The 70503-nt window shown below is 35.8% G+C and overlaps 8 protein-coding genes and 1 pseudogene across 10 annotated transcripts; 1 reads left to right on the forward strand and 8 right to left on the reverse strand.

Moving 5' to 3' along the window:
• Nucleotides 1-10339: 10339 nt before the first annotated feature.
• Nucleotides 10340-11620, reverse strand: LOC116119478 (WD repeat-containing protein RUP2-like). Its single transcript, XM_031405423.1, has one exon. The coding sequence runs from the start codon at nucleotides 11549-11551 to the stop codon at nucleotides 10340-10342; it is 1212 nt and encodes a 403-aa protein (XP_031261283.1). The 5' UTR covers nucleotides 11552-11620.
• A 1592-nt stretch (nucleotides 11621-13212) lies between these two features.
• Nucleotides 13213-21817, forward strand: LOC116119498 (DNA mismatch repair protein MSH3). The gene is made up of 13 exons (XM_031405445.1): nucleotides 13213-14187; nucleotides 14564-14755; nucleotides 14842-15006; nucleotides 15420-15518; nucleotides 15598-15846; nucleotides 16675-16926; nucleotides 17045-17176; nucleotides 17693-17953; nucleotides 18039-18110; nucleotides 19394-19543; nucleotides 20069-20539; nucleotides 20887-21206; nucleotides 21476-21817. The coding sequence occupies exons 1-13, from the start codon at nucleotides 13285-13287 to the stop codon at nucleotides 21477-21479; spliced, it is 3270 nt and encodes a 1089-aa protein (XP_031261305.1). The 5' UTR covers nucleotides 13213-13284; the 3' UTR covers nucleotides 21480-21817.
• A 415-nt stretch (nucleotides 21818-22232) lies between these two features.
• LOC116119502 (flap endonuclease GEN-like 2) lies at nucleotides 22233-29180 on the reverse strand. 3 transcript variants are annotated; one of them, XM_031405449.1, is made up of 14 exons: nucleotides 29005-29180; nucleotides 28758-28915; nucleotides 28111-28172; nucleotides 27860-27987; nucleotides 27282-27333; nucleotides 27084-27156; nucleotides 26911-26984; nucleotides 26617-26676; nucleotides 26393-26504; nucleotides 25597-25675; nucleotides 24863-24945; nucleotides 24183-24277; nucleotides 23280-23410; nucleotides 22233-22950 (listed from the first exon to the last, which is right to left on the reverse strand). In XM_031405449.1, the coding sequence occupies exons 1-14, from the start codon at nucleotides 29070-29072 to the stop codon at nucleotides 22386-22388; spliced, it is 1740 nt and encodes a 579-aa protein (XP_031261309.1). In that variant the 5' UTR covers nucleotides 29073-29180; the 3' UTR covers nucleotides 22233-22385. The 3 variants fall into 3 exon arrangements, with proteins under 3 accessions (XP_031261309.1, XP_031261308.1, XP_031261310.1); XM_031405448.1 differs by having other exon boundaries at nucleotides 25597-25696; XM_031405450.1 differs by lacking the exons at nucleotides 28758-28915; nucleotides 29005-29180 and having other exon boundaries at nucleotides 25597-25696; nucleotides 27860-27991.
• Nucleotides 29181-33341: 4161 nt separating this feature from the next.
• Nucleotides 33342-34058, reverse strand: LOC116119494 (membrane steroid-binding protein 1-like). Its single transcript, XM_031405440.1, has one exon. The coding sequence runs from the start codon at nucleotides 34028-34030 to the stop codon at nucleotides 33659-33661; it is 372 nt and encodes a 123-aa protein (XP_031261300.1). The 5' UTR covers nucleotides 34031-34058; the 3' UTR covers nucleotides 33342-33658.
• An 11794-nt stretch (nucleotides 34059-45852) lies between these two features.
• Nucleotides 45853-49302, reverse strand: LOC116119490 (probable adenylate kinase 6, chloroplastic). The gene is made up of 4 exons (XM_031405436.1): nucleotides 48856-49302; nucleotides 47740-47880; nucleotides 46885-47157; nucleotides 45853-46246 (listed from the first exon to the last, which is right to left on the reverse strand). The coding sequence occupies exons 1-4, from the start codon at nucleotides 49177-49179 to the stop codon at nucleotides 46103-46105; spliced, it is 882 nt and encodes a 293-aa protein (XP_031261296.1). The 5' UTR covers nucleotides 49180-49302; the 3' UTR covers nucleotides 45853-46102.
• Nucleotides 49303-49764: 462 nt separating this feature from the next.
• On the reverse strand, nucleotides 49765-54035 carry LOC116119491 (protein TONNEAU 1a-like). Its single transcript, XM_031405437.1, has 8 exons — nucleotides 53863-54035; nucleotides 52758-52890; nucleotides 51915-52003; nucleotides 51687-51809; nucleotides 51255-51382; nucleotides 51113-51138; nucleotides 50877-51033; nucleotides 49765-49967 (listed from the first exon to the last, which is right to left on the reverse strand). Exons 1-8 carry the CDS (start codon nucleotides 53947-53949, stop codon nucleotides 49916-49918), a joined length of 795 nt encoding a protein of 264 aa, XP_031261297.1. The 5' UTR covers nucleotides 53950-54035; the 3' UTR covers nucleotides 49765-49915.
• Nucleotides 54036-56801: 2766 nt separating this feature from the next.
• On the reverse strand, nucleotides 56802-59718 carry LOC116119479 (annotated as a pseudogene).
• On the reverse strand, nucleotides 59652-63098 carry LOC116119488 (probable adenylate kinase 6, chloroplastic). Its single transcript, XM_031405434.1, has 4 exons — nucleotides 62655-63098; nucleotides 61539-61679; nucleotides 60684-60956; nucleotides 59652-60045 (listed from the first exon to the last, which is right to left on the reverse strand). The coding sequence occupies exons 1-4, from the start codon at nucleotides 62976-62978 to the stop codon at nucleotides 59902-59904; spliced, it is 882 nt and encodes a 293-aa protein (XP_031261294.1). The 5' UTR covers nucleotides 62979-63098; the 3' UTR covers nucleotides 59652-59901.
• A 465-nt stretch (nucleotides 63099-63563) lies between these two features.
• LOC116119489 (protein TONNEAU 1a-like) lies at nucleotides 63564-67834 on the reverse strand. The gene is made up of 8 exons (XM_031405435.1): nucleotides 67662-67834; nucleotides 66557-66689; nucleotides 65714-65802; nucleotides 65486-65608; nucleotides 65054-65181; nucleotides 64912-64937; nucleotides 64676-64832; nucleotides 63564-63766 (listed from the first exon to the last, which is right to left on the reverse strand). Exons 1-8 carry the CDS (start codon nucleotides 67746-67748, stop codon nucleotides 63715-63717), a joined length of 795 nt encoding a protein of 264 aa, XP_031261295.1. The 5' UTR covers nucleotides 67749-67834; the 3' UTR covers nucleotides 63564-63714.
• Between the last annotated feature and the right edge of the window lie 2669 nt (nucleotides 67835-70503).

Consider the following 70503-nt stretch of genomic DNA (forward strand, 5'->3'; position numbering starts at 1 on the left):
CCCCTTCCTGCGAGGGAGCATTGCAACAGCTGAAGAGATACTTAACCTCCTTTCCACTCCTTTCCAAGCGCAAGGATAGGGAAAAGCTTTAGACCTATCTAGCAGTTTCAAAGACAACAATCTCAGTGGTGTTAGTTCGGGAGGATAATACGAAGCAACTACCGGTTTACTATGTAAGTAAATCACTCATTGAAGCAGAGACACGATATAGTTAGCTGGAGAAACTAGCACTCGTCTTTGTCCATGCATCCAGGAAGCTCAGGCCATACTTTCAATGTCATTCCATAGTTGTACTCACTTCCTTCCCATTCAAGAAGATACTACATAAGCTAGAGTTATCAGGCCGAGTTACACAATGTATAGTACAGCTTAGTGAGTTCGACATATCTTTCTAACCACGCACCGCCATTAAATCCCAGGCACTGATAGACTTTATTGCTGATTTCACCCCGAACACCACCGTCCAAGCAGAAAGAGAACTACTGTGCATGAATAGCAGATCACCTTCAATGTGGACTCTCTTAGTGGATGGCTCAAGCAATGTAAATGGAAGTGGGCTCAGTGTCGTACTTACTACTCTGGAAGGATACGTCATCCAGTGGGCCATACGATTAGATTCAAGTACACCAACAACAAAGTTGAATACGAGGCACTCATCGCTGGACTCTTCCTAGCCAAAGAAATCAGAGTAAGGAAGCTGGAGGTAAAGTCTGACTCCCAACTCGTGGTCAACCAGCTATAAGGCATTTATCAAGCCTGTGACTCAAAGATGACAGCCTACCTGAACCTGGTCAAAGAATTGTATGCCGCTTTCGAAGAATTCTCCATCGCCCAAGTCCCAAGAACGGAGAACACCCACGCTGACGCCCTTGCTAACCTTGGCTCAACCCTTCAATGTTCTTCCCAGTCATTCATCCCTCTACTATTTCTCTGATGGCTGGCCGACTGGAAGGAAAACCAGCGAACAAGTCGCCCGAAGAAGTAATGGACATTAAACTGGCCGACTCCTAGATGACCCCAATAATAAAATACTTGAAACACAATGAGCTCCCAACCGACAAGAATGAGGCACGTCGCCTCAAGGCGAAAGCAGTCAGGTTCACCATATATGAGGGCTAGCTCCTTAAGAAGTCATACTTTGGTCCCTACCTTAAGGGCATAAGCAAAGAAGAGGCCAAACAGGTTCTCGTTGAACTCCATGAAGGCGAATGTGGAAACCATGCAGGAGGACGTAACCTCGCACACCGGGTGATCACCGCTAGCTATTATTGGCCAACCATCTGTACTAACTCAGTAGCTTACATGAAAAAATGTGACAGTTGTCAGAGGTTTGCCCATGTCTCACACCTCCCACCCGAGTGACTCCACTCCACTCTTACACTTTGGCCGTTCATTAAGTGGGGAATAGATATAGTCAGAAAGCTCCCGACCGCGCCTAGGCAGTGAGTTTTCATGTTGGTAGTCACCAACTACTTTACTAAGTGGATTGAAGCCGAAGTACTCGCACAAGTTAGAGACTGAGAGGTAAAAGCTTTCATTTGGAAACACATCATATGCAGGTTTGGGATACCAAAGGAAATCGTCACTGACAATAGATCCCAATTTATCAGTTTAAGCTTTAGATATTTCTGCGACATGTAGGGGATCAAACTTAGCTTCTCTACCCCCCGCAACCTCCAATCCAACGGCCATGCCAAATTGTCAAATAAAACTATCATACAGACCTTAAAGAAGCACCTATAGAAAGCCAAGGGCGCATGGGCAGATGAACCACCTGAAGTCCTTTGGTCCTATTGGACTACAACCCGCTCATCCACGGGCGAAACCCCTTTCTCTCTCACATATGGATCTGAATCAGTCATTCCAGCTGAAGTATCAATCCTTTCCACCAGACTCCAATGGGTGAACGAAGAAACCAACAGCCATTACCTAGACACCGTTGATGAACTATGTGTACAGGCGAATATTCGCAATGTAGTCTATTAGCAGCAAGCCGCCCGACACTACGACCGCAACGTCCGAATCAGATCTTTCAAAATAGGCGATTGGGTCTTCCGTAAGATTTTCAAAACACTAGGGAGATCAACTTTGGCAAGCTCGGCACTACCTGGGAGTGTCCTTACAAGATTGCCAAGGAAGTAGGGAAGGGCGCCTACTGACTCCAAACTCCTAAAGGTAAAGACATCAACAATAGTTGGAATGCAGTCCACCTTAAACGTTAGTACTGTGAGTTTAACTCCTCCATCAACACTTCTGTTTTTTAAAGGATGAGTGAGCCTATCCACCTCCTTCACCGTCAGTGGGCCTCATGGCCCAAGTACAATAAAGTATTATTCAACAATAAAACTGTTTACACATTCGATCGGCTCAGACCGATTCATAAGTTTACACCTTCGATTGGCCCAAACCGATTCATAAGTTTATGCCTTCAATCGGCTTAGACCGATTCATAAGTTTATACCTTCGATCGGCTTAGACCGATTCATAAGTTTACACCTTTGATCGGCCCAGACCGATTCATAAGTTTACGCCTTCGATTGACTCAGACCGATTCATAAAATCACACCTTCGATCGGCCCAGACCAATTCATAAGTTTATGCCTTCGATTGGCCAAGACCGATTCATAAATTTACGCCTTCGATTAGCCCAAACTGATTCATAAGTTTACACCTTCCATCGGCCCAGACCGATTCATAAGTTTACGTCTTTGATCGGCCCAGACCAATTCATAAGATTACACCTTTGATCGGTCCATACCGATTCATAAGTTTACACATTCGATCGACGTAGACTGATTCATAAATTTATGCCTTTGATCGACTCAGACCGATTTGTCAATTCACATCTTCGATCGGCCTAAACCGATTTATAGATTTACATCTTCGATCAGCCCTGACCGAATAGAAGACTTGTACTTCCAACCGACGAGTCATCGACCTAACCCACTAGACAGTCCATACAACTCAGCCACTTTGCCTCGTCAAAATCCGATGGGGAGCATAAGTAGTCGATTCAACCCCTAGTGCATCTACAAACAAACAAGCAACCAACTTATTCATCCACAAGGAAAGCAGCAAAACAGAATCACAAGTACAATATAAAAAAACAGTCGGTTCAACCCCTAGTACATTTACAAACAAACAAGCAATCAACCCATTCATCCATAAGGAAAGCAGCAAAACAAAATCACAAGTACAATATAAAAGAAGCCTCAAGCAACCACCAACTACAAAAGTAAAGCACACATGCCAGGGAAGAGCAACACAGGCCCTAAAAATACATGAGTAACAATAAATCTAAGAGGCATCATGGCTCACATCATCAGTGCAAGTCGTCTCACCCATTTCTGACTCGGTCACCTATTCATCAACCTTAGCGCTCGTCCCCACAGTATGGCCGCCTACCTCCTATGTGATTGGTTGTCCCGGCTGGCTAGCTAGGTCGAAAAGCTGGTCATTAACCCGCTCCTCCAAGCGAGCAGTAGCCTCTTCCTCCTCCATCTCCCGCATAAGCTGGATGTCTTCATCTGGGTTCCAATAGGAGGTGTTCCCGGCCTTGTACTCGAGCATGAGCTCTCCCCTAGCCCAAATGATGGCGTCATCAGCAATGTTTAGGCATTGCTCCCTCAGGGACTCGACCTCTGCATTCTTCTCGGCCAGCTCTCTCCTTAAGTGCTCCAACTCGTTCTTGGCCTCCCTCAGACGCTGCTGGCTCTCCCACAGCTTTCTGAACCGTCGCTTCTCTTTGTTGTAGATTGGCATTGGATTTTGATACATCCTGTATCCTCTTCTCTTGCGACACGATGGATTTTCTCATGTGCAGGCTGCTGGTGAATACCTGTTTAACAAAACAACTTGATCAGTAAATGACCACAATAAACACAATAAAGTAAAACTCCGGCTCATACCTGGAAAGCACGGGAAACCCCCCAGTCAGCAACCACGATCGCACCCATTTGGTTCAAACAAGTCTCATTCGCTGGGAACATAAATGAGTCAGCCAACTGGCTCATGGAAGCCGCATTCGAGTAGGTCGACACAGAAGCCGAGATGCTAAAGATGATCATTTCAGTCTCCTCATCCAAGACTATGATCTTGGATGACCCAGCTCCGGCCGCAAGCTGACGACTTGGTGGAGTCGCCACCACATCCTCCGCTCTCCTATCCTCTCTGGCCGATGACTCCTTCTTCCATTTCTCGCGACGCCTTGTAATAGACTCGCTCGCACTTGGGATGATCAGTTTCTTCATTAGCTTTTCTGCAATTGCAAACTCTCCAACAGTTAGTGGGTTCAGCCTTGACTTACCATACAAGGCATGATTGCAATAGCGAGTTAGCAACACACTCCAAGTTTGCTTCAATGAAGGGAAGGGGATACTCGCTGGATCGCTCCTACTCCGGCCCAAAGATGACTTGTCCTGAGGTTGGCTTCCTCCAACACCACCTGCCAATCCCTCTATGCTTTTGGAATGGCTAGAACCTTCTGGGTCTGCATGTCCAGACCTCCCCACTTTGCCCGGCTCGATTGAATTCAAGCTCTGCAAAGAAGAAACACAATAAGATTTTAGTAATCAAAATCTAAGGTAAAGACAAAGTTTCTCACCAATAACTCGCCAAGTGCAAGGAATCTCGCCCTTGCCTTTCTCCCTGAAGACCGCATCACCCCTCATAAAAAAGTACCGATCCTTCTAATTCTTGTCACTCGACCGGAGGTCAGTCACGAGGTAAGCCCGGTCATGCCTAAGGTTCATCAGATATCAACCTTTGTCCTTGTCATTCTCCTTTAGAAAATACGAATACAGTAACTCGTGCAACCCAAACATCACCTGAAGCTGCACACAAAGGTCCTCTAGAGCTATCAGTAACCTCCATCCATTTGACATAAGTTAGGATAGAGCAATCATAAAATGATTTAGGACCTCTCATATGAGGCAGGGGATGGGAAGCCTCAACCCATCATGGAACCATTTCTCGTAGGCGCTCACCCAACCCTTCGCTTCCTAGTTAGTACGACCACGACACTCTGATCTTGACTGAATCCAGAATGTGATACATCGTCTGGATCTGCCACACATCATTATCCTTCCATAAGGGCGGGTAATCCTGGCTCAAGATCCCACCGTCGGGCTGACTCAGTTCGTCCTTGGGGCTACTATTGGTGGAGGGTGAACTCCCAGAATCACCAACTCTATCGGAGTCTTCCCCACTCCCCTCTGCCTATTCGACTCATCATCACTCACGGTAACGCCACTTGGTCCAAGGGCAGCCACATTCACCCCAATCAGTATACCAACCGAAACACCCACACCTTCAGGCATCATCACCATGGTTAGGGCATTCTCATACCCATCCCCGACTTCTACCTCGGTCCCACTCGAACCACTGGATCCTGACCCAGACATTGAGTAGTCTACTCACTCGCCATAGGTGACCGATCTCCCCTGAATTCAGAACCTACTATCTCCAAAACTTTAACCCTGCTCCAATGCCCCACTCGCCCCGCACCACTGATCAACGCACCCCCACTCGCCCCGCACCACTGATCGATGCACTCTTCAAAACTCTAACCCTGCTCCAATGCCTCACTCGCCCCACACCACCGATCGACTCACTCCTAAAAAATCTACCTGTTCCAGTGCCCTACTCGCCCTAAGCTACCGACCGACTAATCAAACACCAAACTCTCCCAACTCCTATTCGACCTTTGACTCGACCCAGACGATAACCACCAACCACTCAATCTGAAAGACTGGTCGACCTAAAAAGACTGTCAAACTTCAAAATCCTAGCTAAACGCCACACTCAACTCGATTAAGTAGACCGAGATGAGCCAAACAAAAAACAATATAAATTGACTCCGTCTTCTAAAAACCTAGAAAAAAAACTCAGAAAAGCCACTGTAAATCTAGAATCCTTGATCACCGACAAAAATCCTTTACCTTCTCCGTTCAACCCAAAATTCGAACCTTCTCCCAAAAACTTTTTCAAATCCTTATAATAGCTTACCCAAATGCAAACACAAAACTAGTTTCTTCGCAAACGAGAAAAACCCAAAAACCTTCTCTTTAGATTCCCTCCTCTACATACCCGAAATCACCTTAAAAACAACACAAGACTACCCTAGAAACAAAACAAAGGCAATAAATCAGAAAGAGAGAACCCAGAAGAAGCGATTACCGTGAAAAGATGCCAGAAAAATCCCAAATTCGTGAAAATATTCCCTTGCGAAAATACTCCCCTGTGAAAGAAGAAGAATGCTCCAGTTTTCTACTTTGGAAAAACGAATCGCACCCAAAAACGTTCAGACACTGCATTTAATAACGATCACATCGACGGTCCACATGGCAAAACATGCTTTGCCCTAGGCGAATCGCCTTTTCAAATTCCCGCCCAAACAAAGGAAGAATATCCACCACACACGTGGAATGAATCCTCGCATGCTAGGAAATCGCGATCCCGCGCAAGTACCACACTGAATCACATGACCTACTTGACCGAGTTGGCATGTTCAAGCATACCAATTATTCACAGCAAAGCCAATGCATTTTGATACTTCACCCATTTAGGAAGTCCCCCCCAACCGAGCGACCAAATTGGAACTGTTAATCCTTCTTTTAGCCCCGAGACTAACACCGGCAGAGATGAAGAGTACCAAGCTACTCGGTCATCACAGACAGACGAGCTGGTTGCGATTGGAACATAAGCACCCATACATCCTTTCGCTCAAATTTGACCAATCCACCTGAGGCGCCACAACCAAGTTGGGCCTAATGCAATCCACTCGGCTGGAAGCACTAAGTGAAGACACCTTCATGAGTTAGCTCGCTCATCTACCACTCGGTCCGACACACCGAGCGAATATAACTTTAGGAGATAACTTGCTCACCCACCACTCGGTTTGACACGTCGAGCGAGGCACCTTCATAAAATAGCTCGCTCACCCACCACTCGGTCTGACATGTCGAGCGAGTCACCTTCATAAGATAGCTCGCTTACCCACCACTCGGTCCCACACGCCGATCGAAGATGCCTTCACGAGATAGCTCGCTCATACACCCACTCACTCAGCTACATGCACCGACTGATGACACCCCCGTGGGTCAGCTTCACATTCCCACTCGGTCAAGGGCATCGAGTCCGCTCATGACCACGTTTCACCTCCATCTGCCCGGTCTGGTGCACTGAAGGTCTCATTGACAATAGAGACACATTTATATGTTCAATCGGTCGACCACGAAGGCCGACCAAATACATCTCCAAGCAATATCTACTCTCTAAGCTAAGCATTCATTAACTCATAGGGTAGGGGGCAAACTGTTAGGGCAAAAAATTATCCTCGGTCCAAATAGGCCCAAAGACGGAGATATCTCCAGCAAAGATGAAAGCTCAGGCTCAATTCCGATAGGGCCCAAATTAGAGTTCTGTAGATGAGGCTCATTCGGTATGCCTTCCTTGTTCCTCACCATCTGGACCCAGGTCTCCTGATCCTGGAATGCTCTCTGGGCTTACGATCAACTCGGAGCCCACGGTCGCCTACGAACTACAGTACTACTTGAACTCTACTAAGGAAGTCAATTACTATCCCAATTCCTCCAAGGTTCGTATCCTAGGCACGCTTGAACTCCCTTTCCTGTTGAGATCAGGGAGCCAAAGGCTCCACCCTTTAGGAGGACCACCGCTACAAGGACTCCCAGTCCCACTAGGATTCGAAGACCATACAGTCACTATTTAAACATAGGGCAGCCCTCTCACAAAGAACAAAGACATTACACCTTCAGACCCTAAAGTTCCCTCTTGAGAACTTCGCATTACAACCGTAGTCACAGTCCCCGACTAGACTTCTGGTAACATTTCCTCTCCCTAACCCTCACTAAACTAGCCTCACTCGGCCTTGCTGACTTGAGAGTCGGAGTGCCTATGGCAAACACCACCCCAGTGTTTTCCGTCTGCTTCACACTTGTTTTCTTACGTGTGTAGGTATATCAGATCGCTAGTGGTCTCAACCTCACAGGATCAGTCCCTCTTTCCGTAACGGTAGATTTTTGCATCTACAGGCTTTATATTGTTATTAGAAACCGAATTTATTATTCGGTGAAATTTAATAATACAAAACATATAAATGTTTTTTATCATAAGAACAATATTTCCCATGAAATAATATGTACATGATGAGAGAAATGAATAATCATAGTTAAACCCTTATCCTTAATGTTGACATACCTTCATTAATTTCTAATTATTAAACCTTTTTTATTGCAGATTTATCAAAATTAAGTTATCCATTTTATTAGAATGATTATTATTATTATTTTTTTTTATAATAACAAGGGTGTTTGGGCCAATTTACGCATACATCAACTAATCCCTCATCCGTCGGGACCCTGGAACCACTGGTCGGGTAAGAGCTCTAGTGATTACTTTATTAGCAATTGAAGAGAGACTCAAACTCAATAACTCTTAAGTAATATATTTAAGAGTCTCTATCGAACCGCTTGGCCACCTAGAGATAATTAATGATTAATTATTTTAGTGTCACTATAATGTAATTTTTAATTATTGGTCCTTAGGTAATTTTCTAAGAGCATGTACGAAAAATATAATTAATTAGAATAATATAAGTTGATTAATGGCTAAGTAAAGATATGTAATTGCTTAAGAGAGATACTACATAGTTGGTCCACTACTGGCGGTTAGGGGTGTTCAAAAAAATGCAAAAACCGAACCAAACCAAAAAATCGGTTAACCGAAAAAAGGGTTCGGTTACAGTTCAAAAAATTTAAAAAAACCAGATTCTTGGTTCCGTTACTTATTCAGGAAAAAATCAAAACCGGTTAATCGAAACCCTTTTTTTGAACCGGTTTACACACACACACACACACACACACACACACACATATATATATATATAAACATAAAAATATATTTTTTTAATTTTTAATATGTATGAATGTTTAATTTTTATTTGGATATGTATTGTTTATGTTTACAATTTAATTTAGAAATTTAAAAAAAATAAAAATTTATCCAATAAAAAATGGGAAAACCGGTTCAAAACCGGTTAACCGCTTTTTTTAAACAGTTAACTGAAAACCAGTTTTCCCCCAAACCGGTTCAGTTTCGATTTAAGAATTTTCCTAAACCGGTTCGGTTCAGAAAAGTAATTAACCGCTTTTGAACACCCCTAGTGGCAGTGGGTAAAGGACCAATAGCTACTCTTAGTCTCTTGTCTCTCAAGGTTTTATAACGTCTCAACTCATTCATTCTTAAATTGCAGATCACATTATGGCTTGCGTGCAGCATGAGCTTTCAATACTTTTTCAGAATGCTCTAGTTGCTATAACAAAGAATCTTCCACTACTTTCGCATGTATATATACAAGAAGATACCTGAATTTGTTAACAAATTCATATCATCTTTATTAATGAACATGTATCTACTTTAGCTTAAAACTTTTAATTATAATTACTTGATCAAAAAAGTGATGTGCGCTGGAAGTAGTTTCAAGTATATAAAAATACCTTAATAATGGCAAAATATATATATATATATAAACCACTCTTGGGTGGCCTGAATAGGGACTCTTAGAGTGTTACCAAAAAGGCTCAGAGTTCGATTCACCTTGGTTGTTAATATGGGTGATCACTAGAGGTTTATCCAACCGTTAACTTTAAGACTCTGAGGAATAGTTAAAGTGTATGTAAACTGGCTTGGATACACCGGTCACAAGAATATATATATATATATATATATATATAGAGAGAGAGAGAGAGAGAGAGAGAGAGAGAGAGAGAGAGAGAGCTGTTGTTGAGTAATTATAAACAAACAAGGTAGTAAATGAGGTTTCGAGAAATAAATTCTTGCAGTACACCCAGATTCAGATTCAATATTTCATCTGTGATTCTTAATTTCATAAAAATTACATGACATAATTAATTTGGGAAACAGTTCATGGGGAAGTTAGTACAGTCAAAATTACTAACACCAACAAAATTAGCTAACACAGTACTATAGATAGAGCTAGCAGGGGGGAAAAAAAAGAGAGAGAGAAAGAGAAAGAAAGACCTAAAATTCTCTGTAAAGCAAGAAGGTGACAACAGAAAGCTGTGATCAGATCTAAAGTTGATTCCATAGAACGATAAAACAACAGTTGGTGCATTGAAAAATCCCATAAATGCTGTATATATAAATAACCTTATCGTTTGCTCTTATCATCATCTCTATTTTTAGCAAACCATCCTCCTCTTATCTCTCTATGTATATTAATCAAGGTTTGATAAATAATCATATTGTATGTAAATAAATAAATGGAAGATCGAGTACCCTTTTTTTTTTTTTTTTTCTAATAAGCCGATGATGACGATGAGGATGCCTTCCTTTCGCCCATAAAAACTTGCAGAACCCCATCTGATCCTCCTGCCACAAGTGTGCACTGCTCTTTCCCCACTTGTCTCCAACACACACTACTCACGAACCCACGCTCACTCCCACTCTCGGCTCCATCCGCACCCACTGGCTTGAACCCATGCACCCAAATGGGCTCGCCCCACCTCTTGTCGTACACAAACACTTGATTCGTTTCTGAGCCACAACACAGTAATCCTCCATTTTTCCACACTGATAAACCAACGAAACTTCTGCTGTTCACATGTCCTTTATAATTTCTAATTATTCGCGAATCATTTATGTTCCAGAGCTTTAAACATCCATCCGTTCCTGCTGATACCAGAGTACTTTCATCCATGAACCGAATGTATGTTACTGTTTTTCTGTGCCCGTCAAATACAAGTACAGGGTCAACCATGTTCCGGACGTCGTACGCATAAGCCTTCTTGTCAGCGCATCCAACGGCTACCAATGCTCCACCAAACGGATGAAACTCAACGCAACAAACCGAACTACGTGACACGCTGGGCTGCACCTTGGCCATACACTTCCCACCATCGCAACGTGGATCCCACATTTGCATGGTGCCATCGTCGGATCCGGATGCTCCCACAACCGGATCCCATTGCGAATAGTCCACGCTCCAAACCCGTCTCCCACCATGCTCGTCACGTTCAAATATTGGCACTCTTCTCTCCAGATCATACTCCATCACTACTCCATCATAGTCTCCGGATCCCAAGACCCGCCCGCTGGTTCCGGGTTTCCACCGCAGGCTACTCAGCTTAGCCGGGGTACAAATACAATAATCAAATGCGCTCGAGTGTTCTAACAAATTAACATCTTGGAAATTATTATCTTCCGGCAACAAAGACTTTATATTATAAACTCTAATCTTTCTTGCAATTCCTCCGGTCGCCATGATGGAATCAGAGGGGTCGAATTCGATGACACCGAGGGTATCTGATGCGGCTCCAGTGGCGTCTGAAGAAACAATGGTACAAAGATTGAAATCCCATTCGCTTTTCGCTCTTTCTTCTTCTTGTTCTTTTGTTTCAGCTGCAGGTTTATCTTCTTCTGTGTTTCTTTTTTCTGTGTCTTTCCTTTCTTGGTTTTGGGCCTCTTGTTGTTCGAGTGGAAGGTGGAATCTTGTGGAAAAGTTTTTCATTTCCCATTCATATGAAGTGGAGAAGTAACCAGGGAGGTTTTTGGTATTGGGTTTCGCATCAAGCGAAAGGCTTCCCGTAAACCTAACCTCGGCTAAGCTATGAAGTTGATATATATGGATAAATATATAAAATCTTATTCTGAAAATTCTTTATATTATTTTTCATGCTTAATGTTGAATTTATTTACAGTAATGCCAGCCTTGAGTTGTCTATTTCAAGATACATTTGGACAATAAATTTTCCTCCATCCATACTAAATATGTTTTTTGTTTTTCTTAAAAGTGTCTGGACAAGTTTTTCCGAGTCAATTAAACACCTTATAAACCTAAAAGACAAGATAAACTATAATATTATTATTATAGATAGTCTCAATGTTTGAACTAAAAACTCAAGAAAATGAATAAACTTTTTTAACCATGAGACTAACCCCTTAAGGTTATACAGGTTATACTAAATACGTTAATCTATCATCAAAAACACCATTTCTTATATTTTTAAAACTATGTTTTACAGCTAATATTACTGGAATTTGTGTGTATATAAATACATGTATTTATTTTTTTTGGAAATGGGTGGTTAGGGTATTTTAATAACAATAAAAATAAAATAAAAAATACTTTTGGAATTTGAAAAAAAAAAAAAAAAATAGGTTTAGGAGGAGAGCATTGAATGCAAAATTATTATTGAATTGGATGGGAACAAAAGCGAAGTGGTGGTCGCTTTTGTACCTCAATTTTATGTATAGGATGTTGTGGATACAGCGTGTTGTCTACTTTTGGTATTACGTGGTTTAAGTTTAGCCTTTTGTCTCCTCAACTTTTTCTGCCTTACCATCAACTCCCTTAAGTACCTCTCAATGATCACATGACTTGACTATTTTATTATCCTATTCCCTTCTTTTTAGATACTTTAATTTTCTTTCCACCTTAAAAACCAAAAAAAAAATAAAAATAAAAATTAAATCATAGAATATTAAGTAAATTCTAAAGTATATAATTTTTTTATTTAATTTATATTAGTAGAAAGTAACGAATGATTAATTACGCATATATACAGAGTCTAATAGAATAGAAGGTGGTTATCTTTCTCTGTCTCCTCTTAATTAATCAAGGCAACAAGATTTTATAGTTTGAAGAGAGGTGACAATTGACCAATTGATTTTTTTTAGTTTTCTTTGGTTTGGTTAGGCTACATTGAATTGTCCATCGGCTTCAGGTCATTAATAGGGAACCCAGAATCACAAACAATATCCATGGACGACACATTCTTTTAATTTTCTTTGACAGCTTTGGGTATTATATTTGCAATTAATGGATGAAAAGACAGAAATGCCAATAATGATAATTCATTATAAAAAAAAAAAAAAAATCAGTTGCTTCCTCTCTCCCTAAGTACCAACCCCAGTTAAAAAAAATAAAAAATGGTCTCGTTTATCTTTCTATAATTGTATAAAGATTGACTATGGTTAAACAAAAAATGGAAAAACTTTCTGGTCAAATAGTAAATGGTGGTGTAAGTTTACCGGCCCGTCTATTATGATTCTGGTGGACGGGCCAAATCATGGTCTAGGCGAGGCCCGTCCGGCCTATTCGGTCCAATGGGCCCGATACTTATATTCGCGCACGCGAGTAGACTCACCCTACTGCATGCAGATAAAAGAAAGCGCGCGAAACCGAGGAACCCGCAGCTCTCCGAAACAGAGCTTCGAAGTCTCATTCACTATCAGAAATCCATGGGCAAACAAAAGCAACAAGTACTTTCCCGCTTCTTTGCTCCCAAACCTAAAACTCCACCTTCATCGTCTTCTTCTTCACCAACTCCAACACCACCACCACCACCACCACCACAACCAACGCCGTGTCCTAAAATATGCGCAACCGTTTCATTTTCTCCTTCAAAACGCAAAGTCGTTTCTACTCAATTCCCTTCTACTACTCCCAAGAAACCGAAGCTCTCCCCCCACACTCACAATCCCATTCCTCTGCCGAAACTTCCAGAACCTTCCAACATTACTCAAACTTCCAGCAAAAAGTACACTCCTTTAGAGCAACAAGTGGTTGACCTCAAAAACAAATACCCCGACGTGCTTCTCATGATCGAAGTCGGTTACAAGTACCGGTTCTTCGGGGAAGACGCGGAAATTGCGGCGAAGGTGTTGGGGATTTACGCTCACGAGGATCACAATTTTATGACGGCGAGCATACCAACTTTTCGATTAAATGTCCACGTGAGGAGATTGGTCAGCGCGGGTTATAAAGTTGGAGTTGTTAAACAGACTGAAACTGCAGCCATTAAGGCCCATGGGCCTTCGCGGTTGGGTCCTTTTGGGAGGGGGTTGTCAGCTTTGTACACTAAGGCTACGTTGGAGGCGGCGGAGGATGTTGGGGGAGGTGAAGAAGGGTGTGGTGGAGAGAGCAATTATTTGTTTTGTGTTGTGGATAATGATATTATAAGCAAAAATGATGATGATTTTGATGTAAGAATTGGTGTTGTTGCGGTGGAGATTTCCACTGGTGATGTAATTTATGGGGAGTTTAATGATGGTTTTTTGAGGAGTGGGCTTGAGGCTGTTGTGCTCAGCTTGTCTCCTGCTGAGCTGCTTCTTGGACAACCGCTTTCGAAACAGACTGAGAAGGTAGTTTTCATATGCTTTTGATGATTGTGGTAGTCTCAAACTAGTGACTTATATATATGTGAGACTGGTGTATAATGTTGCATTATTATTATTTTACCTTTTTAAGCAAGTTGTGGAAGATATCATATGTATGTGGGACTTGTTCTCGAGGAATTATGTGAAGGTTTATTGGATCTTTTATGAAGAGTAAGAAGAGGTTTTCTTGATGTTTGTATGCTTATGGACTGTGGACAGCGTTACTGTAAGAAATATAATTTCATGTTCACTCTGAATTCATTGAGCCACAAACTGATACTTCAGTAGTTGATTTTTTTCAGCCCCAAAATTACCTGAAATCATCGCACTTTTTTTTTTTTTTTTTTTTTTTATATATTAGTTGCTATTGACATATGCTGGACCGGCGTCAAACGTTCGTGTGGAGCGTGCCGCACGTGATTGCTTTAGTGGTGGTGGTGCACTTGCTGAAGTGATGTCATTATATGAGAACATGGGTGAAGAAAATTTAGCAAATAATGACAAGGAAAGTATCGATGTGGGAGAGAAGGGAAATCATAGCTCCACAATTGAGGTGCGATGTTAGCTTTTTTTTTTTCCTTTCATTGTGTGTATTCATTTATCCTCTTGGTTTCTCTAATGTAATTGTGCTGTTAAAAGGGCATTATGAACATGCCAGATTTGGCTGTCCAAGCATTAGCATTGACAATTCATCACCTCAAACAATTTGGATTTGAGAGAATTTTGTGCCTTGGAGCTTCATTTCGGTCTTTATCAAGCAACACAGAAATGACTCTCTCGGCGAATGCACTCCAACAACTGGAGGTAATTTACTTTTTTCACATGTTTAGCTAAATAATTTCAATTGAAGTTTCTTGGTCACTTCCTGCTAAAACCAACTGAATTTGTTTGGTGGTGTGATTAATTTAGTTTCTGGTAGTGGGCGTTTAAAGCATGCTGGGAGTGACTTGAAAATGATTCAATAGTAAGTTTGGGCTACTGAAGTTAAAATTTCTAAAAATGAAGTTAACAGAGATATGCTAATATCACCAGCTTCCCACACCTTTGATTTTGTGCTAGTGCCTGGCGTTGACATTGCTTGAAGTCATTTCTAGGAATTTACTATATTTCTATAAAATCGATTAACTTATTTTTGGCGTTCATTTAGTTAAGCTTTTGACTTCTTTCTAAAAAATTATATATTTATTTACTTTAATAGACATATTTATTGCTTTCAGGTGTTAAGGAATAACTCAAATGGGTCCGAGTCTGGCTCCTTGCTGCATATTATGAATCATACTCTTACTATATATGGTTCAAGGCTTCTTAGACGTTGGGTATGAGATAAACCTAGTTTGATGTTTTTTGTATTCATATTTCCCATATATGATTCATTAGTTTCATTGCATGATACAGGTAACTCACCCTTTATGTGATAGAAATTTGATATCTGCTCGTCTTGACGTTGTCTCTGAGATTGCAGAATCCATGGGATCTTATAAAACTTCAGAAATTGTTGGTGGGCTTGATGAAAATTCTGATGTAACAATTGTAGAACCTGAATTCTATTATATTCTTTCTTCAGTTTTGACATATTTAGGAAAATCACCTGATATCCAACGTGGAATAACCAGAATCTTCCATCGCACTGCTACTCCATCCGAGGTATGTACAGTTATTTCCTTGGATGGCTGATAGTTGGAGTCTGTATTGAAGCATTGCATTACTTTTCTGGTGTTTGTTCTTAATGCTTGTTCATTTTGTGATCTTAACCCTCTGCTCCACTCTCATCCATCCTTTGAGTTTGTCTGAAATTTAGGAGCACTGTATGTTCTATCTCACATAGTGTGTTCGATCTTTTGATTAAGGAAAATAATACAGTTACCGAAGAATGCGCACCAAATGCATGCACCGAACGACATGTCACCATCCTGACTGTCGATTAATTATGAATTTCTTTTTTTAAGAAAACAGGATGACGTCACGTCATTCGGTGTATGAATTCGATGCGTATTCTTTGGTAACTGTAGCATTGCTCTTTGATTAATTTGGAGTGTTTGCTTTATGATTTTTCTGATTGGTCAATGCCAAACCTATCATGTGTTTTTGTTTGCGTATGTGTTTTGGTTATTCGGTGGTGGGTTCTAGCTCAAACATATGTTAAACTTTTGTGCTGAAATAAATTCTGTGTTGGTGATTGTATTCGTTCCCCCTGCCCCTGCCCCCATCCCCATCCCCCTTTTTTGTGATATTATTTGATAAAGCCTTCATTCACTAATTTAAAAAATAGGAATAATGACGAATTTTTGGATTTTTTGCCACTTTGATGAATTACATGGTCAAATCAGTGGATGTCATATTATTTCAATTTGCTAACTTGAATGTGGTAACTGAAACATGTTTAATCAGAAACCAGTTTTTGTTAGTCAGAGCCATTTGCGCCCTCTCCTCTGCAACTTTTGCTGACAGATTTTAAATGATTGGTCCTTGTAGTTCATTGCAGTTATCCAAGCCATTTTATATGCTGGAAAACAACTTCAGCGACTTCACATTGGTGAAGAATATAATGAGAAAGCTCTATCAAAGACTGTGCACTCTGTTCTGTTGAAAAAAATGATTTTAATTGCTTCTTCGGCCACTGTGGTTGGCAAAGCTGCAAAGCTGTTGTCTAGTTTAAATAAAGAAGCGGCTGATCAAGGGGATCTACCAAACTTACTTATCATCTCTAATGGCCAGTTTGCAGAGGTTTGTACTTTGTGGGATATATATCTTCTGCATTTCACCTTTTTGGTTGTTTGTGTTGCCTGCATCTTATAGTCCCCACCCCCCTCCTAAAATCAGTTGATAAATTTCTGGTGCACAGGTTGCTAGAGCCCGGAAAGCTGTTCAATTGGCAAAGGAGGAATTAGATTCTTTAATTAGCTTGTATCGCAAGCAGCTTGGTATGCGCAATTTGGAATTCATGAGTGTGTCTGGAACAACACATTTGATAGAGGTAGGTAAGTTGATTACCTTACATTTAATAAATCTAAGTTTTCCAGATGTTAGTGGTTAGAGCTTTCATACTATTGTCAGACCTTTATCAATAAACTTAAGATTTTAGGCCAATTATAATCTAGCACTGGCTATAAAAGAATGGGACTTTGGTTTAATGGTTGCTACAGATGTTACTCTCTTCTTAGTATCGAGAGTTCAGATTTTGTCTTGGGTCTTCTGGGTTTGTTTGGTTAACCAAAACAAATATTTGTCTTCCACTTTTTGCCTCTACTTATAATTATTGTTTCTGGTGGTGATATTATTGTTTTCTTTTCTCATCTTTCTCTTTTTTTTTTTTAAACTTTATTTTATTTTATTTTTTAAAAATTGTTTGTCTTTTATCCCCTTCTCTACCTCTGCTTGTGTGCTGGTTGTCTATGACAGAATTTGCCTCAATAACATGTTGCAAGTTTTTAATATTTCTTGAGCTTTGATAACTTGATCATCACAGCTGAACCATGTTGCTTGACTGCAGTTACCTATTGATCTCAAGGTACCTTTGAATTGGGTTAAGATAAATAGTACAAATAAAAAAATCCGCTATCACCCGCCTGAAGTATTGACTGCTTTAGACAAATTAGCATTGGCCAATGAGGAACTTGCTGTTGTCTGCCGAGCTGCTTGGGATAGCTTTCTTAGAGGATTTGCTGAATACTATTCAGATTTCCAAGCTGCTGTGCAAGCTCTAGCCACTTTGGACTGTTTGCATTCACTTGCCATTCTTTCGAGAAATAAGGTATATTTTTTTAGGACATTAAGCTTTATGATTCATTTTGCTACTGCTTTGAGTTCATGTAATCCTCTCTAAAAATCTGTTGCAGAATTATGTTCGTCCAGTGTTTGTGGATGACAATGAACCTGTTCAAATACATGTCTGCTCTGGTCGTCACCCAGTATGTATCTCAAGCTTATCAAATCTAATTACACTTGTTGCTTACAAAATTTTCATGGAATGAGCCAAAAAAAAAAAAAAATAATAAGAATAATAATAATAATAATAAATCTGTATGTCAATAAATTTATATAAGGTATTTGAACTGATCAAGTTTCTATATCAATCCTCAAAAATTGACCCAACTTGCCTGAAGGAAGTTCCCTATCCATATTCCACTCTTATGAGTGAGGTCCACTGAGGGTCTCACCTGTGGGCCCCAGATTTTGTATAAGAATCAATTGAGCATAGAAATGTGATTTTTGTTATGCTATTATTTGATGCACAAAAGGGAATGAGATTGTGAAGATTTTGATCATAATTGAAGGTATGAAAGATCTTGGATTATTAAGGTTGTATAAGTTTTGTGCAGTTTTGTTACTTGAATAGTTGGATAGTTTTGTAATTTGTAAAAGCAAGTTGTTAGTTTAGTTAGATGTAGTTAATAGAACTATGGTTAAGTAAACCATGGTTAACAGAGTCAATATAAAAAGTGTAAGATTTTTGTGCTTACAGAGCTGAATACGAAATAAAAGAAAACTTTACTTAAATTCTTTGCTCTGATACAATTGAAAGAATTCACATCTAGTGAATGAGACATTATAGATAATGTTAATGATGAATTTAGAAGTGAATAAGATTCGGTTTTGCAAGAAATATATGATAGACTCACATCAAATATAGTTTTCTCCTGTACTTAGTTTTTGGTTGTCTCAGTAGGACAAGTTCCATTTTTGGTACTTAATGGTTTGCTTGGTTGGTTGATAATTATTAAAGAATCTTACATAATCTTTTGGAGGGTTGCTCATTGCATAAAAATTTTGGTCTTAAGAAAATTACAACTTCATGATCATTTGGACAAATATATAATGAGATGACTCAGGTCATAGCAATGGGTTTCATCTCAATTCTTGGATAATAGTAGATGTGGGTCCGCTTGATTACATATAAGGCTAGATATAGCTAATTCACTCTTGCTCTCTCTCCCTCCTTGTGTCTGAGCTGGTGCCAACAAATTGAATTCTGCTCTCCATACGCATAAGTTTATTTTAGTCCCTTTTTGGGAGGGAAAAGAGGCTAGGTGTGATGACGGGGAGAGGGTTGGTAGTTAATTGTTCACTTTTATGGGTGCGTACACTTTTGTTGTGGAGGTAAGCTGAAGGAAGTTGGTTGGCAGGGCTTTTAGATAGTTGTTTATATATCTTATAATTATGTGTTTTTTCATTGGTTATCCAATTTGACCAGGTTTTGGATACTATTCTTCAAGACAATTTTGTCCCGAATGACACAAACTTGCATGCTGACAGAGAGCATTGCCAGATAGTTACTGGACCCAACATGGGCGGAAAGAGTTGCTATATTCGTCAAGTTGCTCTCATTGCTATTATGGCTCAGGTAGAGCAAGAGCCAAGAGCTGATATTTTTGTTATATTTGATATATTCGGCCCCTTTCCCTGTTATGCAACATACCAAAAAATGTATAGTTTCTTTTCAAAAATCGTGTAAGGTTGTCTTTATCATAGCTGGTTCTCGGGTTGTCTTTATCATCATGTTGTACCACAAGAATGCATCTTTTAGGAAATAATTTATGGCAAAGATGTGATCTTACTGGTTTTGCCGATATAATCAGGTTATCCATATGCTAGTTCTTCGTTGGTACATCATTCTTTGCAGAATAAATGCACGAGTTTGCATTGTGGTGTAAATGGATGAACGTGTTTCATTTGTCTTCTCCTACTGGTGTTGATTGCATGACTATGCATTGAGCTCTAAAATGGATGAATTTGTTCCAACTTTCTTCTTCTGTGAGAAGATTGTCATATAGGGCTCATAGATTTCAAAATTGTTCTGTTATTCCTTCTGTTTGATAAAGTCAATACCTTATAGCCATTGCTTTATTGATGCTTCTGATCCCTCTAGGTTGGTTCCTTTGTACCAGCATCATCAGCAGAATTGCATGTGCTTAATGGCATCCACACTCGGATGGGTGCTTCTGACAGTATCCAACAAGGGAGAAGCACCTTTCTAGAAGAACTGAGTGAGGCTTCTCATATACTCCACAATTGCACGTCACAGTCTCTGGTTATTATTGATGAACTTGGGAGAGGCACAAGTACACATGATGGTGTAGCTATTGCTTATGCTACGTTGCATCATCTACTAGAGCAAAAGTGCATAGTTCTCTTTGTTACCCACTACCCAAAAATTGCTGATATCAAAAATGAGTTTCCTGGCTCTGTGGGGGCATACCATGTTTCATATTTGACCTCACATAATGTTATGGAGACAACGAACGGTAAATCTAATCAAGAAGATGTCACCTACCTATACAAGCTTGTGCCAGGTGTCTCTGAGAGGAGTTTCGGATTTAAGGTTGCTCAGCTTGCACAGGTAATTCAAAGACTCTTCTTGCCCCTTTGTTCAGTTAAGTGATTATATTATGTACTCCTGAAATAACAATCTTGCTGTAAACTGGATTCCTACCTAAAATTCCATGATGCAAAATCCATAAGGAAAGCTGAAGGTTTGGTCTAGAAGTAACACGAGGCTCTGCAATTGAGCTCTGCAATTCATGGCATCTGGTGTCTATAGTTAACACGAGGCTTGGCCAATTTTGAAGCTACTTGAACGTCTGAGATTGTTCACTGTAGAGTTTCTAGATTAAGAAGTTAAATTGCTCGCTTTTTATTGAGTTGACTCATCTTTAAGTCAGTTGTGCGCTCATTATCTTGTTGCAGCTACCTTCATCCTGTATTACTCGAGCCAATGTCATGGCTGCAAAACTGGAAGCAGAAGTAAGCAGTAGAGTGGGAAACATAAAAGGAAAAAGGCAGTTACTAGAAATTCCAAGTGGTCAAGAACAAGGAGCACAAGAAAACATGTTGGTATTACCTGATAATTGCTGCGCAAAAAGGTTAGAGGGTCCAGAAGAAGAATTAAGTAGTGCTTTCCAGGAGTTCTTTCTAAACTTGAAGTTTGCAACACTTGATGACAACCCTACAAGAAGCTTCCAGCTTTTGAAGCATGCTAGAAGTATTGCCAAGGAACTACTAATCAGGTAGAAATAAATGTTGTTTTTACTAAGTTTTTCTCTCATCTTTATTATATCTTACTTGAGATTCTTGAAGGTTCGAAAAGGTAAATGTTTCTTCTGTCATCTTCATCTGCTACATTTGCTTTGATCAGCTACTGGAAATTAGTTGACAAAATTATGGGAGGATACCTAGTCTAATCATTTTTATATTTTTGCTGTCATTTGAAAGATTGTGACTTAGCATTTGGTGATATTAGTTTATAGCTTTGACACTTTGATTTTTTGCATCACAGATAAAATAGGCTGTTCTAAATACTGAGGGTTGCACACATAACATGGTGAGACAGCAAAATCATTGTTACCAAGACTCACTCAAATGATGTTATGCATTCAGTTTTGTAAATAGCATTGTGTGAAGAATTTTGAATATAAATTGTTCTCTCTTTCATCCATTATATATGTGGGTATGTATCTGGAGCTTCCTGAATAATGTCTGTAAATTATAATTGATACACCTGGAAATGGCAGTGTATTTGTTCCATTTGGCTTATGTTGTAGAGTTTGTAATTAGCCACTTTGATAACGTGGCAAAAGATCAATTATTGTGACTCACCTATAATTCACAGGAGGGGAAGCAGGTGCGTGGCTAATTGAAAGGTTTTATGCATTGTTTTATTTTAGACATATATAATCAAAATCTTCTTTCTTTTTATTCTTTTTAATTAACTGTTAGTATCATCCCTTGTATTTTCTGTAAGACTATAACTTAGATCCATTATTGAAAATTGAAAGGTTGCTACTTCCCCGTAACAATTACTGGGTGGTAGCCTGGTAACATTACTTGGTTTTAGAGATGTCTTCTTAATATTTCTCACAATCTCAACGTAGTAGTTGATAATTGATCAACTCGTAAATGGATCTCGTCTCTTTGCAAGCAATGGATCTTGCTTGTCCAATTGTGATTTGCAAGTTGATCAATTGTGAACTGTCACATTGAAGATTGTGAGAAAAATTTGTAAGATAAAATTATGAACTAATGTTTATTGATGCAAAAAATTGAAAAGTTGAGTTAATCGGGATACTGCATCAAGTTACCAATAAGACCATTTCTGTCTGGTCAGAAACTGACCAATGTAAGTCATTTTGTACTTATTGACAAATTACAAATACAATACATAAATATACATAAACTTGATGGCGGTTTCAGAGTTTTTCTTCTCTGACGCTGGCTAGAAACAATCGAAGCTCTCTAGCTTTCCGCTCATGCTCAGGTGATCTTTCAGTTTCTGAATCACTTAAATCAATTACACTAATAGGCTGATCATTCATTTTTCGACTTCTGGTAACATTACGGCAGCATGCTGGTGAAGGGCTAATAAGATCAATGACTTCATCTTTAGCAACAGTTGGAGCAGTTGGATTCGAAGGCATTGTATTTGTGGCATTGCCATCAGCCTTAATGTCCGACTCTATAGCAGTTTGATACAAAGGCATTGTAGGATTGCCATCACCATTGCTTTCTGACTCCGCAATAAGTAATGTATCATGCCTTGTAAAATTAACTTCTGAAACACCAGAATTGTTTTCTGGCATCACTGTTTTTGAAGAAAAGGTGACATTGTGAACGGCACTGCTTTCTGATTCAATATCAAGCATCAGAGCTTGGAGTTTCTGATCAATTTCAGACACACGAGATCTGGGTTTCGATTTCTTTGTTCTTGGGGCAGCTCTTCTCTCTTTAAACTCCACGATTTTTTCAGGACATGCACTACAGATAAAAAAAAAAAAAAAAAAGTCTAAACAAAGAAAAGAAATACTTTCCGGCATCGAAAGAGACTTTAGACTGTTAACACCTAGAGAATACCATTACTACAGCACAAAGCATCCATATGCTAATCACAAATTAACACAAAAAGATCAATAATCCATTTGCATATGTATTCTTTCTTTTTGTTGCAAGTCCGGGCTTTTACCAGGCCTGACCCAACACCCATAATGTACATATTTGTACAAATGTAACATGAAATTATACTTGCGTAATTTAAATACTGATTATCATAATAGAAGTACTGTTAAATGATAACAAGGATATATTACCTCTGTATCAGTTCTGCTGGAACCACGGAACTTTTTAGGCCATACGACTCTTGCCATGAGACCTCAAAGCATTCTGTTCCCTGAACTTTACGAGGTTTAATAATTGCTGTTACAGGGCACTTAACTGGCATCTGTAATTCAGAAATTTTTGTGAGTCACATAGTGAGGCTGTAAGCTCCAGTGAACCACTAACTTGCAGGAACCTTAACAGAGATCTGTCGTTACAGCATAGGAATTAATATGCAAACAAAAACTCATGGGACAAAATTGTGTAATGAGCATTTAAATAGAAAGTGCAGCCATTATAAATGAACAATTTAATAGGAGCTGTTTGAATATGCCATGTATATATAGTATGTATCTTACTAAAATGTCTTGATGAGTCCTTTTACTTCTTCTTTATTAGTTCAATGGAAACAATCAAAGTGTTTGGACTACAAATTAGTTATAATTTTGCCAAAGCTATCACATAGCAAAACGACGCTCACACCTGTAGGTTGATGTGGAAAAAAGTTTTATAGAGTGGGATGCCAAGAATTCGTCATGATATCAGTGCATGCGTTTACTTCTTAGGTATAAGATATAGTGACTAAATCCAGTTTCTGAACTAGTTTGCAAAATCCTCAATAAGCAGATTTCAGCAAGTCAGAGGCTCAGAGCATATCTACTTTTTGTAGCAGTTGGACTTGGAATAAGGACCTTTCCCCAGATGATCTTTTTGGAAACTTGAGACTAGCATCTTTATATTGTTAACCATAGATCCTGAAGATGATGGTTCCAATCTAAATGATGGGTTTTGGCCTTTACTTGATAGCTTAATCAATTATCAAAGGAAATACTCTGACTTGCACATCATACAAAAGTATACAAGAACAGCAATCACCTGATTGCATAGAGGTGTACCTTATGTAGTGGAAGTTCAACTCCTGCTGATGAAGTGCGCAAATTAGCAAATCGCCGTAAATCTCTTTCAGCGATCTTTGGAAGGATATACTCATCTGAATAATTGATCAAATATGAGTATGAAAGATAAAATTGGGAAAAAAAAAAAAGGCTGAACAAAACTTCCGTGGTTGGTGAAAAAAGTGGAAAGTAAACATGGGAGATCTGATGCAGCAAATAAAGATAAGCACTAGAAGACAACTAAAAGTTCCTCTCTATGAGCTTACACAAAATCTTTTAAAAAGAAATCATGTTCTGTTCCTTGATTTAAGAATATCAAACAAAACACTTTAGCTTCAAAATTTTAATACTCTTACCATAAAATTTGCAGAACTTTGAGAGATTAAGAAATAAAAACCAATATCTTAGTTCCATTTTAATAATTTAATTTTTCTAAGTTTCAAAAGAATAAAAAGAATTAAAAAAAATAAAAACTTGTGAACTTCCCTCCACGAAAAAAAATTAGGGGTTCTAAAATGCTAATTTCAGAATATAAACTAACATTTACTTTTTTAAATAATATTAAGCAAACTTGATGCCGGAAATCGAATAATGCTTGGTTAACAATTTTGGAACTACATGCATGTGAGCACAAAGACTTAATAAGCATGTTGCATGCACACAGAAGAAAAGTGAAGGACCTGTTTTCTCTGGAGGCCACTCAAAGAACTGTGCACATATATGGTGAAGTTTAGTACGCAAAAATGGATGTTGAACAAGAACCCTATTAAGATAAGAGACAAATTCACATCAGAAAATTGTTACAAGATATATTTGAACGAATTTCTTAAGATTTAGGCAATATCATAGGTTAAAACTCAACTACTGTTGTTAAATCTTTATCTATAAACTTAAGCTTTTGAATTGAGTAATAACTCAACATGGTATGAGAGCAAGTGGACCAAGTGGTCTTATGCTTGATATCCTCATTGTATTAATTGAGTTATAACAAATTATGCTGTTTTGTATTCAACACAGAGGCCTTACATGTGAAGGTGCATGTTAAAGCTTATAGATTTTTTAGTTTTACCTGTCTAATTAACTTTTTGGGTTCGGTGGTAACTTTAAAATTATAAATACATTGCCTCTCTCTTCCTTGATATCACCAAAAATCTATATATATGAACATTACAGCTCAAATGTAAAAAAGGAACAAAACACAATGATAAACTTATAAACACGTGCTTATGCTTGTGTGTGTAAGTAAGAGAGAGAGGGCTGGGATAGGGATTTTGTACAACATGGAAAATGAGTAAAGAAAACTCATCAGAAGAAGGTAAATAAAAATTTCATACAAAATACAATGCTGAAAGCTCTTCTCCAATCAGCGACATAAATAACAATAACAGCATCATTGTAACAAGCTTTTACTTACCTGTAGACAGCATCGGAGTCTGCCGAGTGACACTTCGGCTTTGTGTATGCATCAATCACTGCCAAAAACTGATTCTCTCCTGGCGAATAACGATCAATTCCTATCAATATCAAGTTTTTCCAAAGACCAATATAAATCTGAACTTTTTCCATTTGAAAAGGTCAAACATGTAACTGATAATGTAATCTGCTCAAAGTTGTCATTGTAAAAATCCAAGGATTAAATAATTCAAGCTTCAAATAAAATAGCATTCAAACCACAATAAGCAAGTATGCTATGAAATTCAATACAAAACATTGAAGTCAAGTTTGCTGTTTGTCAGAGAAACAAAGCATCCCTAATTTCTGTAAAATTATGCCATTAAGCAAGTACCCTATGAAATTCAATAGAAAGTATTAAAGTCAAGTTTGCTGTTTGTCAGAGAAACAAAGCATCCATAATTTCTGTAAAATTATGCCATTAAGCAAGTACCCTATGAAATTCAATAGAAAGTATTAAAGTCAAGTTTGCTGTTTGTCAGAGAAACAAATCATCCCTAATTTCTGTAAAATTATGACAAATGAAAAAGTAAAGACTTTTGCTCAAGGTCATCTAAAGATTCAAAATGAATTATTTGTTTGAATGCTTCCAGATACTCAGCTAAATTCTATTGACAAAATGCTAAGGTCATGTTTAGCACATGACCATTCAATCAAGTGAAGTAAAAGATGCTACAGAAAATTCTTAAACACAATTTAATAAAACTGGATTCAAATCAAGGTAGTATGATGGTATAATAGAAGGTTCCTTTATTCACCATTTAAATTCCTTGAATTTCTGGCCTTTTTTACCAAGGACAGTCCCTCTGAGGCAATTTGTTGAAGAACAACATTATCTCCAATGGATTTAACAATCTGGCATGCTGACTCCTACAGCCAAGGGTAAATTTGCCACAGCATTAGCATTTTTCTGATGGCATTTTGAAAATAAGAAAAATGTAATCAACCAGAGTTTAAAAAGCAAAAGAGAAGTGAAGCATACTGGGCCTAGACCGTGAACTCCTTTGGAGTAATCACCTCCAAGAAGAAGGGCCATAGTAATCTAAAAATCACATAAATAATGATGAGCGTCTCATTAGTGGATTTATTATATACAGAAATATGTTAATTAGTAGCTTCAAAATATATTAAATAAATGCATTTAACTGGTCAAACCCTTGCTATGCATACTTATTGCAGAAAAGATACCCAAGAAAATAATAAAAGGTCCACCCTTAGGGGGAAATAATAAAGCAATATGTTCGAGAAAGTAGCTTCAACAAATATAGAAACTTACCAATGAGTTCCTTCCAAATCCAAGTTTTCTTTGTATATCAACCATTTCATAACAAACAACATGGCCTCCTTCCCCTAATTCCTTAAGAAACTGGTTAGCAATATTGGTGTTGATTAAGGAAATGATATTAAATAACTCTAAGAAAGAAAAAAAAAGGCATCCCATCCACTTACCAAGGCTAATGTCCCTGTACACTGTCTTTGCACCAAAACAAAAGATATCAGAATCTGATGAGAAAAATCCATCCTGACAATAGTAATGATAATGAAAAGACTATTAAGATGTTGACCAGCGTTGGTAAATTTTAAATGGATTTCAGATGATCCCAAATGATTCATAATTGAAGAAAGTAAGAACAGGCATCATCTTACACACAACGATTCCAAATTTAATAGTGCACACTGTGCTTCAGCTTCCTCAATCCTGAGAATGGGAAAAGAAAAAAAGTTAAAAGAGTCCTGGATTTTCTAATGAAAATAAGGAAACCCAAAAAGCATCTGAAATATCTACTTCCGTAATCATTTCTTTGTAAGTTAGTGATGTCTTTATTATTAGAATTCTTCAGAAAAGATGTCAAGACTTAGTTGGAATAGAAACTATTTTTTCCAAAACAGCATTATTACTAGTTGGGTTTTTTTTGCGAGGCTAGGGTACAACCATGGCTTAAACTAAGAAGTTGTAGACCCTGAGCCCTATAAAGTGCTTGCTCTACGGATATTGGAAACAAACATATAGAACTTATAGACACTGCATGTTACACATAATTTATATTTTCAGGTTTACATCATAAAGAGAAGTTCCGAAAATCATTACATATAATATGGCAGTGAAAAGCAGTTTCTTTAAAATGCAATTCAACCTTCTTAAATTCTGAAAAAAATAATCAGTCATCTTGAATCTGAAATTATAGTCTTCAAATAAGTGAAAACTAAAGTTCTACCACAATTACCCATCTAAGCAAGGAACCCCTAATGCTAATCCAAGAGCTTTTGCTTCTTTAATCATGCATGAGAACTCAGATCCCATATTTCTTCGAAGTGATGCCGCTTTATCTGAGTTTGCTTCATTCTCAGTCACCTGCCTTTCATCAATCAACATAGGTTAGCAAGAGTATGAATAAAAATATTCCAATTACAATTATTAATCAAAACTTGTAAAAGAAATTAAGCAATGTCAGGTTTGACTTATATAGTTCCGTACCTCAGACCCTACGTTCAAGCGCCTTCTGTAAGTGGATAATTTGATCGCAGGAATTGAGCCATCTAAGCATAACAAAGATTTGTCAAATTTTTGTTATGTTGTCATTTAAAATACAATTAACATGTATAGTCCCACTTAACAATTGAGTGGGAAAATCATAGTCAAGTTTGGGAGAGTAGGAACGGTTTTCAGGTAAAACCGCATTATTTAAAAGCACTTTCATTGAAAGTACTTATCAAAAGATTCTCCAAGAGCTCTCTAAGTGATTCTTCGACCCCAAAAACATTTTTAACTACTTCAATCAAACACAAAAGATATCTTAACAATGTCAAAAACAAACTCAAAAATTAATGCTTCCGTAAGTTATGATTTACTATCCAATTTTGCTAAAACCAATAAGCCAAATTCAACTACTTAAAATAGAAAATTGAAAATTCCATTAAATTCCCATAAGATTTGATCAAAATACAAGTTCAATTCATGACATTGGAAACTCATCATAAACTTCCTTAATTTGTCAGATAAGTCCCGTGAAAAATGTCATAAAACTTAATCGGAAACAGGCGAAATCTGAGATTTTATTTTAAAGCAAATGGTTCCGCTATTGTGGAGGAGGAGGCGATGAGTGTAAGAAGAAAAGAGAGTACCAGTAACAAAGATGAGGGTGCAATTCAAAGCAATAAGAGCTCTGAGACGGTGAAAGAGACCCCTGAGATAGAGCTTGTCGTAGTGAGAAGCGTAAGATGTGTTAACCTTTTTAAGTTGCACCATCCAACAAGATAGATCTATGCAGACCCTCTTGTTCCTGATTAAAAGAAAAATAAAAGCAAACAAGCGAACGATCAAGAAACGTTCTGGGACAGTAAAGAAGAAAATTTTAAGTAGAAAACTTACTGAAGATGGTGAAGTGGAAGAGTTTTCTTGCATGATTCTAGAATATCCCATAAATTCTTCACTCCCATCTTAACTAACTCAACAGCCTCTGAGAGAGAGGGAAATTCCCGGAGATTGAATTTGAAAATGAACCAGACTTAAAAGTAGAGCGGAAAAACAAGGGGTAACACCGTAACAGTTATAATGCGCGTCGTTCAGGACAAATTACTTGTGTATACTAATTAAAAGAGAAAACACCCAAAGTTTGGCCTAACTACCTTTCTCTCCCAAAAAGTTTCAACATGACACTTTATTACCCACAATATAGATCTGTTAGTAAATTTCGTTGTGAAAAATGACAGGATGGTCAAAAGTCCGAGATAAATAAGGGTAGAATGGTCAATTAACACTATGCATCAAAAATCAAAATTTAAAATTGGAAGCATAGGTAAGTGTATGACATAAACAGTATAAAGACAAAAAAACTCTCCTCTCTTCTTCTTCATCATCTCCCCTCCTCCGCTATTACCAAACTACCCTCCCAACTTATTCTTCTTCATCTCCCCCTCCTCTACTATTACCAAACCGTTGCCTTCCAATCTTCTTCTTCTCCATCTCTCCCTCCTCCTCCCATCTTCAGCTTCTTCATCTCCCCCTCCTCCTTCACTCGACCGATTTGGATCCTGTGATTACCCAATTCTTAACTTTTTTTTTTTCACTGAAACACCCTATATCGAGTCCACCACAATATCAAATTCTAATTGCGTGAATTTTCTGAAAACTCTGTTTTATTTCTAGAAATTCTAAAACCATTTCACTTCTTGGTGTTAAACTAGAATCCATTGTTCATAATATAAAAATAGAGAATCTATTTTCTTTTTCTAAGAAAAACAGATTTGGTGTTGATTGTGGGCCGAGCTTGGGAGTGCAGAAATTCGATGACAGAGGGATCGTTGGCAACTTAATTATACACAACAATCGACCAAATACAATAAGCAATTAGTAGAAGGTGTGAGTTGTGTATGATTCTAGGTGAAAATTGGCGGTGGCGAGGCTCCCAAGTGTGCAGCAGTAGTGCAAGAATAGTTGTGGCAGCCGGCGGACGACAAGCTAGTGCGGCCAGAGGGTGATGGGGTTTTGATGAGGGTGGGGGGATGAAGTCGACAGTAGTGTCAAGTAGGGTGTTGGTGCCTAAAATTGGCCGAAATCCAAGTAGGGAGTAGCGATCGTGCAAAGTAAAAAGTTGCGGTGGCCAGCAATTTACGAGATTTGCGGGGTGGGGGATAAAGGGGTTTTGGTGTGGCGACTTCCGGGTATGAAGTTTGGTGGGTGGTAGCAATTGTCTAGGTGGTGGCACTGTGTTGGCTTATCATGAACAAGAGGTTGTGGTGGCGTCAATTAGGCAGTGGGTGAGAGAGATGTCTTTGCAGAATGGAAATATTAAAATATAGTAAACTATCCGTTTAGACATAATTGGGGTATATCAGTAATTTTATAATTAAAAAGTAAGTATATAAGTAATTGACTCTGTTGATATGACATAATATAATAATAATAATAATAATAATAATAAATTTAAGTTTAAATTAAAGGGTATTTTCATCTTTACGATGAATATATATTGTATTTAACAAAAATTACTATTGGAACATAATGTTGGATAGTAAAATGTCGTTTGGAAACTTGTTGGGTGGGAAAAGATCATTAGGCGAAACCTTGGGTGGGAAAAAGTCGTTTACTCTAATTAAGATGCCATTATCATGTTGGTTGAGTCATTTCATTTGCCACGTGTTTTGTTATAATGTCATTAAAAACAAATTATTATACTTAATTTTATTATATCAGAAGATATTAATATTCGTTAATTAGATTGATTTATGGTAAAGTAATTTAAAAATAACAATAATAAATTGCATAGTTTTTGAAAGAAAAAAAAGTTGGTTAAATGTTGAAACATATGGTACGGCAGATAATTTTTTTTTTTTTTATAGTATATTAACTTTTTCTTTTTCACATAATTATTTTACCTTTATTTTATAAAATAAACGCATAATCTTAGTTCTGATCTTTTTATAACTTGAAAAAGTATTTTGCCTTAAAAAATTTAGAATTTTTTTATATAATTTCCTATTATTTTTAGGGGAACATTATGAAGCCCAAAGGTTATAATTTGAAGTAAATGACATTACAGAAGACTAAAAAACTATTTCTCCTAACCAACCCTCAGGTGATCGAATGGTTCGATAAGATTTCTTAGATGTATTACTTAAGAAGTCTTAAGTTTGAATCTCTATTCAATTGCTAATAGAGGTAGTTATTGGAGCTCTTATTTGACCGATAGTTTCAAGGTCTCGGAAGATTAGTTGAGGTACGTTTAAGCTGACTTGGATACACCTAGTCATAATATATATATGTGTAAGCTGACTTGGATACACCTAGTCAACATATATATATATATATATAAGTAATGCTACAGACACCGAATTTTTGTACCAAAGGACATGGCAACCAGTGAGACACGACTACGCTGGAGTCTTTCGTGAATGAACGACCGTCCAACATTTATGGACGCCCGCCCATATTTAATGGACTCCCGTTCATATTATATGGACGGATGCCTATATAAGATGGACGCCCATCCAAAAAATTTTAAATGAAAAATAATGGACGCCCGTCCATCTTATATGGATGGGTGTCTATTTACTATGAATGGGCGTCCATATAAGATGGACGCCTGTCCAAAAAATTTTAAAAGCAAAATAATGGGTGTCCATGATTATTGGATGGTTATTCACCTATAATGGACGCCCGTCCATGAGAAAATGACAATGGACTCTTGTTCATATAATATGGACGAGGTCCATTTACTATGAATGAATGCCTGTCCATTGTCTAAAATAAAAAAATTTTAAAACAAAAATTATGGACATCCATATTCAATGGACAAGCCTCCCTTTTATATAGATGCCTGTCCATTATTTGATTTAAACAATTTTACAACATTTGAGTATGTAAATGTCGTTATCTTCATTAAATGCTAGTCTATATTCAAAGTAATTGGGCAAATATAGTAAGAATAAGACACTAACTCAATTAGAATTCACAATTAATGCATTAAATAAATTTAAATTTTAAAATTTGTTAATATTAAAAGATGGATGACCGTCCTCACAGTCCATAAATAATTTAGGCCAAATTTTTTTAGTTTAAATTATGAATGGGCGTCCATTGTAGGTGGACGATCGTCCATATAATATGGACGGAAGTCCATTTCAAATGAACGACCGTCCAATTACAATAGACGATCGTTGGCGAAATATTTGTTAACCTGATACGTGGCTCGTCTGATTCAGTGGACACGTCGTTTGGTGTAAAAATTCAGTGCAAACATCAGTTTCCGTAACATTTTAATATATATATATATATGCAAGCATAACCTTACTAAAACATGAGTAATTAACATGGGTAATTATGTAATTTCCAAAATTGATTATCTCATTTTCTAAATTGATTTGGTTGTGCAATTTAGTCCCTTAAATTTTAGTGTATTATAATACCCCTAAAAATTACAAATTGCAAATTGCAAATTAGAAATTTTAATTTATTTTAAATGCCGAAAAATTTCAATTAGTCCCAAAGTTATGAAATATTAAAACATCCCTAAAAATTTCATTAGTCCTTATAAATTTGAAATACAACAGAAACCCCCCTGAACCCGAACTGGACGGGAGAGGCTGCCAGGACTCGATCTGGCTGGTCTGGGTTTTAAAACAGAGTTGGGCAGTAGCTGAGCTACCGAATGAGTGTCTTTTCAGTGGATTCATCATATCATAAATTCATAATCACAGTTTAGATTTTAATTTTAACAAGCGCTCTTCCCATATTCAATTTTTTGATACTACAGATGGATCTTAAGAATCTTTTTAATAAAATTTTAGAATGAATTACTTCAGATTTTCTTATATCCAAATAAATTTAAGTAGAATAGATACACCACATCATAGGTGTCTGTACAAATACTATCAAATTTAATTTATGGATTTTAAGGTAAACAATATTTGACATGTATAACGTGATAAACCAATCCAATCCAACCTGTCCTTTTCACAAATCTTTACAACTATATTCTCATCTCTACCTTGTTTCTTTGAAAGGATGAAGACCATGAATCTACCCTTAGTTTCATAAAACTGTTATTGATTAAGAATTGCAGCAGATTTGCAATGAAGACCTGTTTACCCCAGAAGCAATGGTTTCCGAAATCAATGGCTAGTAAGTGATGCATGAAAGGGGTAGAGAAAAACTGACCCTCCGTTTAATGATTGCATAATTTACTCCAAAAAGAAGAGAAAAAAAAGGAAAGAAAATGATACCATACATTTCCATAAGACAAACTCCTGATTTATCACATAAGAGTACTAGCTGGCCGCCGAGTACCTCAAACACATAAACTACACCAATCCCAGTCTGAATACTGAAAGTAAGATATGCCCAACTTATTTTCTTGATAATCTAAACATTAAAGCAAGTCCGCAGCAGAAGTTTCCTAGACTAGCAAAGTAAAGTAAACTTATATGTGAACAAAACTTAAAAACAAACATACAGCCAGAAATAGTTACTCTTTTTCAGCATTTTCATAAGAAATTGTATCCTTTTTGAGTTGTTGAACCAAGCATTACTCCTCCAGAGCATCACTAACAGGTGGGGGTTCCTCGGCTTTAACAGCAGCAATTTCTGATGGACCATCTTGGACAGGCTTAGCAGCATCACCTTCGACAGGCTTAGCAGCATCACCTTGTTTAGTTTCTGCAGATTCACCGGCGGTGGAGGTCTCATCTGAAACCGGAACTGTGCTCTTGATAGTTCCGACCTTAACATACTTGCTCATGAACTTGTATTCCCAATCTTGCAAAGCCTCCAATTCAAATGGACCAAGACCAGAAATATCACCAGTTAAGTCTTTATCCTCAAAAGACATCTTTGCAAGAGCTCTGCTTGCATCTTTCCCGGCAAATAATGCATATGGCCCGCCAGGTCCATAAAACATTCTGCAAAAAAGTTATCAATTCATCAACAATCAGAAGCTTCAACCTAGATTCAATTTTTNGCCTGGCTCAACTATTGGCTTAAACAATATGCTTGATTTGGAGGAAAAACTTAACTAGCATAAGTCCTCAATTTCTTAAAACCACAAAAACACAAGAAAACATTTAAATTAATTTTTCTCTTTATTTGCTTAATTTCTTAGGAAGAAAATAGAATTTAGCACAAACAAAGAAATAATGGCTTCAGATTCAAACCAGTCAAATTGAAATTTACAATTTAGAGGGAAAAAAAATGAAATAATGAAATTCAAAATCAAGTTTCAGGCTTCATTAATGCGAGATAATGCACTTAACGAAGCCTAATCCAACCATTAACATGCTAAATAAAGTGCTTTTTCATCCAACCAAACAGATAGTAGCAGACACATCATTCTCATAATTCCACATCCAGATGAAAAAGAAAAAAAGTGTTGAAATTAGAGTAATTAGATATCTCATATTTTGACTCTAAAAAGAAGAAATCAAATGAAGTCCAAATCTTCGAAATGCGGAAAAAGAAAAATCATATTAATTTGAGTATGTTTATTTTTCACCAAAAAAAATATCAACTAGCATCATAAGAGTCGCTTGTTTCTTCGAAATAAAACAGTTAACACAGTTCGTAATTTTCTCAGCAATGAACAAACGGAAACAAACAGCTATTCAATTTACCTATGATAAACTTCATTCGAACGGGAAGCAGACGCCAAAATTCTCAGAAATTCAAGTTTCAGAGAGCGAAATTAAAATTAAAATAAGGACATTTTACTTTTTTAGGGTTTTGTTTTAATTATTATAACATAACAGAGAAAAAGGCTTTTTGACCAGTTGAGAAACAGCAAGGCCAGTTTTTTTGTGTTTGAAGACAAGATAGATATTGTCAAAAAGATATATATATACACTACCCACTCGAGATGCTGACGTGGAAAAGTGAGTGCCTGAAATAGTGACACGTAATATGCCACGTAGGATTAATATTTGATGAGATGGAGGGTAGATCTAAACCTGAACTCTGGATAATTTGTGATGGATCTTGGGCGATCCTCCGTATCGAGTAAAGTGAAACGTGGCGCAATGTTTGAAGAGTTAAAGATGCCTTCACTTAGGAGCTTTGAATCTGAGCCACTAGGGTAACGTGGGTTTTGTATTACGACAGCTGAGTTGTGGAGCCCACATAAGAACGGCTTGGCTGATCATTAATCTCTTGATGTCGAAAATACCCTCAATGAACCAAATTTCATTTCTCGAATTAATAATCAAATGTGCTGACCTCATTTCATCTATTAAAATCTAACAATTATGGGATTAAGAGCTTTGATAATTATCCTTATTAGTAATTAAAAAGGGTCTTAAATTTAAGATCTTTTAAGTAATACATCCAAAAATCTTTATCAAACCACTTAACCACTCAAATATAATTATTTTGATACAACTGCAATACTCTTAATAGGAATACAAAAAGTCAAACTCATCATATTCTAATACTACTTTTAATTTTTCAATTTTATCAAAAAATAATAATTATTCTAATTTCATATATGCTTGGGGAGGGTTAACAGTACTGTTAATAAGAAGATTAAGTGATATCTTTTAAATTATATAAAATGTGAAGTTTAGACAAAACTTAGCATTGGATCATTTGGTAAAAATAAGCTATTAAAATGAATGATCCATTTTGAAATTTTTCAAAGAAAGTAGTCATAAAATAATTTAATAAATTTTAAGGTTAATTAGGTATTGCTCTACTTTGATTGGTCTATATATACAGTAATGTTAGGTCACAATTCAATCTCACAATTTTCTCTCACAACCCTTGACTTGGTAGCTTATAATTGGTCAGCTCGCAAATGGATAGGCAGGACACATTACAAACAGGTAGAATCCATTTGCAAACTAACCAATTACAAGCTACCACGTCGAGGGTTGTAAGCGAAAGTTGTGAAATTTAGTTGTGCCCTTATCATTACTCTTACTCCTATCAATAAGCCAAGTGCTAAGTCAACCATTCTAAGTCAACCAACCAATCACAAGGCACCATGGTTGGCTAGTTGTATATACCAAAGCGTATCCAGGATTAGCACTTTGAAGTTGTATAAATACTAAAATATATTTAAATTAATCAAATAGATTTCAATTTAAACTGTAATTTGATGATGAAGCTGGTTCCATTTAAATTATTTATTGATTGTAATATTTGTTACTAGTTATTATTAGAAAAAAAAAAAAAATATTAGGTAAGACAAAATCCATACCGTAAAATAAACAAACTACAAAAGGAAACGATTTGATTCATAAGAGACTTTATTGATTAAGCTTATAGCTTGTATGAACATTTACATCCAAATATTATCACTTGAAATGTGTAATATTATTATTATTAAAGCAATAAAAAATAGTAGTGATTTTTAATAAATTAAAGTCATAAAATAGATTTGAAGCAAAGTGATGAAAAAATATTGATTCCTTACATGTTGAGGCATTGTAACTTCAATTTCAGAAACTATCTTTTGGTGGCCAAGTGATTCAATAAGGACTCTTCAATGTATCACTTGAGAAGTATTGAGTTTGAGGGGTAATACTACATTTACAATCCAATTTCACAAATTTTATCTCACAACTCTGATATTGCAACTCGCAATTGGTTATCTCATAAATGGGTCTTGTCTACTCGTTATGGGTCTCATCTGCCCATTTACAAGATGACCAATTATGAACTATCACATCAAGATTATGAGAAAAAGTTTATAAGATTTGGTTGTGGGCCAATCTTTATCCGAGATCGAGTTTCTCATTAGTTGTTAATAGAGATAGCTACTAGAGCTCTTACCAGCCGATAGTTTCAAGATCTTGGGAGATACTTTTACCGGCCGATAGTTTTAGAGTCCTAAGAGATTAGTTGAGATACACATAAGTTGACTTAGACATTCTCAAAAAATAAAGTTGGCTTGGACATCCTCATCCATAAAAAAAATAAAAAATACAAACTTGTGTAAGAGAAATAGATTCGCATAGAAAGTTGAAGTGGGGATAAAGTGCGAGCTATGAGGCTGTCAGTCGCCACTTGTAAAATCATTTGACTTTTCCTATTTTAGACTTTGCATCTCATGCCTTATTTGTGGCTTCAGGTTTTTTTTATCTACATTATTAATATAACCTAAAAGTTTTCATTATTCCTTTTGATCTTTTTCTTTCTTTTGGAATCTCCTCCTCGACACCTAGTTCAGCTTCATCCACTTGTGTTTTTTTATAATTTGAAAAATATTATTAACTCTATGATTATCAAAAACCCCGTTTCAATAACAATCGATACGTTCATGTTGAGCAATCTTATAGGGTAAATGAAATATTATTATTATTATTTTTTTTTGTTAATGTTGTACATAAAGTATTGAAAAATCTAGTGAATATTGATTGATTACTTAATTTTAAATGTAAAATTAAGATTGTTTTTGCTAATTAAAGACTTTTTATTTAGAACACCAGAAAGATGCCAATGGCCCTGAACCACTCCTTCAAAAGACCAAAAAGTGGAGAGTTATTGAATATTAAATGATGGATTCTTCCTTTTTTATCTTCCATTTCAACAAGCTGTTGTATTTGTACAGTGGGGCTTCATTTACATGATGTACTCGAATATCCTTCACGTGAACTTCATGGACTACTTCAATCAACTTTTTTTTAAAGAATAAACATTGATGTACAATATAATTTCATAATCCTGATGTGATAACTCTTAATTGGATATATGAGATTTATAGTGAGTAGACGGAACCTATTTACGAGCTTTCGCGTCGGAGATGTGAGAAAAAATTTGTGAGATTGGATTGTAAAATATTATCCTTTTCATAAATCACTTTTATCAACATATTTATCATATATAAGCGTTTTTTTACCTGTTGAATTCAGAAATGTAATTGTAACTCCCTGGTGTTTTGCCTTTTTTTGTAGTAAACATCTGTTGATTATGAAAGTGTCATCAATTGAACCTTCAAATTTATCGATAATCTCATCAATTTAACCTCTCAACATTGTTGACTAATTTTGGATATAAAGATTGATTGAATTGGATGAATGGTAAAAAATTCATTTCCTTACAAAATTAAACAGAATAACCTAACTGTCCATAAAAAATTGAGAGTAAAGGTTACATTTCCAAAACCAAAATGTATTCACTAACAAAAAGGCCAAACACACTGAGACTAGAACACATTTATGAAACCAGCAAGTACTTATTACCTTAGTTAGTAAATATGAATACGACAAAAAAACCGTACGGAAATTTTACGAGTATGATATGACAAATGGTGAAAAATATGTTTATAAAAATTCGGCTATAAAATTTGGATACGGGACAAAATACGGTACATATACATATGGGTTTAATACGACACATTGTCAATAATACGTTTTGAAAAATATGGCAATATCAATCCTGATTTTAGCACTTTTCATGAACCACCTGGTTAAAATCAATATAACATTTCAAATACACGGGTACGGGAATTTTACGAGTATGATACGGTAAATGGTGAAAAATACGTTTGTAAAAATTCAGGAAAAAATCGGATATGAAAATAATTCGCAAATAAAACGTCTAAGGCATATAGTTCACAAATAATACAATTGGGCTAATAACATACGGAAATTCGCAAATAATAGGTGAATTTACTAACTAGGCTTACTACAAAAAGGCCAAACACACGAGGTTTACTATAAAAACAACCCTCAAATATATTATAAAATACACTTAGGAATCACTATCGCCCTACTTGGCCACCCAAGGGTAGTATATATAGTTCATTTCTACATTTTACTTCTCCATTAGTTAGTAAAAGAGATATAATTTTTAATTTAACACCTCAACTATTTATTTATACAAAAAAACCCACATAAGACTGTACATTATTTAATGATATAATGTAGAAAGTGTAGCATTTTCTTTGTAATCCGTATTAGAACCCATCAAGAATTTGAAAGACCAAATTGAAGCCAGTATGAAATTCGGTGGTGTCAAATATTTAGGCATTGCCTAAGCCACTCATTTTCAAGGCCAAACTCAAACAGAACAGATGATTGGATTTGACATGTGAAATTCACATGAAATCTTTGATTCCTTTAGTCATTCATGTTACTTAAGAATGCAAGTAAAAAAGAAGATAAAAACAATAATGGCAGGCAACATCTGAAGATGCCATTTTCATTCTATTTGCAGTTGTGTGCAGGGGTGTTCAAAGAAATGCAGAAACCGGTTCAATTTCGACTCAAAAAAATACAAAAATCGATTTTTCAGTTTCGTTACCGGTCTACAAGAATATGGGAACACATTTTGCCTTTGTTGATTGAGAATCGTATCCGTGGCTACTGTTGTTTTACCGGTCTATCTGTCCCCAATAATTAATTCTCGTTGACCGTGTCCTATAGGGACCATCAAATCAATAGCAATAAGTCATGTTTGAAGAGGCTCATATACGGAATGTCTCGAAATAATACCTAGGGCGGGGGATTCAATTAATCGAGATTCAGAAGAAGCTGAAATTTCACCTCGACCGTTAATAGGTTTAGCCAGGGCATTTATGTCACGACCCAAATAAGCCTCGCTTACTGGTATCTGAGCAATTTTTCCTGTTGCTTTTACAGAACTTCCCTCTTGTATCATTAAACCGTCACCCATTAATACAACACTAACATTATTTGGTTTACTATAAAAATATTAAATTAAAATAAAAAATAAAAAAATCAAGTTTATTATAAAAATATTAAATTAAAAAATAGATTAAATATTAAATATTAAATTAAAATCGATTTTCCCCTTAATTGGTTCAGTTTTGGTTCAAAAAAGTTCCTAAACCGAAAAATTGGTTCGATTAACTGGTTTTGAACACCCCATTTGCGTGTTTGATATATTGGTTAGCCAAATCTGTTCTTTTCTACTGCTTGCAATATTTTTGTTACAACCCAAAAGTAAACCTAATTTTGCTCATTCAATTCAAACTCGTGTTATTTGAATGGAGGTGGTGAATGCCCAAACATGTGGGGTTCACTTGACCAGTACACCAGGAAAAGTATTATTATTTAATTCAAGAATCATTTTAACATAAAAGTTTTGTATAAAATGGTTGGTTAATGGTTAATGTCCAATAAAAAATCATATATGATTTTTTTTTTTTTTTTTTTTTTAATATGGTAATTCATCACCCCTGGATACAACTTAAACTTTAAGCCTAGGGGACGCTTTCAAGCATACGTCCTTTTATCCATCCGACCAGAAGTGGATGGTTTGAACTTTTTTATGTCTAGATTCTACACTTTTGAAAATCTAGATTAACTTTCGGTAAAGAAATTTAATAAAAAGCTTATAAAAAAATTTGTTTTTCAACCGAATAATGTTATGTACACTGACTAAAAACCCTATAACCCAAATACTAATTGACGTGGTAGACCTTTTTTATTATCACGTCAGTTCCCAAAAAACTAAAAAAGAAAAAATTTTAAAATTTTAATTGTTAGTATTTGGATTAGTATAATTTAGTTAGTACACATAGCATTACTCTTTCTAACCGTCGAATATATATATGATTTTCTTTTTTCTTTATATATATAATGAGAGTGTTTGTGATGTGATAATAATATTTGTTTAAATAAACATAAGTAAAATATTAACAAAAATTATTTTTAAAGTGGTTTGAATTATGTAAACAAGTCTTACGTTCACTGTTATTTTATTATTCTATTACTATTTTTTTTATATCACTTATAAGGCATGCAAAGATTAGATGAAATAATATTTTGTTTACATTTAGAAAAATAATGGCTCAACATCGAATGTATGCCCAACTTTTATCTGTCCAGACCCCCTTCAGTGTGGATCAATGGTCAGTTTATACTTTATTTGCTTGCTGGCTTGAAGAAATTGCAATGTGTAGCAATTGTTTCTTCATCAAACTCTGATGACTTCTTGGGGTTGTTTCAACTTTCAAGTGGCCCTTTGTTGATGACAGCTTGATTTTTATGGGAGGCAGTTGGCTGATAGCACAACATTCAAGTTTATATATATCAGTAATGCTACAGTTATAGAAGGATGCACACCGAATTCGTACACCGAATAACGTGACAAAATCCTGACCGTCGATTCATCATAAGTTAATATTAATTAACGGTCAGAATTTTACCACATCATTCAGTGTATGGATTCAGTGTGTAATTTTTGATAACTCTATCATTTTCCTCTCTCTCTCTCTCTCTCTCTCTCTCTCTCTCTCTATATATATATATATATATATCAATAATGCTAGGGACATCGAAAATATGTATCGGCCTACGTGTAACACGCCTCTGATTTGTTTAACAATTTTTTTCTAGTGAACGGTCGTCCATCAAATTTGGACGGTCGTTCACTCACATGGACGCCCGTCCATAAATAAAATATGAAAATTAAAAAAAAAAAAAAACTTTGGGGACGGCCGTCCCTTATGTTTGGACGGGCGTCCATACTTTAAAAAAAAAAAAAAAAAAAAAAAAAAAAAAAAAACGTTTGGACGTTGGTTTCTACAGATACTGCACATATTTTCTTAAAGGGACAAATAAGCACAGGTTTTCCATTCTTGGCATGTTGGACAATGCAGTATATTGGGTTTCGTCATGGCTTGCATCCTGCGATCAAAATTGGATATCCACTCCCTAAATATGTATTTCCAGAGGCACAGGACGAACCCCAGGAGGAAAATTGAAAAGGCCATGAGAGGGATAATCCAATTTTGCTCTAGAAAGCTTGGACAATCACTGTGAGCACGTCAGAATCCATGGCAGCAGTTCTTCACACTGGGGAGCTCTGAGCTAAACCAGATACAACTTGCAAGCCTAGCTTCCTGCACTTGGCATCATCAGGATTTTGGCTAGTACCCGAAAGATGAGCACCTTCAGTTCTTATAATTTTTGTACAACAAAATGCAGTAGGGTAGTTTTTCCCTGGCACCCTTGACACAACAAGCTTGAGGAGTGTGTCAAGCTTAAAGGCGGTGAGCATCACCACGGTTTGTCCCAACATTCATGCGGTTCCCAGTCTTAAGTACAGCCTTTAGAAGCTTCAGAAAATTCTGCTATTTCTCAATTCTCACAGGCAGCCGAACAGAAGAAAAAGAAAACAATGAGACTTGGCCAAACATATAAGCAACAATATATACATTTTAATTTGTTGGAAACATGAAGAAGATCTCTCTTGTCTTCACAAATAACACAGGACATGAACCAGATAGCTCTCTAGACACCACTAAATGTGCCTTCAGAAATTTCCAAATCACCAAGTGGCCAGCGAATAATAATAATCATACGAACAATATGCATACTAAAATACATTTTCATGGGCGAGGATGGCAAGAATAACTAAGCATTACAGTAGAGAGAGAGAGAGAGAGAGAAACCCAGATTTATATGGTGATGTTGGAATGCCAATTAATGAAAACTGGCAGTAATCTAAGAACTAACATGAGAACCTAGGAGCTGGGGAATAAAGACGAAGAAGACGAATTTTTTTTTTTTTTAAGTGTCCAAACGTTTTTTTTTTTTTTTTTCGTTTTAAGTATGGAATGGACGCCCGTCCAAACATAAGGGACAGCCGTCCCCAAAGTTTTTTTTTTTTTCATATTTTATTTATGGACAGGCGTCCTTTAAATGGGGACGCCCGTTCACTAGAATTTTTTTTTTTTTCATATAATATGGACGGGCGTCCATGTGAGTGAACGGCCGTTCAAATTTGATGGATGGCCGTTCACTAGAAAAAAATTATTAAACAAATCAGAGGCATGTTATACGTAGGCCGGTACATATTTTCGGTGTAAAATTTTCGGTGTCCCTAGCATTATATAAATATATATATATATATATATATATAAACTTGTTTGGTTAACTTGTTATTAACAAAATTGGAAAAAAAGACAAGAAAAATGAACAAAGTTGCTCTCCTCTTTTCTTGCTTCAATAAGGAATGGCTAGGCTAGTTATGATGATAAATATATAAACCATTTTTTTAAATTTTCACTAGAGAAAGAGAAAAAGAAACTTAGAGCATTTCTAAATAACTTTTTATATGACCCAAACTCTTTATTATAAAGAGTCTATCCATAAAAATAAGAGTCTAACATATTCTTTATCTTTAAAATATAAATTAGAGAGTGAGTTTGACTCTCCACGTTTGGAGAGTCAAATTTTACTTTCTATCCTAATTTTAATTAATAAATTATAAGTTTCTATATATTTTATTTATTAATTCTCTCTCCCATGGTCTCTTTCTTAAAAATAAAGACCATCTTCATTAAATTTAAAGAGTCTATTGGATTTGAATAAAAATTGTGTTCCTTATATTTTAAAATTAATGAATATGCTCTTTATTTATATGAAATATGTTCTTCAAAATAAAAAGAACTATTAAAGATACTCTTATATGGGATAATCTCACCATCTCGACAAAGTGGTTAGACTGTTCAATGACTTAATGGTAAATATTGTCACATATTTACAAAATTTTCTCTTTCATTCAGTCATCAACACGATTAAAAAATAATTGTCCATTATCATTCACGGATAACCATCATTATGAGAGGTGGCTTTGAAAATTAAAATTAGGTATCCTTGTTTAATTGAAGGATCCCACCAGTCACCAAATCAACAAAATGAGGTGATGAGATTGTTCCATGTAAATATTTCTCTTTAGGATAATATTTTATATGCACACTTTTTATATAAATTCTCCTGTACAAACTTGTGTGTTTTAAGATGATAAGACGGTTTTAAAGTTGGCACCAAATTTTCAATAATGCACACCAGATGTTTGATATATTGGCTAGCCAAATCTATTCTGTTTCTAGTACTTTGCAATATTTTTGTTACAAAACTGCCCAAAAGTAAACCTAATTTTGCCCATTCAATTCAAACTCTTGTTATTTGAATGGAGGTGATTGCCCAAACATGTAGGTTCACGTAACGAAATTGAAAGACCAGTACAGCAGAAAAAAAGTATTATTTAATTCAAGAAATATTTTAACATAAAAGTTTTGTATAAAGTGGTTGGTTAATGCCCAATAAAAAATCATATATCTTGTTATGCCTAAAAATCAGGATTAACATAAGCTGATGTTAGCAAACACTAATCAGAGTTCCAAAAGGCTTTGTATCGTCCAGAGTCTGCCACGTCGTCTAAGACAGAAAGAATATAGTTGTCAACAATCTAGTTGACTCAAGTTTTGCTTGTGAATGAATTTGGTTCGCACACGTATCCCAACCTTATTTAATTTAAGGATATCTCTTAAGTTCTCAATCAGTGGGAAGATAGGAGAAATTTGCACGACACCAACTCACTTGCAGAAATGTAATGATTATCTTGAACTCAGCGGGTATAAATAGGTAACTTCCCCTCACAAAATCGGGATTAGACCCTTTGAATTCAGCGAAGAAAATAGCAAAGACACACTACGAGAAAGAGGATGACTTAATATTGTCTAAAAACACTTAGAACATTAAGCACCTGTAACCCCAGATCGCAGTTTGCGACCTATTGTAATCTTGGTTAACGGCCAATAACGCACTAATATTAAAAAAAAAAAAAAAAAAAAAAAAAAAAAAAAACTGTGGATATAAGATTTGCTTTAAGCATCTGAACCATTATAAAAATCTTTACTGTCTCCTTTATGTTTTACGTCTTTGGATGCTATTGTGAGAACAATACACCATTCAACTCTCATAATCAATTCACATGTAATTTTTAAGATCTTCTTAGCACTAAACACGTGCGAAGTCATTGGTGTCAAAATCAAGCATCAACATATATATATATATAGGTTAACGGCCAAGAATGCACTAATATAAAAAAAACAGTGGATGTAGGATTTGCTTTAAGCATATGAATCACTATAAAAATCTTTATTATCTCCTTTATTTTTACGTCTTTGGATGTTACTGTGAGAACAACACCTCATTCAACTCTCATAATCAATTTACGTGTAATTTCTAAGATCTTCTTAGCACTTTGCACGTGCGAAGTCATTGGTATCAAAATCAACCATCAATATTGTAATAATAATAATAATAATAATAATCTTTTATATATTTATTTATTATTTCAAAGTCAATAGTATTCTTGTGAAATCATATAACAGAAGAGAAATTTCTCATAAATCCACTTGGTCAAATAAACATTGCTTATAATTTATTTATTTTTCGGGGGTTTTGTATAAATAATACGAGGCCAATTTATTCACCATATAGGAAGAAAATCCAAAATTTATTTTCTTAGTGTGGGGAACCACCAATATTTTGTTCATCCTATTTGTGTACCTGCATATGCGTGTTTGGTCAACTTGTTACTAACAAAATTGGAAAAGAAACAGACAACAAAAATCTCATGTTTTGAAGCAATCGGCACCCTACACTTTCCCACGAATAAGAGAAAGAAAAATATGAGCATGACTGCATGAGTATCAGAAAAACCTTTATAATGGTTACTACTCGGAAAAAAATCACGGCGAGGTGTTTTCTAACCATCATAACATTAAAACAAGTGCTACATATATCTACTTGAGAAGTACTAGCCTTACAAAGATAAATACAAAAAGAAGCATACAAAGACAAATCTTGCCCTTAAAAGAAGGGAAAAAAAGAGAGAAAGAGAGACAATTATAAAGATTAAGGGCAAGATTTATCTTTGTATGCCCCTCTTTGTATTTGTCTTTGTAAGGATAGCATTTCTCTTGAACAAAAGATGGAATCGCAGCTATAAATATACAGAACAACTATAAACTAAACCATCTGTCGGCCAACTATCATTAAGAACAGCAGGACATCATCTTCATCTCGGACACCATAACCGTCATACACATCTCCAAACCCTCGAAAGGGAACTATAACTAGTATTAGTGTAGCTGTCTTTCCACTAACTGCAAATAAATGTTCATTTGCTTCTTTGTAAAAATAATATGCATGCACTTCCTACACTTGCAAAGAATGATCTAATTTACTTTGTAAATATACTACAGGATTCTAAAAACTCATGCTGCTGCAGATTGTTTATCATCATGGTCTTCAAGATTCAGAGCTTGAAGCAGCTTTGGCCAGGATTCAGGGATACCGCCTGGAAGATTGAACTCTAACAACTTCCCACGACTGCGGTAGAACTCCTCCACTGGCCGAGTCTGCAGGTTAAAAGATAAATTTGCGAAGCACTTGTTACTCACTGAACCACAGATAAGCATTATTTTGTATCTTTGACATAGTAAAAATAGTTCATGTGTTGTTAATTGATTAATGAAAATAAATAAGAAAACATGCTTGACAGTTGAAAAGCTAGCTAGAATGGGTGTGAGGAAGTTCTATTTTGCATTTAGACGTGGACCTGTCAAATGCTAACATCCTTAAGGACCTTAACCTCCAGAACAAGAGTAGGCAGCTATATGCAAGATTTTTAAACTTAGTTACATAATCAATGCACAGATTTATCTGCTTTTCAGTTTGCCTTTACAGGAAAGAACAACAACTTATGTGAGATATTGCTAAGTTCTTGAACAAAGTGATAAAAAAAGCCTTCTTCTTCAGCACATTTTGCTAGTATATGTATATGAACATCTTAAAAGTGTTCAAAATGAGGACAGAAACAGGTGTCATGCAGCAATGCCTCGGACACATGAGACCTCCATATAGAGAAATCCCCTAGATATCTTTTAGGTGCATGTTCCGAATATGTCATGAAATATAGAATCACATAAAAATGGCTTCGTGTGTCAGTGCATTTCTAGAGAATGAATTAACAAACATCTGAGACAATGGAGAATACCATCTCATTATATATACGAAGCCGTTCCTTGACAACTTCTTCAGTGTCATCAGGTCGAGTGATAAGCTTTGATTCACAATGCGCAGGGGGAAGAAGTGGAGCCATGTACATTCTAGGGCTGCCATTTTCACCCTTGATGTCAATACAAGCAACATTGTAGTTTCCCCCGCACTCACTACATATTCTTCTTCCAAGGCATTTTGCAACCAACGCCTCTTCCTGCAGCTTCAGGTTCACCACCAAGTCAATGTCCGTCACTCCCTCTAATATTTCCTGTAAGGAAATGAAGAAAATAGAAAATGATAAAATAAAAGTTAGAGCACAGAGAAATGTTTCAAGGAGAATGAAAAATGGGACTAGAAAATGATATTCCACAATCTAATATGCTTCGGATACCAGTGTATGACAATCAACTCTTCCATGTACTTGCTATAAGTATTCAATAATCTAAAAGTTTACCTCCAAGACCATCCCTTGAATCAGGCATATATTAGTTCAATGTATTTAATTGTCTTGCTATGTCAATTCACTAAACTTTGGGAAAAACATTTCCTCATGATATATACAGTAAAAACTGAAATGACAGAAGAAAATTTATTAGAACAAGAGCTGTTCACACATGGTTAACTTTATTTGTAGACCAAAAGGCATATAAGACTACATTTGGAAGTCCTAAGAAGGTTTTGTATCTGTCTGTCTTCTTCAAACAAGCTCCCTTTCAATATATAAATTTATAAGCCTATCTTTTCACTTTTTCTTATTCAGTTCTAAATATTCCTACCACATTGACATAATCATATAAAGAGCCAAACAAACATTTCAATATTCCAGATATTGATCACAAGTAGTGCTCACCGCCTGTCTTATAGTTCGAGGAAAACCATCAAGAATAAATCCAGATTCACCCTTGGCTTCTCCAGCTTCAAGACGCTTCGACAATAAATTTATTATTATTTCATCTGAAACTAATTTCCCATGATTCACAATTTCTGCAAGCTGCAAAATGGAGGAAAAAAAAAAGCTAAAAGAGGAAATAAAAGTGAAAACAGCGAATCCTAAACTAATAATTTAGAGCTTGGCATGCACAAGTTCAATTCACCATTGCTGTAGCCATGTCTCTAAACCATAACCATAGCATGCAAAGGTAAAAGTAACATAATGTATCTTATGTAGTGAAAAAATGAAATAGCAATTGTTTCTAAAAACAATATTTTGCACTAATTAAAGACAATATAGATCTCAGGTAGTGCTATATAGTCGCAATCCAAAGAGTTCCCAACCAAAGAAACCCAAAATTTTAAAGACAAATATATATATGCAACACAAAATGGTCCACTAAAGATGGTGCGATTTCACTATCAAAGTATACATTGATCCCCAGGCATCTAATAGACTAGTTCACAAATTTGTTTCCATTATGTTTGGTGGGGGAAGAAGGGTAAATAGGGTTAATCTGAAGAAAATGTTTCAAGTAAAAGTAGTCCTCAATAGTCAATACCAAAATTTTATGGATTTCTGAATACTCAATACCCCACGTACTCCGTCCCTCTCTCCAAACAGAGTATTCAGAAATCCATAAAATCGCCTCCCAATATTTCTCACACTCCTTTAATGTTTTAATTGCAAAAACAACAATAACATCAGTTTACCAACAATCACCTCTTTCCCAGATTTCTTGATGCTCACGGTTCAGCTTTAAATCTAACATCAAGAGAACAAACAAAAAGTAGAGCGAATTGACAACCTCACTGTCAATTAACAATTAATACAAGAGCTAGAGGCTTTTACAATAATTCAATTAACACTAAATTCACTTTCCTACCATCTAATCTAGCTCAACCACTCAAATACGAGCTACAATTTCAATCAGCCACATTAACTCGAATTTTATTTTCTCTAAATTATTAATTTTGATTGTTTAAGCTGAAAAACATAATCCAAAAATCACAAATTAAAAAAGCTAAAAGCGACCTGAGAGGCAAGTGGGCCCGACGAAGCGAGCTCATCGCGGACGAGATCACCGGTGGCGATGTGAGGGACTCCCAACATATTGGAGAGCCTAGAAGCGTAAGTACCTTTCCCGACGCCGGGGCAACCGAGAAAAACCCATTGGACATTTCTGTCCTTGGAGATTTTCGTAAGAGAAGACGGAGGCTTGGTAGGAAAAGACGCACCTAGTTGAAGGTCAGTTCCGGAATTAACACAAGAAGACGAAGAGAAAGGTCGAGATACGAATAGTAATGTCTCTGTTGATGACAAGGCTCTCGCTCTCAGAACACGGTTTAAAAACGACATCGTCACAGTTTCAGAGCGACAGAGAGAGAGAATTGTGAAGCTTTGGACTTTGAAGAGTTTAACGGAGGTTTCTGGTCGGCTTTCTTATGGAAATCTGAGTCCCTGAAGTGAGGAGAGACACGTGACCTGATGTTGACGTCTAAATTAGTAAATTTTGCCACGAGGTTTAATTTTTCTTTTTCTAGACTCTGCATAGGGAAAAGGACAAGTGTACAGCTATGTGTGGATGTGATAAATTGATAATTGAATAAATTTGGGAGTTGTTTTTGTTTTGGGAAGTGTTTTTCTTGTTTTAAAAAAGCAAATGACAGATACTCCTCCAGAAAGATATTTTATAACAAACTGTTTAGAAAAAAGGGCATAATTATGGGAATAAACTCTTTGATTCCTGGCACTATTTTATTATCAAATTCAAAGAGATATTTATATAAAGGAAGCTGAATTGATTGTTCGAGCTTGAACTGGACTTCTTTCTATGCATTGATTTATACTTTGGAAGATTCTAATGCAATGATCAAGTTTGTAGAGGAACAAGCACTGAAATTTTTAAATGAATTCAGATGAAACCAAAAAAAAATAAGAAACTGGAAGCCCAGACAAAAAAAAACTAAAGCAGATGGCAGAATATGTAAACGTACATAACACTATCCTCAATTGATGGTTAATAAAACATTACAATTGCAAATTAAAGATACACACTAAACTACACGTGCCGTATTACACAGGATGCCCTTCACTACATATGATCATGCCTACCATCATCATCGTTGATTCCATCACCGGCATGCCTGCAACCAAATCCGCCAGATCATTATTAGACATTTCACTGCTGAGCACATGATGATCAAGAATTCTTGAGGTTTTATGCCATGACAGCCATATGATAAGGACAACGAAGAAAGGAATGAGGAATCTACTACTCATACTTTATAAGAGTAAAAATGAACAAATGGGCCCATGCTGAATTGTGATAACGAAAATCAGACTTGATCTCTAAGAATAAAGTAACATTAAAAAAGTACAGGATCTAGTTGCTGGACACACAAACACACAAATTTTGTATGGTTCAAATACGCCTAATTGTCAAATCCATCTTCCATGTAAAAACTGGCAGAACAAATCATCGACAAACAATAGCAAACCATGTAAATATTCAGCAGAAAGCCTTTTGGACAGACAATGACAGTATTAATGACTGAAGAAAGAATCCAGGGGAAACAAGGATTATGCGTGGAAGAAATTCTTTCTGTTGATTACGTTTTTCTGCGTAGTTGTTTCAAACCTTCTAGGCTTTAGAATATGACATTAGATTGACACAATAAAAAGGCATCCCAACACCATAATTGACATCTCAAATTCTTATCTGAAGGCAAACTGAACCCTTCCTCAACACACTTGAGGAGCTCAAATAGAAACAAAAGGAGTTAATACTTAAATATGTAGCCATTGGATGGTAAAAGACATGTCAGTTCCAAAGGCATGATATGCAACAAATAGATGAACCACCAAAACTGCTGAAAATCCTCATCGTAAAGCAAAAATTATCCCGTATCTTAAAGACCCAAATATCTCCTCCAACCATGAGGCCCATACTACCACTACAAAAATTTGTCTACGGAAGTATCCAAAGTTCACCTTTTTTTAATATATACAAAATTGAAAGAAAATTTTGGTTCAAAGGGTGTTGAAAAACAAACCGCCATGATGTAGTTAGATTCCGAGCTTTTCTGTCCAACTGAAGGTTTTCCAGTGCAGCCGATGCTCGAATCACATCATCTGAAAGCTCATCGCTGTCATATCTCCAATTGTATTCATCTTTCCTGTAACCAGACATGGATGACCCAGCTCTCCTATCTAAATCGCAGAAAGTATCAGATACAGAAGAGACAGCAAGAGGAAAATAGAATAAATACAACATAAAATAATCACTTACCAGATGCTTGAGAAGCAGGAAGGGGCCTATTGTGAATGTGACACAAAAAAAACATATTAACCGCAAGTGACATGAATAGGAAAAGCAAAACAGCAGAGAAAGAAATAAAAGAGAATGAAAAATGGAAATGTTGGCCAAGCACCTTCCCAATGGAGGTAAGCCCCCAGCAACAGACGATGATGAAGGTCTTCGTACATTCCTGGACTCTAAATTGGACAAGACCTCAGATTCTGGTGGTCTCCTTCCACTAGCCCTTGCTTGGGATGAATTCTGCGGAAATTGCAGAAAAACAAAACTCAATCCCAGAACTAGTTGATAACCAATACAGCTTTAGCCTTTTTTCAAAGATAATCAGAAATTAAAAAGCAATGAATAGCATGTATGATTTTTTGTAGATAAAAACAATGAAAAACGAAGATGAACCGCATTCAAAAAGGATACCATCAAAGTTTCAAACTTCAACTATCAAAGAAGTTCCACATTACATGTTTGAATCTCAGAAAAGTTGACTTGATTTCCTATAAAACAAAAAATCTTGGGAAAGTTGACCCTAGAAACAGGTGCAACATCATACCTCAAACTTCAAAAATCCTTCCAGAACATCCAAAAGCAAAGGAGCACTATCTCCATTTTTGTTAAGATCATAACCATTTTTGCTACTAAATTCCTTCAACTCAGATTTCCAAGCATCTTTTTGCTGCAATGAACATGAAGTCATTCACATATAAGCAAATATAACTACACATATATAAAGTAATAATGGATTACATTATAACTATGCATTGCAAAATTACTTGATTACCAAATTACATTCTGGCAGATAAACTTTCATTGTGTGGTTTAGTTGAGCCCAGTCTAAGTATTCACATATTAATGCAGTTAGTAACCTTCCTGCATTTAAAAAGTCATAAAAGTGAAAAAAAAAGAAAAAGATGAGCATAAGCAAAAACATAAGTTCAAAAAGACTGAGAACTTCTCTCAATTTTAGAATAGCACTTATGCCAAAATTCTAAAAACAATCAGAGCCACATTTAGATACTACATCAAACAACAATTTCATGTTGGGTATAAGATCAGATATTGAAAATACTGGGTGTGAAAGAGAATTACACAGATCATGGGGGAAGTACAAGTAAACACCTAAAATTATCTTCTTTGTATGCAGCTAGTAATTCATTTATATTACTAAAACTCTCGACTAAAAATTAACATGCTAAAGGAATATAGAGACAGTAATAGTAATATATGAATCATATATTATAGTTGTATAACCATTAAAGACAACCGCTTTTCCCTCTAGACACTTAGAAACTGCATGCTCCCACAAGAATAGTATTGGTGCATAAAATTTGGTTTTTATACATATCACTTTGATTTGTAATATTCTTATCATTTGAGGAATACCAAGCCACTATTTATGCAATTTCTATTACCATCCTGGAACTCACCCATTACCATCCTAATGGATATGATAAGTGCAACAAATGGCTCAGACAATTTCTTAATTAGAGAACTATAATCAATAAACAACCAACATATTCAAATAACACTATCTATATATATGTTGAGTGAATTTCCCAACACCAAATAAGGATTTCTTTCAAAGTTAAAAAGGAGAGAACAAAGTTAATATATGCAGAGTGACCTGAGGGAGAAGCATGAAGTTGTTTTGCGCGATCATTGCAGCTACCCAATAAGGCAGGAGGCAGACCTTCCTCCTTTTCAATCACCTGGTCCTCCTCTTCAATAGCTTCAAAAACACTGGCTCTGAGTTCGGCCTAGCAAGAAAACAAAAGAATTGAGTTAAAAAGGTGCAACAAAAATTGGGTGATAGCATCTGGTTCTTCGAAAAACCAAAAGCCATATTAACTAAATGGTTAGATAGCAAACCTCCCAAACGTCAGTCAGTCAAATAAGGATACTACTCTAATTCATACAATTAATACCACCACAGTGACATACAAAACGGCAAGTTATATAGGCAATCAGCACTAAAAGTATCATAACACAACTACTCTCACTCCTCCAAACAGATAATCTGAACCAATAGTAAGAATTCCACAGCTTTGTCCAACATTCAACAATATGTTCAGAATGTGTTCCTAGCACATAACAACTCTTGATAGTCATAGCACATAAAAATTCTGACCATCGTTTGGTGGTATATTTCCATCTCCTATTGAATATTGATATCAAAAGAAATTGCCTCCAGCAAATTCATATGATTATACCGCATTAAATAAACACTAAAAGATTACAGAAATAATCTAAAAAAGACTGATAACGTTAATAAAAGATCCATTTTCAGAAATTTTAGAAAACGAATTCCAAAACTGAAACACTTTCAATCATTACCCGAACAACCATATTAAAGCCTTACTCATAGAGCAGCAAAACCCTAACTTCAAATGAGCTTTCGGATTCGAAATTTTAATCCTATCCATCCATCTTCTCAAAGAAGTGATATTCCAAACAACATTAATCCAGCCATAAGTTACTTAATTTAAACTTCACAAAACCCTAATTCCGCGTAATTTTTTTTTTTTTAATTCAAAAAAAGAAGAAGAAATGAGATCTATAACTCGTAAAAATTCCTCGATTTTAATACATTATACGAGATCCAACTTAAATAAGAAACACTAATTAGTCTCATTTCCCCCCTTCTCAACTTGATCAAACCATCTCGGCAACAAAACAACTAAACACAAATTGTGAACGAAATAAAAGAAGTTTAGTTTTGGAATTGGTACCCGGATCTTAGCGAGGACGCCCTTCTTCTCAAGCGTTCGAGTGACTAGGGTTTTCAGGTCCATCATTTCTCTCGTGTAATCGTCCATTATTGAAACTGCAAACACACCGTCTCGCACGGTGTCGTTTTAAAACTTTTCTTCTTCAGTGGAATGGTTTGCGTTTGAGGTGTGGGTGAGAATAAACAAAAGTAGAGCAGTAATACTATTACACTTCCGGCAAGAGATGGGTGCAATTATGATTTATTTTGGTGCGTGTGGGCTCCCCCTGATGTTATGCGCGAGTAGGATCTGGGCCGTTAGATTATGGGTCCCGATGATATTTAAAATTCGAATTTTGTTATGGTGTTGCGCTTGTAATTTGTATCTACTATCTAGTGCATTATAATTTATAAATGACGGAAGTTTAGGTTATTTTTATTACATAACTGTGATTACGTCAATATAAAATAATGAGCATATTTGGTTGTACATTAAAAACGGTTTTTTAAGAATTTGATAACGTTGATACTTGATTTTGACACCAACTATTTACACGTGAGAAATGCTAAACGGGCTTAAAAGTTACATGCAATATGCGAATATTTAGTTAAATAAAGGGTGAAAGACAATATTTAAAATGGTTCGGATGCTCAAAAGAGAATTCTACGTCCACTGATATTGTATTAATGAGAGTAAGGTCAGGTTGCGTTTAACGAGCTGAGTTACAATTTAAAGAGAATATAAAAGAGAGAGAGAGAGAGAGAGAGTAAACTATTTTAGCATAAAATTAGCCAATCCCGCAAATGAGAGTGAAGACCTCTATTTATAGTGGGCTGAACCAAGATAATAATTACTAAATCTGTAAGTGGATGGGTATCGTGCAAATCATTCTTTGCGTCCCATTGCTCACCTGCTCGAGCAATTTCCTCGACTTATGCAGGGTTTAGACACGTGGATGATTTCCAACCATCTACTAATCTGACACTCACCCATTGCACTGACAGGGGCGTGCCACCTACGTCATTATGCGACGTGGCTGCATCTGAAATGTCGCAGAACTTTTTCAAGTTCTGACCACCCCATGCTGATAAGACTCTACGTCAACCCTACCTTTTCAAGCATAACAGAGTTTTTTGTATATATATATTTTGAAATTTAAGAAAAAAAATTATTCTATTTCATAAATTTAAATTAAATTATTTAATTTTTTTTCTTAAAGTTAAATTAAATTATTCTTGTATATTATTATTTTTTTTTAAACCAATACTAAAAAAAAATTATATTTCCTTAACCAAACAACAAATAAAATATTTTATAAAGGCTATAATTTCATATACTTTACTCTAATAAATTCTTATCATTAAGGATTTTATGGTCTGTTTGGTACAGCTTATATGAGTAATGTTTATAAAAGAATAGCCTGCTAAGAGGGTAAATAGGGTTATTCTGAAGAAATGTTTCAAGTAAAAGTAGTCCTCAATAGTCATACCAAATTTTATGGTTTCTGAATACTCAATACCCCACGTACTCCGTCCCTCTCTCCAAACAGAGTATTCAGAAATCCATAAAATCGCCTCCAATATTTCTCACACTCCTTAATGTTTTAATTGCAAAAACAACAATAACATCAGTTTAAAACAATACCTCTTTCCCAGATTCTTGATGCTCACGGTTCAGCTTTAAATCTAACATCAAGAGAACAAACAAAAAGTAGAGCGAATTGACAACTCATGTCAATTCACAATTAATACAAGAGCTAGAGGCTTTTACAATAATTCAATTAACACTAAATCACTTTCCTACCATCTAATCTAGCTAACCACTCAAATACGCGTACAATTCAATCAGCCTGTAACTCGAATTTATTTCTCTAAATTATAATTTGATTGTTTAAGCTGAAAAACATAATCAAAAATCACAAATTAAAAAGCTAAAAAGCACCTGAGAGGCAAGTGGGCCCGACGAAGCGAGTCTCGCGGACGAGATCACGGTGGCGATGTGAGGGACTCCCAACATATAGAGAGCCTAGAAGCGTAAGTACCTTCCCGACGCCGGGGCAAACCGAGAAAAACCCATTGGACATTTCTGTCCTTGGAGATTTTCGTAAGAGAAGACGGAGGCTTGGTAGGAAAAGACGCACCTAGTTTGAAGGTCAGTTCCGATTAACACAAGAAGACGAAGAGAAAGGTCGAGTACGAATAGTAATGTCTCTGTTGATGACAGGCTCTCGCTCTCAGACAACGGTTTAAAAACGACATCGTCACAGTTTCAGAGCGACAGAGAGAGAGAATTGTGAAGCTTTGGACTTTGAAGAGTTTAACGGAGGTCTGGTCGCTTTCTTTGGAAATCTGAGTCCCTGAAGTGAGGAGAGACACGTGAGCTGATGTTGACGTTTAAATTTAGCCACGAGGTTTTAATTTTTCTTTTTCTAGACTACATAGAGAAAAGGACAGTGTACAGCTATCGGGATGGTGATAAATGATATTGAATAAATTTGGGAGTGTTTTTGTTTGGGAAGTTTTTCTTGTTTTAAAAAAGCAAATGACAGATACTCCTCCAGAAAGATATTTTATACAAAACTGTTTAGAAAAAGGGCATAATTATGGGAATAAACTCTTTGATTCCTGGCACTATTTTATTATCAAATTCAAAGAGATATTTATAAAAGGAAGCTGAATTGATTGTTCGAGCTTGAACTGGACTTTTTATGCATTGATTTATACTTTGGAGATTCTATGCAATGTAAAGTTTGTAGAGGAACAAGCACTGAAATTTTTAATGAATTCAGATGAAACAAAAAAAAATAAGAAACTGGAAGCCAGACAAAAAAAAACTAAAGCAGATGGCAGAATATGTAAAGTACATAACACTATCCTCAATTGATGGTTAATAAAACATTACAATGCAAATTAAAGATACACACTAACTAACGTGCCGTATTACACAGGATGCCCCTCACTCTACATATGATCATGCCTACCATCATCATCGTTGATTCCATCACCGGCATGCCCGCAACCAAATCCGGCAGATCATTATTGACATTTCACTGCTGAGCACATGATGATCAGAATAATTCTTGAGATTATATGCCATGACAGCCATATGATAAGGGACACGAAGAAAGGAATGAGGAATCTACTACTCATACTTTATAAGAGTAAAATGAACAAATGAGCCCATGCTGAATTGTGATAACGAAAATCAGACTTGATCTCTAAGAATAAAGTAACATTAAAAAAGTACAGGATCTAGTTGCTGGACACACAGACACACAAATTTTGTATGGTTCAAATACGCCTAATTGTCAAATCCATCTTCCATGTAAAAACTGGCAGAAAAATCACGACAAACAATAGCAAACCATGTAACATTCAGCAGAAACCATGAACAATAGCAGCAACATGACAGTATTAATGATGGAGAAAGAATCCAGGGGAAACAAGGATTATGCGTGGAAGAAATTCTTTCTGTTGATTACGTTTTTTGCATGGTTGTTTCAAACCTTCTAGGCTTTAGAATATGACATTAGTTGACACAATAAAAAGGCATCCCAACACCATAATTGACATCTCAATCTTATCTGAAGGCAAACTGAACACCTTCCTCAACACACTGAGGAGCTCAAATAGAAACAAAAGGATGTTAATACTTAAATATGTAGCCATTGGATGGTTAAAGACATGTCAGTTCCAAAGGCTGATATGCAACAATAGATGAACCACCAAAACTGCTGAAAATCCTCATCGTAAAGCAAAAATTATCCCGTATCTTAAAGAACCAAATATCCCTCCAACCATGAGGCCCATACTACCACTACAAAATTTGTCTACGGAAGTATCCAAAGTTCACCTTTTTAATATATACAAAATTGAAAGAAAATTTTGGTTCAAAGGGTGTTGAAAAACAAACCGCCATGATGTAGTTAGATTCCACTTTTCTGTCCAACTGAAGGTTTCCAGGCAGCCCGATGCTCGAATCACATCATTGAAAGTCATCGCTGTCATATCTCCGTATTCATCTTTCCTGTAACCAGACATGGATGACCCAGCTCTCCTATCTAAATCGCAGAAAGTATCAGATACAGAAGAGACCAGCAAGAGGAAGGAACAAATACAACATAAAATAATCAGTTACCAGAATGCTTGAGAAGCAGGAAGGGGCCTATTGTGAATGTGACACCAAAAAACATATAACCGCAAGTGACATGAATAGGAAAAGCAAAACAGCAGAGAAAGAAATAAAAGAGAATGAAAAATGGAAATGTGGCCAAGCAACTCCCAATGGAGGTAAGCCCCAGCAACAGACGATGATGAAGGTCTTCGTACATTCCTGGACTCTAAATTGGACAAGGCTCAGATTCTGGTGGTCTCCTTCCCCTAGCCCTGTGGGATGAATTCTGCGGAAATTGCAGAAAACAAAAAACTCAATCCCAGAACAGTTGATAACCAATACGCTTTAGCCTTTTTTCAAGATAATCAGAATATAAAAAGCAATGAATAGCATGTATGATTTTTGTAGATAAAAAACAATGAAAAACGAAGACGAACCACATTCAAAAAGGATACCATCAAAGTTTCAAACTTCAACTATCAAAGGTTCCACATTACATGTTTGAATCTCAGAAAAGTTGACTTGATTCCGATAAAACAAAAAATCTTGGAAAGTTGACCCTAGAAACAGTGCAACATCATACCTCAAACTTCAAAAATCTTCCAGAACATCCAAAGCAAAGGAGCACTATCTCCATTTTTGTTAAGATCATAACCATTTTTGCTACTAAATTCCTTCAACTCAGATTTCCAAGCACTTTTTGCTGTGCAATGAACATGAAGTCATCCACATATAGCAAATATAACTATACATATATAAAGTAATAATGGATTACATTAACTATGCATTGCAAAATTACTTGATTACCAATTACATTCAGGCAGATAAACTTTCATTGTGTGGTTTAGTTGAGCCCAGTCTAAGTATTCACATATTAATGCAGTTAGTAACCTTCCTGCATTTAAAAAGTCATAAAAGTGAAAAAAAAAAGATGAGCATCAGCAAAAACATAAGTTCAAAAAGACTGAGAACTTCTCTCAATTTTAGAATAGACTTGCAAAATTCTAAAAACAATCAGAGCCACATTTAGATACTACAACAAACACAATTTCATGTGGGTATAAGATCAGATATTGAAAGTACTGGGCGTGAAAGAGAATTACAAGATCATGGGGGAAGTACAAGTAAACACCTAAAATTATCTTCTTTGATGCATAGTAATCATTTATATTACTAAAATCTCGACTAAAATTAACATGCTAAAGGAATATAGAGACAGTAATAGTAATATATGAATCATATATTATAGTTGTATAACCATTAAAGACAACCGCTTTCCCTCTAGACACTTAGAAACTGCATGCTCCCACAAGAATAGTATTGGTGCATAAATTTGGTTTTTATACATATCACTTTGATTTGTAATATTCTTATCATTTGAGGAATCCAAGCCACTATTTATGCAATTCTATTACCATCTCGGAACTCACCCATAATCCTAATGGTTAGATAAGTGCAACAAATGGCTCAGACAATTTTAATAGAGAACTATAATCAATAAACAACCAACATATTCAAATAACACTATCTATTATATAGTTGAGTGAATTTCCCAACACCAAATAAGGATTTCTTTCAAAGTTAAAAAGGAGAGAACAAAGTTAATATATGCAGAGTGACCTGAGGGAGAAGCATGAAGGTGTTTTGCGCGATCATTGCAGTACGAATCGCAGCTATAAATATACAGAACAACTATAAACTAAACCATCTGTCGGCCAACTATCATTAAGAACAGCAGGACATCATCTTCATCTCGGACACCATAACCGTCATACACATCTCCAAACCCTCGAAAGGGAACTATAACTAGTATTAGTGTAGCTGTCTTTCCACTAACTGCAAATAAATGTTCATTTGCTTCTTTGTAAAAATAATATGCATGCACTTCCTACACTTGCAAAGAATGATCTAATTTACTTTGTAAATATACTACAGGATTCTAAAAACTCATGCTGCTGCAGATTGTTTATCATCATGGTCTTCAAGATTCAGAGCTTGAAGCAGCTTTGGCCAGGATTCAGGGATACCGCCTGGAAGATTGAACTCTAACAACTTCCCACGACTGCGGTAGAACTCCTCCACTGGCCGAGTCTGCAGGTTAAAAGATAAATTTGCGAAGCACTTGTTACTCACTGAACCACAGATAAGCATTATTTTGTATCTTTGACATAGTAAAAATAGTTCATGTGTTGTTAATTGATTAATGAAAATAAATAAGAAAACATGCTTGACAGTTGAAAAGCTAGCTAGAATGGGTGTGAGGAAGTTCTATTTTGCATTTAGACGTGGACCTGTCAAATGCTAACATCCTTAAGGACCTTAACCTCCAGAACAAGAGTAGGCAGCTATATGCAAGATTTTTAAACTTAGTTACATAATCAATGCACAGATTTATCTGCTTTTCAGTTTGCCTTTACAGGAAAGAACAACAACTTATGTGAGATATTGCTAAGTTCTTGAACAAAGTGATAAAAAAAGCCTTCTTCTTCAGCACATTTTGCTAGTATATGTATATGAACATCTTAAAAGTGTTCAAAATGAGGACAGAAACAGGTGTCATGCAGCAATGCCTCGGACACATGAGACCTCCATATAGAGAAATCCCCTAGATATCTTTTAGGTGCATGTTCCGAATATGTCATGAAATATAGAATCACATAAAAATGGCTTCGTGTGTCAGTGCATTTCTAGAGAATGAATTAACAAACATCTGAGACAATGGAGAATACCATCTCATTATATATACGAAGCCGTTCCTTGACAACTTCTTCAGTGTCATCAGGTCGAGTGATAAGCTTTGATTCACAATGCGCAGGGGGAAGAAGTGGAGCCATGTACATTCTAGGGCTGCCATTTTCACCCTTGATGTCAATACAAGCAACATTGTAGTTTCCCCCGCACTCACTACATATTCTTCTTCCAAGGCATTTTGCAACCAACGCCTCTTCCTGCAGCTTCAGGTTCACCACCAAGTCAATGTCCGTCACTCCCTCTAATATTTCCTGTAAGGAAATGAAGAAAATAGAAAATGATAAAATAAAAGTTAGAGCACAGAGAAATGTTTCAAGGAGAATGAAAAATGGGACTAGAAAATGATATTCCACAATCTAATATGCTTCGGATACCAGTGTATGACAATCAACTCTTCCATGTACTTGCTATAAGTATTCAATAATCTAAAAGTTTACCTCCAAGACCATCCCTTGAATCAGGCATATATTAGTTCAATGTATTTAATTGTCTTGCTATGTCAATTCACTAAACTTTGGGAAAAACATTTCCTCATGATATATACAGTAAAAACTGAAATGACAGAAGAAAATTTATTAGAACAAGAGCTGTTCACACATGGTTAACTTTATTTGTAGACCAAAAGGCATATAAGACTACATTTGGAAGTCCTAAGAAGGTTTTGTATCTGTCTGTCTTCTTCAAACAAGCTCCCTTTCAATATATAAATTTATAAGCCTATCTTTTCACTTTTTCTTATTCAGTTCTAAATATTCCTACCACATTGACATAATCATATAAAGAGCCAAACAAACATTTCAATATTCCAGATATTGATCACAAGTAGTGCTCACCGCCTGTCTTATAGTTCGAGGAAAACCATCAAGAATAAATCCAGATTCACCCTTGGCTTCTCCAGCTTCAAGACGCTTCGACAATAAATTTATTATTATTTCATCTGAAACTAATTTCCCATGATTCACAATTTCTGCAAGCTGCAAAATGGAGGAAAAAAAAAAGCTAAAAGAGGAAATAAAAGTGAAAACAGCGAATCCTAAACTAATAATTTAGAGCTTGGCATGCACAAGTTCAATTCACCATTGCTGTAGCCATGTCTCTAAACCATAACCATAGCATGCAAAGGTAAAAGTAACATAATGTATCTTATGTAGTGAAAAAATGAAATAGCAATTGTTTCTAAAAACAATATTTTGCACTAATTAAAGACAATATAGATCTCAGGTAGTGCTATATAGTCGCAATCCAAAGAGTTCCCAACCAAAGAAACCCAAAATTTTAAAGACAAATATATATATGCAACACAAAATGGTCCACTAAAGATGGTGCGATTTCACTATCAAAGTATACATTGATCCCCAGGCATCTAATAGACTAGTTCACAAATTTGTTTCCATTATGTTTGGTGGGGGAAGAAGGGTAAATAGGGTTAATCTGAAGAAAATGTTTCAAGTAAAAGTAGTCCTCAATAGTCAATACCAAAATTTTATGGATTTCTGAATACTCAATACCCCACGTACTCCGTCCCTCTCTCCAAACAGAGTATTCAGAAATCCATAAAATCGCCTCCCAATATTTCTCACACTCCTTTAATGTTTTAATTGCAAAAACAACAATAACATCAGTTTACCAACAATCACCTCTTTCCCAGATTTCTTGATGCTCACGGTTCAGCTTTAAATCTAACATCAAGAGAACAAACAAAAAGTAGAGCGAATTGACAACCTCACTGTCAATTAACAATTAATACAAGAGCTAGAGGCTTTTACAATAATTCAATTAACACTAAATTCACTTTCCTACCATCTAATCTAGCTCAACCACTCAAATACGAGCTACAATTTCAATCAGCCACATTAACTCGAATTTTATTTTCTCTAAATTATTAATTTTGATTGTTTAAGCTGAAAAACATAATCCAAAAATCACAAATTAAAAAAGCTAAAAGCGACCTGAGAGGCAAGTGGGCCCGACGAAGCGAGCTCATCGCGGACGAGATCACCGGTGGCGATGTGAGGGACTCCCAACATATTGGAGAGCCTAGAAGCGTAAGTACCTTTCCCGACGCCGGGGCAACCGAGAAAAACCCATTGGACATTTCTGTCCTTGGAGATTTTCGTAAGAGAAGACGGAGGCTTGGTAGGAAAAGACGCACCTAGTTGAAGGTCAGTTCCGGAATTAACACAAGAAGACGAAGAGAAAGGTCGAGATACGAATAGTAATGTCTCTGTTGATGACAAGGCTCTCGCTCTCAGAACACGGTTTAAAAACGACATCGTCACAGTTTCAGAGCGACAGAGAGAGAGAATTGTGAAGCTTTGGACTTTGAAGAGTTTAACGGAGGTTTCTGGTCGGCTTTCTTATGGAAATCTGAGTCCCTGAAGTGAGGAGAGACACGTGACCTGATGTTGACGTCTAAATTAGTAAATTTTGCCACGAGGTTTAATTTTTCTTTTTCTAGACTCTGCATAGGGAAAAGGACAAGTGTACAGCTATGTGTGGATGTGATAAATTGATAATTGAATAAATTTGGGAGTTGTTTTTGTTTTGGGAAGTGTTTTTCTTGTTTTAAAAAAGCAAATGACAGATACTCCTCCAGAAAGATATTTTATAACAAACTGTTTAGAAAAAAGGGCATAATTATGGGAATAAACTCTTTGATTCCTGGCACTATTTTATTATCAAATTCAAAGAGATATTTATATAAAGGAAGCTGAATTGATTGTTCGAGCTTGAACTGGACTTCTTTCTATGCATTGATTTATACTTTGGAAGATTCTAATGCAATGATCAAGTTTGTAGAGGAACAAGCACTGAAATTTTTAAATGAATTCAGATGAAACCAAAAAAAAATAAGAAACTGGAAGCCCAGACAAAAAAAAACTAAAGCAGATGGCAGAATATGTAAACGTACATAACACTATCCTCAATTGATGGTTAATAAAACATTACAATTGCAAATTAAAGATACACACTAAACTACACGTGCCGTATTACACAGGATGCCCTTCACTACATATGATCATGCCTACCATCATCATCGTTGATTCCATCACCGGCATGCCTGCAACCAAATCCGCCAGATCATTATTAGACATTTCACTGCTGAGCACATGATGATCAAGAATTCTTGAGGTTTTATGCCATGACAGCCATATGATAAGGACAACGAAGAAAGGAATGAGGAATCTACTACTCATACTTTATAAGAGTAAAAATGAACAAATGGGCCCATGCTGAATTGTGATAACGAAAATCAGACTTGATCTCTAAGAATAAAGTAACATTAAAAAAGTACAGGATCTAGTTGCTGGACACACAAACACACAAATTTTGTATGGTTCAAATACGCCTAATTGTCAAATCCATCTTCCATGTAAAAACTGGCAGAACAAATCATCGACAAACAATAGCAAACCATGTAAATATTCAGCAGAAAGCCTTTTGGACAGACAATGACAGTATTAATGACTGAAGAAAGAATCCAGGGGAAACAAGGATTATGCGTGGAAGAAATTCTTTCTGTTGATTACGTTTTTCTGCGTAGTTGTTTCAAACCTTCTAGGCTTTAGAATATGACATTAGATTGACACAATAAAAAGGCATCCCAACACCATAATTGACATCTCAAATTCTTATCTGAAGGCAAACTGAACCCTTCCTCAACACACTTGAGGAGCTCAAATAGAAACAAAAGGAGTTAATACTTAAATATGTAGCCATTGGATGGTAAAAGACATGTCAGTTCCAAAGGCATGATATGCAACAAATAGATGAACCACCAAAACTGCTGAAAATCCTCATCGTAAAGCAAAAATTATCCCGTATCTTAAAGACCCAAATATCTCCTCCAACCATGAGGCCCATACTACCACTACAAAAATTTGTCTACGGAAGTATCCAAAGTTCACCTTTTTTTAATATATACAAAATTGAAAGAAAATTTTGGTTCAAAGGGTGTTGAAAAACAAACCGCCATGATGTAGTTAGATTCCGAGCTTTTCTGTCCAACTGAAGGTTTTCCAGTGCAGCCGATGCTCGAATCACATCATCTGAAAGCTCATCGCTGTCATATCTCCAATTGTATTCATCTTTCCTGTAACCAGACATGGATGACCCAGCTCTCCTATCTAAATCGCAGAAAGTATCAGATACAGAAGAGACAGCAAGAGGAAAATAGAATAAATACAACATAAAATAATCACTTACCAGATGCTTGAGAAGCAGGAAGGGGCCTATTGTGAATGTGACACAAAAAAAACATATTAACCGCAAGTGACATGAATAGGAAAAGCAAAACAGCAGAGAAAGAAATAAAAGAGAATGAAAAATGGAAATGTTGGCCAAGCACCTTCCCAATGGAGGTAAGCCCCCAGCAACAGACGATGATGAAGGTCTTCGTACATTCCTGGACTCTAAATTGGACAAGACCTCAGATTCTGGTGGTCTCCTTCCACTAGCCCTTGCTTGGGATGAATTCTGCGGAAATTGCAGAAAAACAAAACTCAATCCCAGAACTAGTTGATAACCAATACAGCTTTAGCCTTTTTTCAAAGATAATCAGAAATTAAAAAGCAATGAATAGCATGTATGATTTTTTGTAGATAAAAACAATGAAAAACGAAGATGAACCGCATTCAAAAAGGATACCATCAAAGTTTCAAACTTCAACTATCAAAGAAGTTCCACATTACATGTTTGAATCTCAGAAAAGTTGACTTGATTTCCTATAAAACAAAAAATCTTGGGAAAGTTGACCCTAGAAACAGGTGCAACATCATACCTCAAACTTCAAAAATCCTTCCAGAACATCCAAAAGCAAAGGAGCACTATCTCCATTTTTGTTAAGATCATAACCATTTTTGCTACTAAATTCCTTCAACTCAGATTTCCAAGCATCTTTTTGCTGCAATGAACATGAAGTCATTCACATATAAGCAAATATAACTACACATATATAAAGTAATAATGGATTACATTATAACTATGCATTGCAAAATTACTTGATTACCAAATTACATTCTGGCAGATAAACTTTCATTGTGTGGTTTAGTTGAGCCCAGTCTAAGTATTCACATATTAATGCAGTTAGTAACCTTCCTGCATTTAAAAAGTCATAAAAGTGAAAAAAAAAGAAAAAGATGAGCATAAGCAAAAACATAAGTTCAAAAAGACTGAGAACTTCTCTCAATTTTAGAATAGCACTTATGCCAAAATTCTAAAAACAATCAGAGCCACATTTAGATACTACATCAAACAACAATTTCATGTTGGGTATAAGATCAGATATTGAAAATACTGGGTGTGAAAGAGAATTACACAGATCATGGGGGAAGTACAAGTAAACACCTAAAATTATCTTCTTTGTATGCAGCTAGTAATTCATTTATATTACTAAAACTCTCGACTAAAAATTAACATGCTAAAGGAATATAGAGACAGTAATAGTAATATATGAATCATATATTATAGTTGTATAACCATTAAAGACAACCGCTTTTCCCTCTAGACACTTAGAAACTGCATGCTCCCACAAGAATAGTATTGGTGCATAAAATTTGGTTTTTATACATATCACTTTGATTTGTAATATTCTTATCATTTGAGGAATACCAAGCCACTATTTATGCAATTTCTATTACCATCCTGGAACTCACCCATTACCATCCTAATGGATATGATAAGTGCAACAAATGGCTCAGACAATTTCTTAATTAGAGAACTATAATCAATAAACAACCAACATATTCAAATAACACTATCTATATATATGTTGAGTGAATTTCCCAACACCAAATAAGGATTTCTTTCAAAGTTAAAAAGGAGAGAACAAAGTTAATATATGCAGAGTGACCTGAGGGAGAAGCATGAAGTTGTTTTGCGCGATCATTGCAGCTACCCAATAAGGCAGGAGGCAGACCTTCCTCCTTTTCAATCACCTGGTCCTCCTCTTCAATAGCTTCAAAAACACTGGCTCTGAGTTCGGCCTAGCAAGAAAACAAAAGAATTGAGTTAAAAAGGTGCAACAAAAATTGGGTGATAGCATCTGGTTCTTCGAAAAACCAAAAGCCATATTAACTAAATGGTTAGATAGCAAACCTCCCAAACGTCAGTCAGTCAAATAAGGATACTACTCTAATTCATACAATTAATACCACCACAGTGACATACAAAACGGCAAGTTATATAGGCAATCAGCACTAAAAGTATCATAACACAACTACTCTCACTCCTCCAAACAGATAATCTGAACCAATAGTAAGAATTCCACAGCTTTGTCCAACATTCAACAATATGTTCAGAATGTGTTCCTAGCACATAACAACTCTTGATAGTCATAGCACATAAAAATTCTGACCATCGTTTGGTGGTATATTTCCATCTCCTATTGAATATTGATATCAAAAGAAATTGCCTCCAGCAAATTCATATGATTATACCGCATTAAATAAACACTAAAAGATTACAGAAATAATCTAAAAAAGACTGATAACGTTAATAAAAGATCCATTTTCAGAAATTTTAGAAAACGAATTCCAAAACTGAAACACTTTCAATCATTACCCGAACAACCATATTAAAGCCTTACTCATAGAGCAGCAAAACCCTAACTTCAAATGAGCTTTCGGATTCGAAATTTTAATCCTATCCATCCATCTTCTCAAAGAAGTGATATTCCAAACAACATTAATCCAGCCATAAGTTACTTAATTTAAACTTCACAAAACCCTAATTCCGCGTAATTTTTTTTTTTTTAATTCAAAAAAAGAAGAAGAAATGAGATCTATAACTCGTAAAAATTCCTCGATTTTAATACATTATACGAGATCCAACTTAAATAAGAAACACTAATTAGTCTCATTTCCCCCCTTCTCAACTTGATCAAACCATCTCGGCAACAAAACAACTAAACACAAATTGTGAACGAAATAAAAGAAGTTTAGTTTTGGAATTGGTACCCGGATCTTAGCGAGGACGCCCTTCTTCTCAAGCGTTCGAGTGACTAGGGTTTTCAGGTCCATCATTTCTCTCGTGTAATCGTCCATTATTGAAACTGCAAACACACCGTCTCGCACGGTGTCGTTTTAAAACTTTTCTTCTTCAGTGGAATGGTTTGCGTTTGAGGTGTGGGTGAGAATAAACAAAAGTAGAGCAGTAATACTATTACACTTCCGGCAAGAGATGGGTGCAATTATGATTTATTTTGGTGCGTGTGGGCTCCCCCTGATGTTATGCGCGAGTAGGATCTGGGCCGTTAGATTATGGGTCCCGATGATATTTAAAATTCGAATTTTGTTATGGTGTTGCGCTTGTAATTTGTATCTACTATCTAGTGCATTATAATTTATAAATGACGGAAGTTTAGGTTATTTTTATTACATAACTGTGATTACGTCAATATAAAATAATGAGCATATTTGGTTGTACATTAAAAACGGTTTTTTAAGAATTTGATAACGTTGATACTTGATTTTGACACCAACTATTTACACGTGAGAAATGCTAAACGGGCTTAAAAGTTACATGCAATATGCGAATATTTAGTTAAATAAAGGGTGAAAGACAATATTTAAAATGGTTCGGATGCTCAAAAGAGAATTCTACGTCCACTGATATTGTATTAATGAGAGTAAGGTCAGGTTGCGTTTAACGAGCTGAGTTACAATTTAAAGAGAATATAAAAGAGAGAGAGAGAGAGAGAGAGTAAACTATTTTAGCATAAAATTAGCCAATCCCGCAAATGAGAGTGAAGACCTCTATTTATAGTGGGCTGAACCAAGATAATAATTACTAAATCTGTAAGTGGATGGGTATCGTGCAAATCATTCTTTGCGTCCCATTGCTCACCTGCTCGAGCAATTTCCTCGACTTATGCAGGGTTTAGACACGTGGATGATTTCCAACCATCTACTAATCTGACACTCACCCATTGCACTGACAGGGGCGTGCCACCTACGTCATTATGCGACGTGGCTGCATCTGAAATGTCGCAGAACTTTTTCAAGTTCTGACCACCCCATGCTGATAAGACTCTACGTCAACCCTACCTTTTCAAGCATAACAGAGTTTTTTGTATATATATATTTTGAAATTTAAGAAAAAAAATTATTCTATTTCATAAATTTAAATTAAATTATTTAATTTTTTTTCTTAAAGTTAAATTAAATTATTCTTGTATATTATTATTTTTTTTTAAACCAATACTAAAAAAAAATTATATTTCCTTAACCAAACAACAAATAAAATATTTTATAAAGGCTATAATTTCATATACTTTACTCTAATAAATTCTTATCATTAAGGATTTTATGGTCTGTTTGGTACAGCTTATATGAGTAATGTTTATAAAAGAATAGCCTGCTAGAATAGAGCTTGTAGAATTATGAAAATTTTGTTAGCTTTTTACTTTTTTTATTAGAAAAAAAACAAAAGAGTTTTTTAGTATTAATTTACCAAAAAAAAAAAAAACTTTTAATATACTAATCGATGAAGTCAAATTTACAAAATAGAATAAAAGATATATTTTTAATTCAATGCTTTAAATAATCTAATAAAAATAATAATGAGAAAAAGCTCAAATTTTTGAACTTGTAAGGCAAGTTGTAATAAAACTTATTTAAAACTTTTTAAAATATAATAATACAACCTAAAGTAATATTTAAAATACTTATTACTTTATATAAGCTTTTTTGACTAGTAAATAAGCCCACCCTTTAGAGATAAGCCATGCCAAACAACTCAACATGACAACGTTGGTTGCATATGTTGTGCAATGGTTGTTGTTACCGACAATTTGGATAATCCCATGTTATCTTGTGATATAGCATGGATAAAAGCCAATCACCAACACATAAGAATGTGCCTCTTCAATTTTGATGGTCTCAACAAATTACTCTACATTATTGACTGCAAGATGAGTATATAATACCAGTTTAATTAATTAATTGCTGGATAAATAGACGTTGCTACAGAGATGGATTACCCAAATTTCGATGTTATTTTGGTCGTGTGTTGCATGCTGACGACAACACGGGCGATAGGGGTGTTAAAAAAAATGTAAAAACCAAACCGAACCGGCCACCCGGTTAACCGAAAAAACGGTTCGGTTATAGTTCGAAAAATTAAAAAAAACCAAATTTTAGGTTCGGTTACCGGTTCAGGAGAAAATAAAAACGATTAACCAAAACTGATTTTTTGAACCGGTTATATATATATATATCAAATAAAAATAAAAATAAAAATATATATTATATATTATATATTAAATTAAAAAATAATTTCATTTCGGACTTTTATTTGTATCAATTTTTAATGTATTGTTAGTAGTGGTCAATGAATATATATGAATGTTTAATTTTTATTTGGATATGTATTGTTTATATTTACAATTTAAATTAGGAAAAAATTAAAAAAAAAAGTTTTATAAAAAAAAAGGGAAAACCGGTTCAAAACTGGTTAACCGGTTTTTTTAAAGTGGTTAACTGGTTTTTTAGTTAACCGAAAAACCGGTTTTCCCTCCAAATCGGTTCGATTTCGGTTCCCGAACCGAAAACCCGGTTCGGTTCAGAAAACCGGTTAACCACTTTTGAACACCCCTAACGGGCAAAGTTGTTCTCTATGGTTCCAAAGCAAGAATTTACTAAAGGGTGTTTATCTAAGCTTATAAGCTGGTCAAACTAGCTTATAAGCTCTAAAATTAAGCTGACATGTTTGTTTATAACTTTTTTGAGCTTATAAAAAAAAAAAAAAAAGTTATGGGGGAGGTACTTTTTTTGTTGTTGCTTATAAGCATTCTGCTTA

This window comes from Pistacia vera, unplaced genomic scaffold (genome assembly GCF_008641045.1).
Source record: "Pistacia vera cultivar Batoury unplaced genomic scaffold, PisVer_v2 Contig890, whole genome shotgun sequence".
Classification (NCBI taxonomy): Eukaryota; Viridiplantae; Streptophyta; class Magnoliopsida; order Sapindales; family Anacardiaceae; genus Pistacia; species Pistacia vera.

Bases quoted from the DNA above. Each gene is read 5' to 3' on its own strand.
- LOC116119488 (XM_031405434.1), bottom strand. From the start codon at position 62,978: ATGTCGTTTTTAAACCGTGTTCTGAGAGCGAGAGCCTTGTCATCAACA. The intron at 61,680-62,654 runs GTCGCTTTTAGC...TCCATTTTGCAG, and splicing joins CGGGCCCACTTGCCTCTCAG to CTTGCAGAAATTGTGAATCA. The intron at 60,957-61,538 runs GTGAGCACTACT...ATTTCCTTACAG, and splicing joins CTCGAACTATAAGACAGGCG to GAAATATTAGAGGGAGTGAC.
- LOC116119489 (XM_031405435.1), bottom strand. From the start codon at position 67,748: ATGGACGATTACACGAGAGAAATGATGGACCTGAAAACCCTAGTCACT. The intron at 65,609-65,713 runs GTAATCAAGTAA...TGTTCATTGCAG, and splicing joins ATCTGCCAGAATGTAATTTG to CAAAAAGATGCTTGGAAATC. The intron at 63,767-64,675 runs GTTTGTTTTTCA...ATTTGGTTGCAG, and splicing joins AATCTAACTACATCATGGCG to GCATGCCGGTGATGGAATCA.
- LOC116119498 (XM_031405445.1), top strand. From the start codon at position 13,285: ATGGGCAAACAAAAGCAACAAGTACTTTCCCGCTTCTTTGCTCCCAAA. The intron at 17,177-17,692 runs GTAGGTAAGTTG...GCTTGACTGCAG, and splicing joins GAACAACACATTTGATAGAG to TTACCTATTGATCTCAAGGT. The intron at 19,544-20,068 runs GTAGAGCAAGAG...TGATCCCTCTAG, and splicing joins TCATTGCTATTATGGCTCAG to GTTGGTTCCTTTGTACCAGC.
- LOC116119494 (XM_031405440.1), bottom strand. From the start codon at position 34,030: ATGTTTTATGGACCTGGCGGGCCATATGCATTATTTGCCGGGAAAGAT.
- LOC116119490 (XM_031405436.1), bottom strand. From the start codon at position 49,179: ATGTCGTTTTTAAACCGTGTTCTGAGAGCGAGAGCCTTGTCATCAACA. The intron at 47,158-47,739 runs GTGAGCACTACT...ATTTCCTTACAG, and splicing joins CTCGAACTATAAGACAGGCG to GAAATATTAGAGGGAGTGAC. The intron at 46,247-46,884 runs GTATTCTCCATT...TTTAACCTGCAG, and splicing joins TTCGTATATATAATGAGATG to ACTCGGCCAGTGGAGGAGTT.
- LOC116119502 (XM_031405448.1), bottom strand. From the start codon at position 29,072: ATGGGAGTGAAGAATTTATGGGATATTCTAGAATCATGCAAGAAAACT. The intron at 26,677-26,910 runs GTAAGTTTCTAT...TGTGATTTTTAG, and splicing joins GATTTGGAAGGAACTCATTG to ATTACTATGGCCCTTCTTCT. The intron at 26,505-26,616 runs GTATGCTTCACT...CCTTGGCTGTAG, and splicing joins GAGTTCACGGTCTAGGCCCA to GAGTCAGCATGCCAGATTGT.
- LOC116119478 (XM_031405423.1), bottom strand. From the start codon at position 11,551: ATGAAAAACTTTTCCACAAGATTCCACCTTCCACTCGAACAACAAGAG.
- LOC116119491 (XM_031405437.1), bottom strand. From the start codon at position 53,949: ATGGACGATTACACGAGAGAAATGATGGACCTGAAAACCCTAGTCACT. The intron at 51,810-51,914 runs GTAATCAAGTAA...TGTTCATTGCAG, and splicing joins ATCTGCCAGAATGTAATTTG to CAAAAAGATGCTTGGAAATC. The intron at 51,034-51,112 runs GTAAGTGATTAT...TCTGCGATTTAG, and splicing joins TCCTGCTTCTCAAGCATCTG to ATAGGAGAGCTGGGTCATCC.